A 70,878-nucleotide genomic window follows, 5' to 3' on the forward strand; every position below is an offset into this window, starting at 1 on the left:
CTAAATGTTAGTAGTGAAGTATGGTTGAGTAATATTCAATGTTATGATATTTAAGTTGTGGTGTTATTCTTCTAGTGGTGTCATGTGAATGTCGACTACATGATACTTCACCTTTATGGGCCTAGGGGAATACATCTTGTACTCGTTTGCTAATTGCGGGGTTGCCGGAGTGACAGAAACCTGAACCCCCGTTGGTATATCGATGCAGGAGGGATAGCAGGATCTCAGAGTTTAAGGCTGTGGTTAGATTTATCTTAATTAGTTTCTTGTAGTTGCGGATGCTTGCAAGGTGTATAATCACAAGTATGTATTAGTCCTAGGAAGGGTGGTGCATTAGCATAGGTTCACCCACACAACACTTATCAAAACAATGAAGATTAATTAGCCATATGTAGCGAAAGCACTAGACTAAAATCCCGTGTGTCCTCAAGAACGTTTAGTCATTATAAGTAAACAAACCGGCTTGTCCTTTGTGCTAAAACAGATTGGGCCACTCGCTGCAATTGTTACTCTCGCACTTTACTTACTCGTACTTTATTCAACTGCTACATCAAAACCCCCTGAATACTTGTCTGTGAGCATTTACAGTGAATCCTTCATCGAAACTGCTTGTCAACACCTTCTGCTCCTCGTTGGGATCGACATTCTTACTTATCGTAAATACTACGATACACCCCCTATACTTGTGGGTCATCAAGACTATTTTCTGGCGCCGTTGCCGGGGAAGGAAGCACTATGGGCTTATAGAACTGCTTATAAAAATCCCATGGGTATGTCACCGTATAAAATGGTTTATGGAAAAGCTTGTCATTTACCTTTAGAACTAGAGCACAGAGCTTATTGGGCTGTAAGAGAACTAAATAAAGATCCTAAACTAGCCGGTAAGAAGAGGTTGCTACAATTGAGTTCTCTAGATGAATGGAGAAGTGAAGCTTATGAAAATGCTAAACTCTTTAAAGAGAAAGTTAAGAAATGGCATGATAGAAGGATTATCAAAAGAGAATTTAATATTGGGGATAAAGTCCTATTGTATCGGTCTCGTCTCAGATTCTTTGCAGGGAAATTACTCTCGAAATGGGAAGGACCATATGTCGTTGAGGAGGTGTATCATTCAGGAGCAATTAAAATTAGCTCTCTCCAAGGCGATGCCACACAAGTGGTGAATGGACAAAGACTCAAGCATTATATCTCAGGTGATTCTTATAATGAAGATGTTGATGTTATTCGAGTGGAAACACCGGAGGCTTTTATCAAAGGTCAAATTGACAGTCCACCAGAGTTCGACTTTGAATAGGTAACAGTACTGGTAATAAAAAGTTCGCGATTTACTTTCCGAACAATATTTTTGCTGTTTTTGGGAAATATGAAAAATTACGAGATCGAAACGGAGTGGAGGAGACGCACGAGGGCGTGCCCCCATAGGCCGGCGCGGGCCCCAGCCTGGCCGCGCCGCCCTATGAGGTGGCCACCTCATCGCCTCTCTCCGACTCTGGTTCGACCTGGTACTTTCCTTTTGTCATGAAAATTCCTGCTATATAATCCCCCGGACCCCTGGAGGTCCGTATATCGTTTTCTCGACGTGTTTTGTTTTGAGCTGTTTCTGCCAGGATCTATTTTCAATCTAGGAGCACCATGGCCTCCAACAACAAGGGCAAGGGGCTTTCGGAGGAAGAAGTGAAGAGGGTGTCGTCAAAACAAGAGCAACAAGCCGTTGGGAGTAAGCAAATCTTGGTGGGATCTGTTGACACTCGACGTTCTTTCTCTCATAACTTGCAGGGACCCTTACCACCTGCTCTTCACCTCGACTCTTTTCCTGTGTTGGAAGAAGCTCTACGGGCTACCGATGAGTTTTGTGATCAATACCGTGCTCTAAGAAGAGAAGTGGAGATACTTTAGGAGGAGAATTACCGACTCCATAGAATGCTGGAATATTACTCGATTCCCATCACAAGGCCGCCACCGCCAACTTCAGATAACAATGAATCTCTTCGAGTCTTAGTGCAGGTCTACCAAACTGAGAAGCTGAAGCTGAAGGAGATCTGTAAGAATCGCGGGAAGAATTCATCACCACCACCGCCGAAGGAGTAATTCATCATCGGTATTGGCATCCCCTTGGTTTGTTCCAAGCTTGGGGGAGTGCCGCGGTATCACATCATCACTACCTTTTACTTTTTACTATCAAGTAGTGTCATATCATGAGTAGGGAAGTTATCATATAAGATGGGTTGCAGTGTGGAAGTATCTCTCCTTTAGTTGGTTGTCTATGTATCCCTTGGTGTGAGTTATCGTTATGGAATATTAATGAGAAGTCTTATCATTTACATATTGCACATCTTATTTTAGTTTGCAATCTCTATTATATGATTGATCTTGTTATTAGTATTGGTGTCACTTTGGGAGCATTGAATAACTATTTGGTTTTGGCAAACTTAGCATTGGTCAATAGCAATAACACTTTGAGGTTTAAGTAGAAAAGAGAAATACATATAGTTGTTTCATTGTCTTATTTTCTTGTTAGCTCATAGCTTATTATTCTGAAGTTAAAATTGTTTGTGCTTACAAGAAAGATGCATGATTGTTTCTATCACATGTATATTTGTTTGTTTCCATCAACTCTTGTGCTTGCTAATTAACCTTGCTAGCCAAAAACCTGTACTGAGAGGGAATGCTTCTCGTGCATCCAAACCTTAACCCAAAACATATGCCATTTTTGTCCACCATACCTACCTACTACATGGTATTTCCTGCCATTCCAAGTAAATACTTCGTGTGCTACCTTTAAGCAATTCAAAATTTATCATCTCTTATTTGTGTCAATGTTTTATAGCTCATGAGGAAGTATGTGGTGTTTTATCTTTCAATCTTGTTGGGCAACTTTCACCAATGGACTAGTGGCTTCATCCGCTTATCCAATAATTTTGCAAAAAGAGCTGGCAATGGGGTTCCCAGCCCCGATTAACTAACCTTCATAATTTTATAAATAGACACTCCTCCATGGTATGTAATTGTTGGAAGGCACCCGAGGATTCGGTTAGCCATGGCTTGAGAAAGCAAAGGAGGGGAGGAGTGTCATCTAAATAAAACTAAAATAAAAGGGCACTCCTCCATGGTATGAGATTGTTGGCAGGCACCCGAGGATTCGGTTAGCCGTGGTTTGTGAAAGCAAAGGTTGGGAGGAGTGCCAACCTAAAATAAAACTTTATGGGAGCCGCTCTTCGAGAGTTTGTCTGGCAAGGGGGTTAGAGTACCCGCTACCATTCGTTGACAACAACAAACACCTCTCAAAATGTTACTTTTATTCTCTTTATATGATTTCAAAACTGAAAAAAGCTCTAGCACGTGATTTAATCCCTGCTTCCCTTTGCGAAGGGCCTGTCTTTTACTTTATGTTGAGTCAGTAAACCTATTTCTCTCCATCTTAAGCAAGCATTTGAGTTTTTGTGATCAAACCATCTATATTGTGATTTACTTCATCATGTCTTTTACTCTTCCTTGTTTAGTACAAGTTTTATCCGAATGAATATAGATTTGAAAGTTATCAATGATTATGAGGAGATTATTATGATTGAGTATGCAAGTTGTGCCATATAAACTTTAACATGAGAGCGCTGCTCGATAGATAAGTATAACCTGTTAATTGTTCTCTGACCAAGAACGAAGTTTGCCATCACCAACTATGATTTCTTATGCACCTTTATTTGTGATTACCTTATACTTGTTTCAAGTTGAATTATATGAGGAAGTTGTTTACTAGAATGTCTTGTGTGAATGAATATGATGCTTCTTGTCCGTATTTTATTTATCGACTCTTCACTCCATAAACATGTGGTCCTGTTTACCTAGTTCAGTTTCGCTTGGGGACAAGCGAAGTCTAAGCTTGGGGGAGTTGATACGTCCAATTTGCATCACTATTTTATATCATAATTTGCTGTTATTCATTGATATATTTCATATTTGGAGATGATACTTATGTTATTTCATCTATTTTGCATGTTTCATGATTATTGGAGGATCGCGCACCGGAGTCAGGATTCTGCTGGAAAAAGCGCCGTCAGAATGCAGTATTTCGGAAGATCAACAATTGACGGAATTTATATGAAAATCCTATTTTTCCAGAAGACGAAGGGAGCCAGAAGGAGGAGCCGAGGAGGGCCGCCGTGGGCCCACCTCACAGGCCGGCGCGGGCCAAGGCCTAGCCGCGCCGCCTTGTGGGGAGGGGGCCCACAGCCCCCTCTGGCCTCCTCTCCTTCGCGTATTTCTTCGTCCCGAAAACCTAAGCTTCAGGGGGATAGTCGCGAAGAGTCACAGCCGCCTCTGCGGGGCGGAGAACACCAGAGAGAAAAGAGCTCTCCGGCAGGCTGAGATCCGCCGGGGAAATTCCCTCCCGGAGGGGGAAATCGACGCCATCGTCACCGTCATCGAGCTGGACATCATCTCCATCACCATCATCATCATCTACATCATCATCACCGCCGTCTCCACCGCTGCACATCATCACCGCCGTAACAATTCGGGTTGGATCTTGATTGTTTGATAGGGGAAACTCTCACGGTGTTGATTTCTACTTGTTATTGATGCTATTGAGTGAAACCATTGAACCAAGGTTTATGTTCAGATTTTTATTCATCATCATATCACCTCTGATCATGTTCCATATGATGTCTCGTGAGTAGTTCGTTTAGTTCTTGAGGACATGGGTGAAGTCTAAATGTTAGTAGTGAAGTATGGTTGAGTAATATTCAATGTTATGATATTTAAGTTGTGGTGTTATTCTTCTAGTGGTGTCATGTGAACGTCGACTACATGATACTTCACCTTTATGGGCCTAGGGGAATACATCTTGTACTCGTTTGCTAATTTCGGGGTTGCCGGAGTGACAGAAACATGAACCCCCGTTGGTATATCGATGCAGGAGGGATAGCAGGATCTCAGAGTTTAAGGCTGTGGTTAGATTTATCTTAATTACTTTCTTGTAGTTGCGGATGCTTGCAAGGGGTATAATCACAAGTATGTATTAGTCCTAGGAAGGGTGGTGCATTAGCATAGGTTCACCCACACAACACTTATCAAAACAATGAAGATTAATTAGCCATATGTAGCGAAAGCACTAGACTAAAATCCCGTGTGTCTTCAAGAACGTTTGGTCATTATAAGTAAACAAACCGGCTTGTCCTTTGTGCTAAAAAGGATTGGGCCACTTGCTGCAATTGTTACTCTCGCACTTTACTTACTCGTACCTTATTCAACTGCTACATCAAAACCCCCTGAATACTTGTCTGTGAGCATTTACAGTGAATCCTTCATCGAAACTGCTTGTCAACACCTTCTGCTCCTTGTTGGGATCGACATTCTTACTTATCGGAAATACTACGATACACCCCCTATACTAGTGGGTCATCAAGGACCGCAGCCGAAATAATCAAAATAGACGATGTTTTTCTCGACAGTTTTCTGATTATGATGCTCCTGGCCAAATATCGGCTGGTTTCCGAACAACTAGTGGCAATAACAATAGAGATGATTATCAGAGGAGTAATGAGCAACGAGGTGATCAGCGGGATGGTCCCTGTCCCAATAGGAAAAATAATGGACCAAGGTTTCAGAGGCCGTATGTATCACCTGAGGAACTCTTAAACGGACCATGCCAAATGCACTTTTTCGTCGACAATAATGGAAAGAGGCAATCACGGCACCTGCAGAAGGACTGCCGAACGTTCCTAGCACTACATCGATATGTAGGGCATACCAGCACACAGGCAGTACAAAGGAACCCTCAAGGGCCGAGGAGTGAGATCCACCTTCCACCTCCACCCGCAATTACAGATGCAAATCAACACCAGTTATAAATAGCGGCAGCTCCACAGCCAGGTCCTTATATCGACACCAATGGTGCGGTCTCGATGATTCAGAAAGGCAGACCATCCAATAGAGCTCAGAAAGTAATCTCGCGACAAGTTTTTATGGCAGAGAAGATGCCTCCACCAACAATCGAGTACCTGAACTGGTCAGGACAAGATATCGGCTTCAATATAGCTGATCACCCGCAACAAGTTCCGCGACCAGGACAGTCTGCTTTGATCTTACCAGCGGTGATTGCAGGATTCGATGTTTCACGAGTGTTCATTGATGGCGGGAGCAGCTTGAACCTCATGTACGCGGATACATTGAGGAAGATGAACATATCCTTGGCAAACTTACTACCAACTAACAGGCGCTTCCACGGTATCAAGCCATACAAGCCAAGTTATCCATTGGGAAAGATCAATCTCGACGTTCAGTTTGGAACCCGAGAAAACTACAGAAGAGAGAAGTTGGAGTTTGAGGTCGTAGATTTCCCACCGCAGTATCATGCTTTGTTAGGGCGACCTGCCTATGCCAGGTTCATGGCAGTACCACATTACACATATCTCTTGTGGAGGCTCCCTGGACCCAAAGGCCCAATCACAGTAAAAGGAAGCTTTGCGCTAGCTGATAAATGCGACAATGATTTTCATCGACTGTCAGAAACCTTCGGGATGCAAGCAGAGTACATGGCATCGAGGCTAACAACTGATTATGATGTATTGCCTGACGACGGAAGACCACTGAGGGAGCCGACTTTTGATACTGCCAAAAATTCAAAGGAAGTACAGATCCACCCGACAGATCCTAAGAAGACGACGTCCATTGCAACAGACATGGATCTCGCATAGGAAAGCACGCTCGTTGAGTTCCTCCGTGAGCACTGGAAAATCTTCGCATGGTGTCCAGCTGACATGCCAGGAGTACCCAGGGAACTCGCCGAGCACCACCTTAAGTTAGATCCGTTGGCTAGACCAATCAAACAACCTTTGTGGCGATTTTCGGAGCCAAACCGCAAAGCTATGCTATCAGAAATTAATCGACTTCGAGAAGCAGGATTCATCGGAGAGTTACATACAGAAGCCACATGGGTCGCAAATCTAGTGTTGGTCCCGAAGAAAAACATAGAGGTCCTTCGCATGAGCGTCGACTTCACGTGTCTCAATAAATATTGTCCAAAGGATCACTTCCCCCTCCCGAGGATCGATCAAATCATCGACTCCACGGCAGGCTGTGAACGTCTTTCCTTTCTGGATGCATATTCTGGTTATAACCAGATCCGATTATAAGAAGAGGATGAGGTCAAAACAGCTTTCATAACACCCTATGGCGTGTTCTGCTATAGAACGATGCCTTTCGGGCTAAAAAACGCAGGAGCAACATATCAACGGATGATGCAGAAATGTCTTGCCACACACATTGGCAAGAACGTCCAAGTGTATATCGATGATGTCGTCATAACAACAAAGAATGGGTCAACCTTGATAGAGGATCTGAAGGAAACTTTCGACAACCTCGACAAGTTCTGTCTCAAGCTGAACCCGACGAAGTGCTCCTTTGGCGTTCCTGCATGAGAACTTCTTGGCTTTCTGGTGTCAGCAAGAGGAATCGAGGCCAACCCGGAGAAAATTCAAGCCATCGTGACGATGCGGAAGCCAATAAAGTTAAAGGAAATACAACAATTAACTGGGCGAGTCGCAGCTTTAAGCAGATTCGTCACCAGGCTGGGAGAAAAGGCGTTGTCATTCTACGCCTTGATCAAGCAAGGAGAAAAGTTCGAGTGGAATGAAGAAGCAGATAGAGCTTTTGAGGACCTCAAGCGCACAATCTCGACCCCACCAATTTTGGTGGCGCCTCAAGTGGTTAGCACAGTACTTGTGGTCGAAAGAGAAGAAGAAGGAAAACTCCATGGAGTCCAGCGGCCGGTATACTTCATCAGTGAAGTTTTATCGCCTTCCAAACAGCGGTACCCACAGTACCAGAAGTTAGTGTAGGGAGTGCTCACAACCGCAAGAAAATTGCGACACTATTTTTCGGCGCATCCGATAATAATGGTCAATGAGGCGCCTTTATCCAATATATTAAACAACCCAGAGGCTACGGGTCGTGTCTCCCTTTGGGGAATAGAGCTTTCCCCTCGGGACATCACATGTGAGAAAAGAAAAGCAATAAAATCACAGATCTTGCCAGACTTCGTCGCAGAGTGGATGAAGCTGCAAAATACAGGACCCCCAGGTCTGTCGAGAACCTGGACCATGAACTTCGACGGGTCCAAGAGGCTAGAAGGAGCTGGAGCAGGCGTGATACTAGTGTCACCTCAAGGCGACAAGCTGAAATACGTGCTACGGATGACGTTTCCAAACGCATCTAATAATGAGGTGGAGTACGAAGCACTCATACATGGGATAAAGATGGTGAAAGCCTGCGGAGCAACTCGATTAAAAATCTTTGGTGATTCACATCTGGTGGCTCAACAGGTGATGAATCAATGTGACGCAGTCAAAGACAGTATGATAGCATACAAAGAAGTATATAATGAACTCGAGAAGCTTTTCGACGGTTGCGAAGTAAATCATATCAACATGCTTAGCAATGATGAAGTCGATGTCCTGGCAAACATCGGGTCGCAATGTTTAGCAATACCACCTGGTGTGTTTTGGGAAGAGATAACTGAAAGATCAACCAAGGCGAAGAAGCAACAGAAGAAGAAGGAGAAGGTTGAGAAAGGCTCGGGGGCTCTAGCAGCACCAGAGGTAAACACATCGGAAGATGAGGAGGAACCGCACGTGATAATGATGGTACAAATACCTTGGATGCAAGCTTATGTGGCATATATCCTAAGAAAAGAACTGCCCGAAGACCCAGTCGAATCAAGGCGAGTTATCAGACGATCCAAAGCCTTTACTGTGGACAAAGGGGAGCTCTACAAGCGAAGTATTTCGGAAGTACTACAGAGATGTGTCACACCCTAAGAAGGAAGGCTTATTTTGAAGGATGTACATGAGGGGGTGTGCGGTCATCACGCAAGTAGTCGAGCTATAGCAGCCAAAGTTTTCAGAGCAGGATTTTACTGGTTGACAGCAATAGAAGATGCAAAGGACGTAGTACGCACCTGCAACGAGTGTCAATGATTTGCGGCAAGAACCTCATTCTCCGGCAGCAGAACTGATGCTAATACCCTTGTCGTGGCCTTTCGCTCAATGGGGCCTTGATATGGTGGGGAAACTACATAAAGTGTGGCCAGGAGGTTACGAGTTTATGCTGGTGGCTGTCGACAAGTTCACCAAGTGTATTGAAGCAAAACCAATAAATTCGCCAGACGCAGCATCGGTGGTCAACTTCGTCAAGGGTATCGTTTTTCGGTTCGGTGTTCCCAATAGTATTGTCACGGACAATGGCAGCAATTTCACCTCCAAGGAGTTCAAAGCATACCGCGCAGAGGTAGGCATCAAACTACACTTCGCGTCAGTAGCGCATCCGCAAACCAATGGTCAAGTCGAGAAAGCAAATGGTATCATCTGCAATGGTATCAAGAAGCGATTGATAACACCTCTGGAGAAAGCTCGACACACCTGGCCAGAAGAGTTGCCAAGTGTCTTATGGAGCATACGAACAACACCCAATACAGCAACACAGGAAACCCCATTCTTCATGGTCCATGGAGCCGAGGCAGTGCTCCCGATAGAAATAGAACACAATTCACCGAGAGTGGCAGAATATGATGAAGAAACTTCGCGAAAAGCACTCGAAGACGATGTCGATGCACTTGATGAAGCTAGAGATGAGGTGTTGTCAAGAGTCACCAAGTACCAGCAAGACTTGAAAAATTACCACAGTCGACGTTTACGACCAAGGTCTTTTCAAGTAGGAGATTTAGTTCTTCGGCTTTCCTAGAACAGCCATGAAAAGTTCGATTCGCCATGGATTGGACCATACATCGTCACAGAAGTAATTGTAGGAGGAGCATCCAGGATAAAGGACAAGAAGACATGGGTCCCAGAGAAGAATCCATAGAATGTGGCGCAGCTTCGATGTTTCTACGCGTAGGAGTCAATATAGAAACATGCATATAAACATACATTGTACTGAAAAGCTCGCGAGTTTTCAGACGCACTCTTTTCCTTTCAGGGTACCGAGTGGGACTGAAAGGTTTTTAATGAGGCGGGCTCGCGATGGTGCAATATAGGAAAAATATTGATATACATCCTTTTCTTTGAAAGATTCGGAAGCTTCCAACCCGCGAATTCAATATATATACAGACAATATACAATACACAGGATATTTGCCTTGGTCTAAAAACACCTCGCAAATAAACAAAAAATAAAAATACGCTAGCCACCGAAACACTCGGGGGCTAGAAGAAAATAAAAAATACACGTTGTTCCGCAATATACATGGTCCCTTTGACAAAGAAAATTTCGACAAAGGAGGTGGACTCTCAGTCATGGTCTATTAGGTCATCTATGTTTACTCTTTCATCTCCAGCAGTGGCACCCATGAAGTCAGCATAATTACCTTTCACGAATAACTCAGCATCCATCCGAAGTAAGTCATCCATTATTTCCTCGGCCATGGGGGTCACAGCTTCGTCGATTTTTTCGATATTCCTCCGTCGCCTCTTTATCTTGTCAAGGAAAATTTCCACAATGTTGGTCATATCCAACTTGGGGTAGCAAACCTGTATCATGATCATGATAAATCAAGCTCCAGCAGTCAACTGGGACTTCACAAAATTATGAATTCGAGGAGCATCCCTGAATTTGGTCATCAAACCAGGAAGAGTCTTTGGCTGAGAGTTCCGAGGAAACATGGTGTTGTAAACCAATGCTAGCGTCCTTGCGCAGAAATCAAGATAGTCACGAACTTGGCCCGCGCGGTCTTGAAATTGGACGATTCGTCGGGTACGATCAGGTGTAGCCCAGAAATCGGAGCCATGGTCCAAAGCAAGTTTGACAAGCGCGGCTGATCTCGCGTCAACCCGTTGATCTTCAGCAGCAGCATCAAAAAAATAGCCTACATAATAGAGGTGTAACAGTAAGACGAAAGCAAGCAAATAAAGGGGAAGAATATCAAGTTTGAGAAGCATACCCGCCATATCTTGACTAGCATAGGTCATCAAGTCCAGCATGTAACTCTCTCTAGCGGCAGCCTGAGCAGCAGCAGCGACCGCAACGTCTTTTAAAGTTAAAGCTTCTTGAGCCTGCTGAAGAGCAATCTTCTCCCGGTCGGATGATTTTCAAAGTTGTTCCATCACTACAAGTGTCTGTTTCTTCATCGACTGAAGCTCTCGTCGAAGCTCATCCAAGTCCCGTAAAGATGTAGGATTCGAAGAATCTTCAACGAAATCATCAACGGAAATTTTTCTCGAGTATGAGGAAGCAGGCAAAGCATCCGAGGCGCGAGGTGTTGCGGTATAATTGTCAAAAACCAACTGGAAAGAAAATCTCGACATCAATAATTTGCAACAAAAGCATTCCATTAATCATTTGGGTTCTTACACGATCACTACAAGAATTGGTCCCTAGTGAACCAATGGAAGGCTGCCGCAAGATATTACTAAGGCGACAACATCAAAAGAAGAAGAAAACAGAAAACAGAAAACAGAGACAGGATGGTCTACTTGACCTCCGGCTTGGTAGAACTGGAAGGAGTAGCTGGCTTGTATCCGAGGAAGGAGAGGATCTTCTTAGAATGCGGTTTGGCAGCCTTGATCAAAGACTGCCACCTCTCCTTGCCAATCTTCTTTGTCTCGCCAGCCTTTGCTCAGTCGACGCTTTGTTGGCTCTCGGCAACCAGAGCTATGGTGCCTTCGACGCCAATTTTCAGGTTTTCCTGTCGGAAAGCTAGCCCAAGATCTTCTTCGGGAGTATAGCACTTCGCAAGTTCAGAGAAGGGCTCCGGCGCGCTTTTCTTCGGGAAGAAATATGGAAAAAGGTGCGTGAATGCACTTCACGCATCAGCAATACTGCGGCGTGCTAGGTCTCCATGAATCTCAAGAAGAGAAAGGGCGTCGAGAAGACGGTCCCCTTCAGGCCTTTCAAGTTCAAAGTCCTGAACCATTTTTCCTGCTGAAACAAAATTTTGGGTGATCAAAAAATACAGGAAGAGCTGATCTTAAAAGGGATACGAAGAAAGGGATTAGTTAAACTTACTAACAAAGCATCGATTTTGCGACTCCAGGCGGCCAATGACACCTTCCTCGCGAGTAGTCTGTTGAGATATATTCTCGCTTAAGGCAATTTCAGCTTGATGGAGTCTCTTCCGAAGATCTCCAACAGAGGCAGCATCTTGTTCGGCCTTCTCGCGAGCTTTTTCAAGCTGATTGGCGAAGTCATCGGCTTGTTTGTTAGCTTGGGCGAGAGCCTCTGGCGAAGGGAATGTGGTAGATGCGTTATGATATACATCAAGATAGATCATTGCGCGAAAAACAAAGACAATATAAAAGTGTACCTTTCAAGCCTTTGACAGTGTCTCGGTACCCAATAAATTGAGTACCAAGGCTGATGAGCTGCTTCATAAGAGGTTGTCGGAGAACAAAAAAGAGAAAAGTTCAACAACAAAAAACTCGACAGATAACAAAAAAAAAGTGGCAAGGATACTTATGTCATCCAGGGAAGGAGTTGTCGAGCTCCCAGCCAAGAGGCTCATTTCTGTGCCCAGTTCAACCCTCGCCCTCTTCGGCGAGGGGGCTCGGGGGCTGGTGGCAGGAGTCGACGCCTCCAGATCTTGTCGAGGACGTGAAGCTTCTTCTGCTGAGCGATGAGTTTCCGAAAGAACAAGAGTTTGTGACGTGCTCGTGGGAGCAGTAACATTGGGAGCAGGTTCTTCTTCTTCGTCACTGTCCACAAAAATAGTATGAGAAAATGCACAAGTAATATGCAAAAAAGAAACAAGGCAGGGTAGCTTACGAGCTAACAAGGGCCTCCTCGTAAGGATTGAAGGCCTCCTCCTCAGAAGCAGTTTCTTCGGCAGGAGATTGGCCGGCTTTGGAGGTGCCGGTGTATTCGATATCACCCCTCTTCCTCTTGCTTCGTGGAGAGACAGCAGAAGGGAGAGAATGCGCTGACTCGGAAGCCTCCGATTCAGTCTCTCCTTCAGAGGAACCCGCGGATTTGTGGGATCCCATGACTTCACTCTCAGGGCGAGAAGTACCCTGCGCATCATCAGTTACGACGGTACGTTCATCAACCTTCCCACCTTCAGGAAGAGGGGGTAGGGAGGACAAGACTTGGTGTTTCTGAAGAAGAAAATCATCGATAGAACATTCAGCAAGGATAGTAGTCGACAAAAGTAAAAACTTGGGAAGATAATTTGCGAAAAATAGCAGCCGAAAAAACATAATTGCGAGAGTTCAAGTCATTTACCTTGGGAAGAGGATTGGTGCTACTGTACGGCTCCACTCGGCAAGAGGATGGAACCGAGTCTTTCTTGCTTAACGACGAAACATGCCGAACAAGCTTCTCCAAATCCTTCACAGAGAGATCTTTGGATAGGCGGTCGACATCTTTCTCGCCAGTGTACATCCACATAGGGTTTTTGCGAACCTGTAGAGGTTGCACCCTAATCCTAAGGAAATAGGCAGTGATTTGGATACCCAACAATTCCTTGCCTCGGGTATTATGAAGTTCATGGATTCGCTTCATCAGCGCCTCTGTCGCCGTTTTTTCTTCTTCGGTGGTCTCTTCATCCCAGGATCGGCGGCGAAGGGGGCGATGTTGTATTCCAGCGAGTCGGGGCACTCCTCGCGGATGTATAGCCGTCTTCTGCGCCACCCTTGGACGGAGTCGGGAAATTTGACGTCAAAATACTCGATGTCAGGGCGGACACAGATCACAACACCACCTATGTTGTAGGCAATATTGTGGGAGCCGTTGCGGCGAAGGCAGAAAATGTGTTTCCACAGGGCCCAATTCGGTTGGGTCCCGGGAAAGCATTCACAAAGGGTGATCAAGATAGAAATATGGAGGATGGAGTTGGGAGTCAGTTGGTGCAGCTGCAGCCCGTACACAAAAAGTAATCCACGAAGGAATTCATGGATGGGAGCGGAGAGACCGCGGATGAGGTGGTCAACGAAGGTTACCCGGTATTGGATGGGCGGCGTAGGGAAGCTTCTTCGTTGGGGAAGATCAGCGCCCCCTCCTTCGCCGTCAAGCCGAGCTTCTTCATCAGGTTCGCGTCTTGGTTGGAGATCTTGGATCTCTCCCACTCGGAAACTTCTAGATCTTGAGCCGCCATGCTTGCTTCGGGAGCGGTGTGCTTGGTGAGCCTCGCCCGCAGTGGCATCAATGTCGGCGTTGGATAGATTGAGGAAGTGGATGAGCGCAGGAGCTCTTGTTGTTGCAGTGGAGCTTTTTTGACAGAGGGGATATGAGCGCGGCACAGCGAAGGGGAACGCAGGAGGAAGACGATGATTATTTATAGCAAGCTAAGCGAAACGTCGCGTCGTTGGATGATGAGAGAATGGATCTGATGAATTACATGTGTGCCTGGGGGTAAAAATGTATTTTCACTTTTAGCTAACTAAACAGGCGCCACTGTGCGCGTGCCAGAAAAAGCGGAGGACGTGTGTCCCCCACTTGCGTAACGTGTCAAAAACCGCAGACTTTCAGCCCCACAGGTCAGTGACATGACAGGGCTCGCGTTTTCTCGATGCAGCGATCGTGGCCATCGTCAGCACTGATGTCACTTTAAAAAAAACTTCGATTGTGGTGTTTTAAAGATTGGCGGCAGAGGAGGATCATAAATAATTTCGAGAGCTTTTGATCAAATACAAGTTTTTGCTCAAATGCTCGGGGGCTACTCCCATCGGGAGCGCTGGTCGCGCACCCGATAAAGATGACATTCCTGAAAAATATTACCAATATAGCGACAGAGTTACTAAAGAGGTGAGCCTACAGCCAAGTACAAGCACTTGACTGTAGCCTCGGGGCTACTCCCATCGGGAACGTTGGTCGTGTACCCAATGAAATTGATAAATGCATGAGGAGCATATTTCGAGTTACAATATAACTCTTCATATACTCCCATCGGGAGGACAAGATAAACAATATAAGTCATCAGTTGACTCAGATAAATGTGCTATTCCAGCAGCCAGAAAAGGCACTCGACAATATATTCTCAGAGCGCCACAATCGCGATTTAATCTCTGAATGCCGCAGAACTTTGCGAAGGTAAGACCCCGGGATCCGTCCTGTGCGGCGTAGCATCGCCTCTGAATGTGTTTTGCTACTTTTTCCGTATCAACAGATGCGAAGAAAAATCCTAACGGACGCGTTAGGTATCTGATAAAACATAACTGGAATTCGATATCTGGTAAGACCTTAAGCGGCACATGACGAATTACGCCAGTATCCCGAGATCATGTCCAGGGACGTGATATTGAAGTAGGTTTTTGCGGGATTGCCACGAGAGCAGTTAAATGGTACCTGATCCGTCAGATGAACCAGCCCCAATTACTGTTATCCCTGTATAATATACGATTGTTTATGAAAGTTATGTAATGACTCGAAGAAATCATATGATAATTGTAAAGATGGAGATTTTCCATGATTCTTCAATTTAAGCAAAATCTCTGGGGCTACTGATATAGGCATCCCCAATGGGCCTGCCGAAGATGGTACCCGGGATTTACTGAAGGCCCACGACCCGATGTTAGGGAAGCTCAGAAGCCCAATTAAGAGATAGTTTGGAAAGATAGAGTTGTAATAGGAACAGTGACTTGTAACGATTACGGGACGAACTCAAAGAATCTCCCGGACTTTGTAACTTGTAAATCACGAAACCCTCGGCTCCGCTTTCTATATAAGGGGGAGTCGAGGGAGAAAGAGAGGATCGATTTCATTGTCAACACAACCCTAGTTTTCTAGTAGTCGAGTACTTTTCCGGCTAAACCTTTGAGATCTACTTGCCCTCTACTTCCAACTAAACCCTAGTCTACAATCCGTAGACATTGACAAGTTGATACCTTGTCACATAGCTAGGTCCGCTTCGGAGATATGGTTGGACTTCAATACAAATTTAACTTAGTTAGGTGGCTTTCTAGACATTGTTGTGGTGAAGGAGCGTGGGTATCGTGATATCCTTCCCATGCTCGGTTCGATTAATCGTGTGTGTGATCATATTTAGGCACCGCTGCAGGATTAAATATTTTTAAAAAGTCGTATCCGCGGTTATGGACGACTTGGAGCTGTATGACTCGATGATAGATAACTTACACATTTTTTTCATTAATAATAACTTGCGTAATAAGTTAGCACAACCTTAATAATAAATAGTTAAAACTTGTCAACTGTGTGAGGGTCCTTGCAAGTACTTTCTATGTTTAATTTTGACTTTGAATTTTTTACATTAAAATTCGTAGTTAAAAAAGACACGTTTTATTATGATTTCTTTGAATGCGAACCCAAATATATCGATTTTGTGCGGTCTACAAACCATAGTTTAAAATAGCCGGCTATCTCATTTAGCCACGAATATTTTGGAGGCTATAAAAGGCTATAGCCGGATTATAGCGGGCTATTTTATTTAGCGTTTTTTTTAAATTTGGAATTACCCAAAGAAGAGGAGACTCAAACACGATTAGTGATACAACTTATTCAACTTCTCAAGGCAAACACAGATTAAATTGTTCAACTCACAAGTTTATCTAATTATATTGAAAAAATAGAAGAAAAATTCTAAATACATGAGGTTTAGCGGCTAAATCGGGGCTAAATAGGGCTATAGCCGGCTATTAGCGGTTTTTTCTCATTTAGCCTACAAATGGCATAACCGCAGCAACATGTCTCTCAGAACTTAGAAGGCTATAACTGGGCTATGGCCAGGCTATTGCTGGCTATTTAAAACTTTGCTACAAACTATTCACTGGTCAACGTTAGAGACTTGAAATGTCGACGCAAACGCAAATCAACCATGGGAGTACTCTGGGTGAGGTAAACATGCAGCTTGCGCGCGCGCACACACATACGGAGGAATCCAAAACTGAGAAAAAAAATTATTTACATGAGAGCATCTTGATTCTTGAGAGCTACCACTAGTCAATTAGTACAACCTATGCAGAAGATAGGAAACACGAAACAATCAATTAAGCGGGCGCGCAGGCGATGCAGGCGAGGTAGAAGAAGACGGCGGAGGAGCCATCACCGGCGGCGCCACCGCCGGCCAGGTAGCTCCGCTTGAACCTTCCCCGCTCTCCGGCCTCACTGACGCTGCACCGCAGCATCTTCCTCTTGATCGCCGCGATGGCCACTCCGCCACCTTGCCGCCGCCTCCTGCTCCTCCTCCTCCCCTCCGTCGTGGCGGCAGCTTCATTGCCGTCATCGTGCCGGAGCCTGTGCACCATTGCTGTACTGTACGTGGAGTCGATTTGTTCGTCACCTCACCGCGTTGCTAGCCTAGATGCTAGCTGTTCGTTGTGAAGGAGACCACCACGCGGTGCAGCTTTTATAAGCTGCCGGCGAAGCCTGCGTCGTGCGTGCCGTGCACCCGGTTTTGGCCGGTTAACTTAAAGATTCCTCCGGGAGGCATGTGACAGGGTGACATTTGTCCCCTGCTGCTCCGTGCTTGCGTGCATCTGGTTTTACGTGTGAATTATTTTTACTGATTCTGCGGATTTGGCTTCTCTGAATAATTCTGGTACATCTGCAGGCACTAGTTCCTCCTGGATCCACTGGACTGGATCGGCTCTTCTTGAAATGATGTGCTTCCAGGATTAACCTATTTGAATATGCTGTGGCAGGCTTCACTTATCGAGGCAAAGTCGTCCCAAATCCGTTGCATGTATGGATCTTGGCGTGGCAGAGAAACCGACAATTAAACTACTCCCTCCGGTCGGATTTAATCGACGCGGAGGGAGCCTGCACATGCATGTTGTTACTCCTGCACATGCGACTTTGCCAACCCACAAAGTCACTGACTTTGTGTCACTTACAAGTAGGATCAGGTGGAACCCTTCATTATGTGAGCCCCACGTGGCCCCACTTGTAAGTGACACAAAGTCAGTGACTTTGTGGGCTGGCAAAGTCACTGAAGCTCAATCCGTAAGCAAGCACCGTGTTGACCTTCAGATCTTAACCTCGGTTTTGCTAGCCGATTTGGGTCGCTTCATCGATCACGACCAGGAAGCTTAACTAACCTCTCTTTCCGTGCATGGAGCCCTTTGTCAGAGAATTGAACTCCTCACAGGCACGACCATGCACACTCGCCGCCATTAAACCCAGGTAATAACGGGGCACGATGCCGACGGGCCGGTGCACCTTCATTGCATTGCATGCGATGGATGATGGATCTGAGATCGGAGTGCACGCGCCGACCGTGGCTGCCGTAACAGTCATTAAACATGAATCAGATGCGGCAGCTCCTGCGTGTGGCAGTGGCATCCGAGAGAGGTCACCATGGCAATGGCAGTGGCAGAGGTATCCGAGGGGAAAACAGGAAGAGAGAGATCGGGAAGATGACGACGTACGGCAGATGTGTGGCCGGTGGAGATCTAGGGCCTAGAATCTCGAATTCTAAGAAAGCCCAAATCAAGTAGGGATAGAACTGCCATTGATGTGGGCACATTTTCGTTCGTGCTTGACATTTCAGTTCAGAATTAAGCCATGAACAAAGGAAGAGTCATATATTTTCTTCAGTCAGTATAATATAACACAAAGAGGGGGACATTTCAGACATCCATCCCAGGAACATGGCCACCAAAAAAGAGAATCATCCTAACGCAAATATTAATGTTGCAGAGCAAAACAATCAGTCCATCTGTTCTCCATCATAGTAGTTGCCGCTGCTGGCCTCTAGCAGGGCTATCTGGACGTGAAGATCCAAGAAGAACCTGACCAGCCGAAAGCCCCGACGATCTCGACATGGCCCAAGCCGGTGCTCAGGCCCTGGGCATCACGACTGGCTGTGGCCCCGTGAAGCCGCTCGTCGTTGATGATCGCGTCACGGTGGACGTCGACATCCCTGCAGAAGACGACGACGACTGCCCGTCCCACGGGGCCATTGGCGGCGCATAGGTCGGCACGGGCATCTTGGACGGCAGCAGGGGCAGCTGCTTGGCATCCTTCGAGTGCAGCGTGGCCATGGCCGTTCTGATGGATGGCCGTGCGGTCGGGTCCGGGTGCGCGCACCATAGCCCGACGACCATCACGCGCTCCGCCTCCGCTTTGTCGTAGTGGCCGTCCAGCCGTTGGTCGACTGCTTCGAGAACGCCTCCCTGGCCGTAAAGGTCCCAGACCCACTCCGCCAGCCGGAAGACGCCTCTCTTCTTGTCCAGCGTGCTCATCGGCTTCGTCCCGCACGCCACCTCCAGCAGGACCACGCCGAAGCTGTATATGTCCGACTCGGAGCTGGCACGGCCGGTGATCAGGCACTGCGGGTCCACGTAGCCCGGCGTCCCCGATACCACGGTCATCGTCTTCAGCCCGACGGCGTGGTCGATGAACCTCGCGAGCCCGAAGTCGCCTAGCTTGGCGCCGAAGGACTCGTCCAGCATCACGTTGCTCGGCTTGATGTCGCGGTGCACCACACACTGGTCCCATTCCTCGTGGAGGTAGAGCAGCGAAGAGCCAACATCGAGGACAATCTTCATCCTGATGCAAATTAGCATCCATTCATGAGCTCGAACGTATAATAAATTGCCTAGCTAGTACACTTTTGGTACAGGTGCAAGTAAGACGTACGTTACCTCATTGCCCATGTCAAGAAGGTGCCCTTGCCGTGGAGATGGATGTCGAGGCTGCGGTTGGGCATGAGCTCGTAGACCAGCAGGAGCTCGTCATGGTTGTCGCACCAGCCGAGGAGCTGCACCAGATTCCGGTGGCGCAGACGGCTGATGACGTTGATCTCCGACGCGTACTCCTTTCTCCCTTGCATAGACGAGTCCTTGGAGAACCGCTTTATGGCCACCGAGAGGCCAAGCTCCCTCAGGTGGCCTCTGTACACTGCGCCGAAGCCACCTTGCCCGAGCTTCTCCTCCGCTGCGAAGTTCCTCGTCGCATTGACGAGTTGTCGATACGGGAACCTCTTTGGCCCCGTCCCCAACTCCATCTCCATGACCACCTCGCCTTCCGAGTCCATATCCTTCCCCTCTGCTTCCTGCTTCTTCTTGTTCCGATGACGACGGACCAGCAAGGCTGAAACAGCGAAGAGCGCCACAAGGAAAAGTGATGCCCCAGCGGCAGCTCCCGCTATACCTCCGGAACTGGAGGTTCCCGAGGAGGCTGCTGATTGTACAGGCGGTGCTACCACCGGTGCCGTCTTAAGTTCCAGCGACGAGTTGAAGTGCCAAGAAAGAAGCTGATGCAGCTCAATGGATGCTGCCGTCGACGCCGAGAAACCAATAGAGACTTCCGCAGGCAATGCATTCTTGAGATCAACCTTGGAGCTAACGCTGTAGTTCGAATTTCGACCATCACCAAGCAATAGTGTCACAGCCATGATACTTGAGATGTTGTCATACTGGATTGTGGCGTTCATGGTCCCGTCGAGGCTGAAGCTCGGTAAGTCCGAGGTATTCGCCGATATTAACGAGTTCACGTCAATGCCGATGTGATCCAAAGTTCTGTTGGGGTCTGATACCTGGGCCTCACTGAGGGTATCGAACTCCACCGCCACGAACCGGCTGTCACCTGTCGCTATGGCGCCGTCCCTTAGGTTGGTGAGGCCGAGGTTGTAATAAGCCGACGACACAGTCGGTAGGCTTGACGGGTAGCTTGCGAGGAAGAATGCCATGCCGCACCCCTTTTTGCTGATGTTCTGTGCCTTGATGACAAAGGAGAAGCGTGTGCTGAAGCTTGCCACTTCGCCCGTTTGCTCATCCCAGAGCACCATGGGCTGTGCGCTGTACGACACACGACCTTTGCTCCCATGGATCCTACCTGCTTGGTTCGCACTAATATCGACGCGGCCGACGCTGAAGGAGGCATCACCTTCAATTCTGATAGCCCTCTGGTCATCTGAGCCGAAACTTGGGTAGTCAAAGGACAAGGGAACAACCGTAGGAGGGAGGCAACAAGCGAAGAAGATGATGAGAAGAGCATAGGTGGTTGTCGATGTGATCTTGGCCATCGCCGCTGGTGCCGGAGCACACTATTGGCAGTTTGGCAAATGGTGGAATTGGAAGGTAGCAAGTAGCGAATGTATCACCTCGCTTCTTAAGTAGCATACCACGTCCTTGCTTCCCTAATTGGAGAAATTTGGACGCGTCATGGACTGGATGTGATGACAGTAGGCCGGCAGAGTAACATATATACCAGACAAAGATAAGCCGGCCAAATAGAAAATACCGCATAGGACCTGGTCCAGTCTGCCAACTTAACTAAGCAAAATCACTGACATAATGATTGCAAGCCGGCAGTAAAATAATCTGTCCTATCAGCATGAGATTTCATTTTTAGGAAAAAACAACAGATCGGGTGAAGCATGATCAGATGAGGAATCAAACTCAGCTTTTGTCTTCATGAAGAATAACGAAACACATTTTCAGATTTGGCACGAGAGGCACGGTTAATATAGTAAAAAGGACATTTCAGCCTCCTCCAGGAATTGCTACAAATTAAGAAAAGAGTGCACCCGAACACAAACCACCAAACAAAGTTCAGTATCTCTCTAGCTGCGGACTCGCCAAGCCGAGCATCTATAACAGGAAAACAAGATCCCTCTGGAGTGTTGTTCCGAGTAGAATGCCCACGTCCCTTCAGTCTTTGTCACCGAGGTAGAGCAAAGTCTAATGTGTTGTTTCAAAACAAAAGAACAAAGCTAAGTGAGAAGAGAAGAAAAATGAAGAATGCTCCTTACTGAATATCAGAAAACAGCAAAAGAAGAACAATAGCCAAAAGAAATTGTAAATATGTCCACCACGGCACGATTTTGACCTGGGTTTTTGTGATCTGTCGATACTTCTGTTTTGTAGGAATGGCAGACTTAGGATCATCCAAAAGCACACAAACAACCCAATATACCAATACTTGTAAGGTTGGGAAATGATTAACAGCGTAATATCAGTTGGTGTTATGAAACAAGGTGTCCACAAAACAAACACTGTGTTAAGAAACTGAGATTAACTCTGTTACTGCATAGAGAGAAATTAAATAATAGTTCTGAATAGGCTGCGAACAGATTCGTTCTGCAAGTTTTTCAACAAAATTTGATTAATACAAAAATTGGCACACACTACAATTTAGAGCGGAAAGAAAATATCTTGAAACATGACACGGGAGCACGTGAGCCACGCCTTTTAACATTATACTCCTAGCCATGATCAGATGCGCTTGATCAAACCTAGCAGGATGATTACCAAAACAGAAATGAGAATGTTGAAAATGCAAGTTAAAAACAAGTAATTGGTCCAATATATTCAAAGCTACTCCCTCTAGTTTTCCTATCATGTAATAGAATTTAAGTTTTCATAGTTCCAAGACGTGCTTTTGATCATTACACAACATATACTTTTAAACTCATGTAAATAAGTAAAAAAATATAAGATTAGGAGAAACATATTTTATGGTAAATGTAAAACTGGCGGTATGGTTTGCATACAGCCAAACTGAATAGGTAGAGGCTTGAGGGTCAATAGACCCCTCAAATCGAAAACACCATTTTAAAATAAAAAAATAACAACAATTTTGCAATCTTGTCATCTCCAACATACAATGAAAAGCTGTACACGTTTGGTTAAGGCTCTTATGCAAGAAACAAACACAAGTAGACAACAAAGGGCTACACATATCCAGCTAAAGACACTACACCGATCACCTTTGGTTGAATCCTCTACTTGCTAACAAGCAATAGTGCTTGGGTATCTGTATCTGCTCAGTTTGCTAAATACAAAAAAAAAAAATAACATAGCGCACACACACACAGAGACACAAATGTTCTACAGTATATTAAACATGCAATTTACCAGCAACAAGCATGACAATGCTCTCCAGAGCCAATAGAATTCATTAGAATACATAAACTGATAACCCCAAACAACTTGCCTCCTGTTTGGAACAATGTGATGGTGTATCTTATGAATTCACGTCATAACTGTTACTTTTTCAACGCTGAAGCATCTTATCCTAGACCTTGCAATTTTAACTGACTCGTTTCTCAACAAAAAAAATATAATTACAATTCAAGCATTAGACACTAGAAAATCAATCATTAACACAACTACACAAGTACAGAAAATAAACCTAAGCATGGTTTCACAATTAACTGTAGAAGAGCAAACAAGTGGCTGCAGAGGCTTCACCTTGGGAGAGGCAGCTCCAGCAGGACGAGTCGGCGGCGATGCAGGACCGCAGCCGCGCGCCCGCCACCGCGCTGTGGAGAGGCATCAGCGACTCCGCGCCCGCGAGCACCTTCACCGCGGACCTGAGAGATGGAGCAGCAAGACCAAAAACCTCTCAGAACAGCTTCGCGAATCGCGGCAGACCTAGTTTAGTGGCGAGGCAGCACGAGGATTTGAGTACTCTGGAGCGACCTGCGGAGGCGCGGAGCGGCGACGGGCGACCTTGTCGCCGGGAACGGATTCGTGATGCGGGATCTCGACCGGAAAGCCGCCGACCTGGCCGCGGCGGCGGCGGAGCGGCAGAAAGACGCCATCGTACCGTGGTCGTTCACTTCGATGGAGGACGGCGAGAAAAATGAGAATGCTAGAAATGGGCTAGTTAGAGTGTGAGCTGAGCTGTGTGGGCTGCTAGGTAGGCTGGGCCGAGCACGAAAGTCTGGGCTGAATTTGAGAGGCTGAGCAAATAAAGTGTCTACTAGGCCGAAAAAAAAAACCACTAAAAGAACTAGGTCAAAAATAAATCATGCAACTGTGCAAGTAATGGCCCTTTTCATAATAGATTGGACCTAAAATTCGCAAATATTATTTGGCACTCATTGTGTCAGTTACCGATGCAAAGCTCACACTAGTGGTGTGATGGACATGACCAGTTAGTGATGAGCGACCAAACAAGAGGAAGATGACATGTTTGCAACCATTGAGACGACCAGGGCGAGGTACGGGGGACTAGCTGAGCATCCGACAGTGATACGCAGCGACATCGACATCACATGTGAGGACGGAACATCACAGTAGCCATCGATGATGGGACTCTTGGGTACGAAGGTGGAGGTAAGGAAGAAACTTAGGGGGTGGGTGTGAGTGCGGTGGGGTTTCTAGTGGCAGTGAAGAGGGAGTGTTTGAGGTGAATTGGTTTCCCCTCTTTCTCGAAAAATGGAAACAAGTTTTTTTTAGGGAAACGAAAGTAGGTATTTTTTGCAAAAAGGTGAACCTGTATATTAATAATCATCAACAACATACAAACACATCCAAAAGTAGTAAAATTACAAATAGGTTGTTGAACCATATAGCGATGACTACAAGCACTGAAACAAATCGAAGTCGTGTCGCCGCCCTCAACCCTCCAGAGCCATGCAAAGCTTGTAATAATAGAAGTACGTAAATTCGTCGTGCTAATAACCTAAAGGACATGCGCATCGGAGCAACAATCATCGCCGATGATGCAGAAGAGCCATACCTGAAAACCATAACAACGATCACGAAAAAAAAAAGATCCCAGACAACTTCACATGCCCTCCTTTGGAGCTAAACATACCATTGGAGCGAGGATAGGGCAAGGATGACTAATTAGACTTTAGGATATCGTCGTCGCCTTACCATCCCAAAGAAAACTTCGAAACTATATAGAAAAAAAAAAGACAAAAACCTCCTACTGTGAGAGGTTGTGGCCCACCACACCTCAAGCACCTCCAAGGGTCACCAGAGGCGGGACGGACCAACTGGGCAGGAGTCTCCAAAGACCTAGATCATCTTGTGCGCCTCCTCTGTGTCCCCATATAGGACAGTACATGTAGCGTCCAAGCATTGAACGGTCAGCCAACGACCGATCTACACTACTGGAGTGCATATCTAGTCATACCATACCTTATTTCATACCATGATAACACTCTTTAAAATTTAAATAATTTGTGTGTGTTCGCAAGATGTGTGTTTAGAATTTGCAAAACCAAATTTCTAATACACACACATAAGTAAAAATGACATGAATAGTGTCACAAAAAAAGATAAAAATACAAAATAACACTATTCACATAGCAATTTATCTTTTTTTCTCTTTGTATATTCCAAATTTGATTATATGGAAATTCTAGAAAATGTAAACTTGCATCTTTTAAACACCCACAAATTTGCTTTGATTTTTTTGACACTTGCAAAACGAAATTTTGAAAAATGATATCATGTGAGGTATCACTAGAAATTTTCCCGCACCTATTGGTACCCGCTATCGAAAAAACGGTAGAAGTGTCCACGACATTCTGATGTAGCTTTCGTACTCACAAAAAATGGACAGGGCAGTTGGACACCATGATACTACATCGCACAGATACTGTTTAGCAAAGTCTCGGTTACCAATTGGGCAATGAAACAGTGGAGTGGATAAAAGCAAACACGGCAATGAATAGTCGCGACAAGGAGAGACCATCGTGGTACATAAATAGACGGACATCTTCTCGAAACAGAGAAGAATGATACAGTACGTGTACTGTACAGAAACGGCCGGATCGGATAAATACGCCACCGCTACGTACGTGAAACACGTTGTCTTTCTGTAGCTGGCTGTATCCATCTGGATCCTCTCGCTGCTTAATTTGACTCGTCCCGGCTGCCACGACGACGACGCCAGCTTTGACACGGCTGTGATGAGACCGAAACTTTCCCTTCATCGTGCCGAGAAAAGAACGTGCATGCAGTGCAGTCGACACCGATGTGGTACCCGTAAGGCCGTAACACATAACCAAGTGTAGAATAATGTTCGAGCTAGGTTCCACACATGCATGCAAATTCCATTGTGGATCGTGCAATGGATGCTGTGTTCTATCATCCGTTTCCTTCATTCGTACCGTCCGCCGATCGGGTTCCACTAGATTTATGCGGACCGCCTAATCGCTGCCAACGTACGATTCATAGCGACCGATAGCTACTGGCGCCGTGCGTATCAGTGCGTATCAGGCAATCAGGTTCGTGAGTCCTCACGCGTGCACACCCACCCGATCGACCGTCCATTCCACATTAGCTCGTGGCGCGTTTGGTAGCCTGTGAGCCTTTTGGCTCGCATCGGTCGAGCAAAAACCGGTTGCCTGTAAGAGGCTCGCGTTGTGGTCCAACCGGTTCTCAAAGCACCCCTGCGACAGACCTGGAGGAACGCTCGAATCGGCAGTTTCTCCGGGCCAGGCGTTGTCGTTGCACGCGTGGAGAAGCGCGGGAGACAGCGCGTTGTCTTGGTCCTCGCTCCCCACTTCCCCTCACCGCTTCGCTTCTCTCTCCCCATTCACTCCTGGCACAGACAACATCGCCCTGTCCCATCAACCGCCGCCATGGCCTCCTCGCCTCCTCCGCCTCCGCCTCCGCCATCGTTTCCAGCGCCGACGGATCCGGCCGTACGGCCGTCGGCCACCAGGTCGCCTCGTCCGCGAGTACGAGGCCGGAGGCGGCGATTCGGCGGCGCAGATCGATGCCGGTCGCGTTCCGGTGATGAATCGACCATCGCCGTTCGCGAGCACGAGGCCCGTCGGCGTCGCAACCCGGAGCGCCACCATCCTCGCTCTTCGAGCCGCCGGGATTCGACCGGCGGATCCGTCGGAGATGGGGGTTTTTGCCCCGTCCCCACTAGGGTTTCCGACAGCGAGGGCGGCCGCAATGGCGGGCGGTGCACCGGGCTCCAGCAGGGAGATGGAGCCCCCGCCGGGGTTCGCGTCCACCCCGATGCAACCGGCGATGCCATGGGGAATGCCGCGTCCGCCTGCCCCCTATGGCGTGCCTCCCGTCCCGCCGCCGCCGAGGTTCACCCGACCTCGTGCCCGGCGCCAGACGATAGCACCATCGGCGCTCGGCTTCCCAACCGCTGCACCAAGGTCGGAGCTGAGGACGTACCGCCTACGCCGCGTCCTACTCCACCTGGATTTGCTCCTCTTCCTCCTCAGAGCGAGGCGCTATCGATCCGTCCTATCGTAAGTACCTTGACTCAATTTTCTTGTCGCTTGTTTACGTCGATTAGATGCTACTATTCATGTGAATGTACATAGGATTGATTGCAATGTGCTTATGCTTGTCATGCCAAGCTCAAGCACCATCATCCATGACACTGCTTGAGCTTGGCATTGCCATTGTCCATGACATTGCTTCAGCTTGGCATTGCCTACTTGTGCTTGTGCTTGGCACCATGATTGTGATTGTGCATGCCATTGCCTGCTTATGATTGTGCATGCCATTGCCTGCTTGAGCTTGTCCATGCCATTGTCTGATTGTGCTTCTCCATGCCATTGCCTGATTGAGCTTGTGCATGCCATTGCCTGATTGTGCTTGTGCATGCCATTGCCTGATTGTGCTTGTGCATGCCATTGCCTGATTGTGCTTCTGCATGCCACTGCCTGATTGTGCTTGATATTGCTTCCTTGTGCTTGTGCAGAACTGACCCTTCCTAGAATTCTTCTCAGACGGGCCCATACTGGACGCTATCGACTATGCCGTCCGTGTGCAGCTGCGTGTTTCCAACGTAGCGTTTATGGAAGCCCACCAGCAGATCAGAGCACCGAGGCGCCACGCCGGCCGTCCTGCTGACCTGGGGCACGCTGCCAATCCGCGTCTGCCGGCGTTCTTCGTCCAGGTGGAGAGCCAGGACCTCTGTGCCCTCGCTGTCCCGCCGTACATGGAGCAGCCCCTCATCAGGAAGTACAAGCTCAAGAACAATGGCCCCCCCTGTGAAGGTTTGTTTGTACTTGGGCGACCGTTGCGAGTGGAAGGTGCAGCTGCAGTGGACAGGGCAGCGCGTCGGGTTCATCAAGTCCTGGAGCGAATTCTGCGCCAGGATTTTGCTGCACGTCGATGACACGCTCGTCTTCACCCCTCAGGACGACGGCTTCAAGGTCGCCGTCTTCAGGAAGGAGACGTTCGTGTCCAGCGTCTTCGGCTGCAAGAGGCACCGCGAAGGCCCTTTTGCTGACCCTCGCCAGTAAGGTGCTGCTGCTCCATCGCTTCCTCTGTTTATGTCTGATCTTGTTAGTTGTGTTGGCCTCTAGGAGGCCGATAAACACTACTTTTGTGCATATCTCACTGTTCTACTAGCCTATAGGAGGCGTTTGCACACTGCTTTTGGACCAAGGAGTCTGCCCCCAGGTTTAGGCAAGCGTCTTACCACTCTGACGCTAGATTAGGACATGTGAAGTACTCTGTTCGTTGTGTACAAGTGTTTGCTGTGAAGTATGATCGTGTTTGAGCTGTTTGTGTGCCGTTATATGATGGTAAGGTCACCTTATTTGAATGTGGTGAGGAGAAGCTCTTGTTAGGGTGCCCAAAATGACAATCAAACACATGTGCTTTGGCTAAACAAAGAAAGAACGCTGTCTTCAGGCATCCAAACAATTTGCAGCTCCGTTCGGGCCGATGCAGCACAGGCTACCAAACGATGACCAAAAGTGGCCGGCGGCCCGTTCGCAACGCGCAGGGGCGCCCATCTCGTTGCGTCAGTGGTGCACGATTTCGGTCTAGGCAACCAAACGCGCCCTAGACGGCGGACCGAAGCCGAGCGCACACATATATACGGTCGACCAAGATATGTACAAGCTTTGCCTCATTGACCCATTTTTTTATATACTCCCTCCGTTCCACGAAATAAGTTGAAGGTTAGTTAAATTTTAGATATATTTAGACATTAAATAGTAGTAGATACATCTAAATTTTGATATACTTTCGCCGTGTTTCATGGGACGGAGGGTGGGACGGAGGGAGTATATAAGAAAGCTAGTAACGAGAAGTACAAAGCACCCAAACAAACAAAAAAGACACCAAGATCCTTAGACCACCACTTCGGACGCATCGCTATCGCCGCTTTCCTATCGAAGCCGGCCTTAGGTGATCGTGCACGTGCCCTAAGAATCAGCGCCCCAGAGCCAAAATCCTCATTATTGAACACTTAAATTGGTCCGAATCCTCTGGCTCCAAACATGTAACACATATAGACTGAACGAGGTCCACCACTTTGTGGGAGTAGCGACGAGACGATTCTTCTCGCCCTCCTCCACCCCATCGGATATAGATTGAACGAGGAGACGAACGTACCTTATTCTTATCCAATGCATCGTCATCATAGCCATGATAAAGTCGTTGCCAGTTAACCAAACTCTAAGACCTTACTACGACGCCGAGCTTAGGTTGGAGATCCCACGAAGGAGGTGGGGCATACTGCGGCACACGGCTAGGGTTGGAACTATGTATCATCATTTTTTTCTTGCATAATCGTTGACTAGCTTATATATTGTAGGATTATGCAGTGGCACTTAGGTTCAATGAAACCCGAATATTGTAGCGCCCCAAAATCCGTATTTTTGAATCTCGAAAAATTCAAATTTTGCATGTAGAGGATGCGCGTATGTATGTGTGTGCCAATTTTATACCCAAATTTAAAAATATGTAGCCTAGGCAAAAAAAAATCATAAGTTTCGGATGAATATTCTAAAGGAAACACCTCCTCCTAGTTACTCCCTCCGGTCTCTTTTAATTGACTCGGATTCAGTACAAATTTATACTAAATTTGATGTACTAAATTTGAGTCAATTAAAAAGGACCGGAGGGAGTATTTTGTAACTTAATGGTCCGAAAACTATATAGCTTAGTGCTAAACTAAATTTAATTGGGTTCCGCAGAACCTACGTTCCAAAAAATTCCTTTATATATATTGAGCGTAGCTGGTTAGATACATTGAATTATGCATTTGCGCAATTAAACTTCTTTGCTTGCACAACTTTGATAGTTTCCCTGGAATATTCTCTCTTTCTTATCCCTAGCTAGGAAGACAGACGAAAATTTGCTTCAGGGTACAGTGAAGGACACGGATTAGGTTTGCAAAAGCAGTTGGGCACGCAGGTACGGTAGCTAGATAGTCAGGCAAGGCGCCGAACGCAGGCCTTTGCTTTATCGCATCGCCGTGAAGGTGACCTGGATATCTTCCCCTGTCTTTTCGTTTCCTCCGGCCATCTGTTCGTAAGAGTGACACCAGAGGCAGGTTATCCATACTATCTAACCACTTCTTCTGCTAAACTTTCCCCTCACTCACCGTCTCCATCGCCATTTGTCTAGTACAAATCCACTATGTTGCTCTTTGTTTATTTTACGAGTGCTAGGAACAAATCCAGATGTTTGATCAGCTGGAACAACATCGAAACCTTCAGAGCCTTTTGATTTGAGGGATGTTTTAAGAGAGGGACAGAGAGAATTGACCATCCATAATGGTGCCCCATCATTTGTTTTGGATGAAGTGACACACCATAGAAGTATTCATTTGGCCACCTCCGGTCTTTCAGTCGTTCAGGCTAGTTGTAGGCGTGCAGTGCTGGGCCAGTGCCGCATCATTAGTGCGATCTAATCGTAGATTATCCGCATGTGTTATCCATTTTAAGGAGTTTTTTTTTGTCACTTGTTCTTTTGGGTACCCGCAAAGAGTACACCAAAATGACCACGCATGTTTTTACTCATCATCTTGGCGCCCATACTTGTAATCTTTTTGTCAATGGTGCGTCTTCATATATTAAGGTTGTCAAAATGGCCAAACATACAAATCGATTTTTCATATTTTTGATGTCTTTTCATAATAAAAATAATAATCTGCCCGGTGGATGCTACAAATTCACCACAACTAACATGACTCTTTTCGCCGAGTAATATCCCGATACTTGCAAATACACCAATGGTGGGCCTAGAAACCTTTTTGAGAATGTGCACAACAAAAGTCAAAATTCTTATAACATGTTAATTATTTATGTGAATCATTGAAAAAATATGACACAAAGTATGTTGTCGCACGAACCTGGCAAATCTGAACAACTGGCCGGGTAGGAGGGACACTAGATCCACCATGGATATATAGAAGGCCATCTCTCTATGGATCGAGTTACTTAAAGTACACCAAATTCCTTCGGAATCATCACCTCTAGCATCTTCTTTTGTAGTATTTTCTTAAAGACTGCGGTGAAGAAAATACAAAACACCACACATGTATAAACTAAACTAATTTTGTTTGTCTTGGAAAGCTGCACGAGCTTCCCACCCTAAACATATTGTGACTAGGGCATCATCCCCTTGCAAGGCAGACTACCAAACTACTTCTTGAATGCCTTATTGTCGGGACGATCGGGAGCACACAAAAATGAAGAAACCCAAACTTAACAACATAGCCTAGGCCTGCCCAAATCATTGAATAACAACCTGCTAGATCTAGAGCCAACTTCGGTTTCCGCTAGGCTAGCCATGTACATGACATGAATAAATCATCAGTATTTTTTATTCCTTACAGTATGTGATGTCTCCACCGTCGAGGCATCACCGCTACCAGCTAAACCCAAAATCAAAAAACTTAGACAACACCATAATCCTTAATTCATGCCCATCCTCGGCCTCCCAAAGCTGCCACTGATGCTAGGGCACTTAGGGAGAGTAACATGAAAAACATGGACGGAGCTACTTGGGGACTTGGGTGTCCAGAAGCACACCCAATATCTTTGACAAAATGACTTGATTAGCTAAATTTAGAGCAACATATCTCAAATAAACGAGGAAACCCATGTAAAAAATGATATATGCAAAATTATGTACACCAATTATCGAACCGCTGGCTCCGCCAATGATGAAAAACCAAACGAATGTCTCATCTCACTGGTGTTTAGAGTTTTCCCGTTCTCGATATCTTGGTGATCAACCAGTTCAGAGAAAATGAACACATTTGGATCAACTCAACTACAGTACTACTAATGAAGAATATTTTAAGCAGCCTACAAATTAGCAATCCCCCACAATGAATAGTGGTGTCGACTTTATTTTGTGCAGAAGAATTTTGTGTTGAGTTGGGTCTTGGGTGCAACCTATAAAATGTGCACCAGAATATTTACCAGCCACCGACCGAAGCTACCCATCTTGGATTTGGTCCAATAATATTTCTTTTCTCTTTAATAATTTTCTCTCCCCATTCTGGCTCCGCTTCGCCCACCGAGTGCCTTCCTCCTCCCACTGTTCCCCCAAGAAGCGACCCGAACGAACCCGACCGGCGACGCCTCCACCACCACCACCTCCTCCTCCTCCACCACGAATTCCCCACAGGTTTCTGCAGGAATCCATCCAGTCTGTGCCCTCTCCTTTCCGCCTGGGGCCAATTCGCGTGGAATTTTGGGGGTAAAAGGCGCGATTTTTTCGCCTTTTGCTTTACCCTCTGAGCCCCATCTCCCCTTTTGACCCCCGCGCGGCTCTTCTTTTTATCGGTTATCGCCGATCGGAAAGGCGCGGTTTCGGCTCCGGAGGCTTCGATTTGATCTGGTGAGGTTCGGTTTTACCCTATCCTTCCCGTGCGATGCGTGGATTTCCTTTTTTTTTTTCGATGCTTCTCACGGCGCGTGCTTTGATCAGGTGGAGAGATGATGGATTTGGACGGAGTTTTGTAGCGCGGTCTGATCGGGGGACGACTTGTTTCGTCAATCCGTTATGATTAAGCAAATCCTGGGCAGGCTCCCCAAGAAGCCGGCCAAGTCCGGCGAGAAGGATTTCGCTGGAGCCAGCTCCTCGCTGTCTAGTCCGACGTCTGATGCAAGAACCACGACAGATTTGACCATGTCTAGTAGGATTGGAAATCCGAACAATTATGCTGCCGCGGCCGCGAATCCCGGCCAGAGTTACAGCAACAAGAACGCTGGGGTTGGTGCGGGTGCCAGCAATGGTTTTATGGCCCCGCCTGTTTATGAGGCGCTTCCGAGCTTCAGGGATGTGCCACCTTCGGAGAAACCTGGCCTGTTCCTCAGGAAGCTCTCCATGTGCTGCGTGGTGTTCGACTTCACGGATCCGACAAAGGATGTGAAAGAAAAGGAGATCAAGAGGCAAACATTGCTTGAGCTCGTGGATTATGTCACCTCTGCCACCGGGAAATTCCCAGAGCCTGTCGTGCAAGAGGTCGTCAACATGGTATCCACAAACTTGTTCCGGGCCCCGAATCCTGCGCCAAGGGAGAACAAGGCACTTGAGTCATTTGATTTGGAGGAGGAAGAGCCTGTCATGGACCCAGCATGGCCTCACCTGCAGATTATCTTTGAACTGTTCTTAAGATTTGTCCAGTCTCCTGAGACAGATGCAAAAATGGCCAAGAGATATGTCGATCAGAGTTTCATTCTCAAGCTGCTTGATCTCTTCGACTCAGAGGATCCGAGAGAGAGGGAGTATCTGAAGACAATACTTCACAGGATATATGGGAAGTTTATGGTGCACCGTCCATACATCAGGAAGGCGATTAATAATATATTCTACAGATTTATATTTGAGACAGAAAAGCATTATGGGATTGCAGAGCTGTTGGAGATTTTGGGTAGTATAATCAATGGTTTTGCTTTGCCACTCAAGGAAGAGCATAAATCATTTCTAGTCCGAGCACTGATACCTCTCCACAAACCAAAATGTGTTAGCATGTATCATCAGCAGCTCTCATACTGTGTCACTCAGTTCGTTGAGAAAGATTGCAAGCTTGCTGATACTGTTATAAGGGGTTTACTCAAGTATTGGCCCATCACAAATAGTTCAAAGGAGGTGATGTTTTTGGGCGAGTTAGAGGAGGTATTGGAAGCTACCCAGACAGCTGAATTCCAGAGATGCATGGTGCCGCTTTTCCGACAGATTGCCCGGTGTTTAAGTAGTTCGCATTTCCAGGTAAAATATACTCCCTCTGTTCTCTTTTAGTCTACATTCTACAAATTTTTAAGACCAATTAGAAAGTCATTTGATACTACTACTCCCTCCGTCCTAGAGTGTAAGTCATATTCCCAAAAACTATTTGTCCCATAACCCCCACCTCTAAGGCATAATTTTATTTAATGAGGGAGAGAAATGGGTTGCATGCACCAATGAGGGAGAGAAAGAGAATGCATGCACCAATAAGAGAGAGAAAGGGGTTGCATGCACCAATGAGAGAGAGAAAATGAGACCCAGTCAGCTAGTACCTTGGGCCAAGATATTCAAAAATTGTGACTTACAAACTAGGACGGAGGGAGTACTTTGATATGTGAACAACCAGTCCAAGCTAAATGAAAATTAATGACATCCAATAGAGAGAGTAGGACTGCTTTGTTTTCTGTGTTGTTGATTACAAAGCTAAAATTTAGACTGGAACAAAATTTTAGTCTAAGATGTAGACTAAAACAGAACGGAGGGAGTAAGTGCAGAGTGCCAACCAAACCATACACATACGATATTTACTGGTTAATAGCTCATGGAAGTTCTCATCTCAAAACTATTGTTAGTATTGTGACAGTGTTTGCTTGTGCCATCACTTTATATAACTATAATCATGGCAAGTGAACTGACCTGTAGCAAACGATAGGTATAAAGTGTGCACTAGTTCTGTTCATGTTGGAACGGGAATATTTATATTAGCCATTTCCTGATCAATGTAATTACTTCATGATTAACTCCTTGCCAGGAGCTTGTTGATTTTAACTCGGCCCTGAATAAGTAATGTTTTTTTGCTACTTCAAACTTATCTAAGTCTCAAAGTTCTCAACTATCTATATCTGGAGAGGTTGAGGTGGGATAATGGTCCATGAGAAAATATTGCAGGAGTTGGGTTTACTGAATCAATTCATGCCACGTTTCCCTTATGAACACTTACATCAAGAACTGTGATATCAGTATTAGGAAGCATACATCAACTTTATCACATTACTCTGCTATGTAACTGTAGCTGACAAATATTGAATCTAGTGCTTTGTATCGACAATTAAGTCTGCCAGTATTGAATTATCATATTCGTGTGTTCATCGTTCTAATAGCACTACCGCCGTTACGTCATTTTCAAATAAGAACCTAGATGTGATTAGTTTCACAGCTTCATAGTGCACCCATTTACCCTTTATATCGTAAAAATATAATCACTTCTACTGATAGCCAGTCACCACTTCCCCGGAGTAAGATGGTCAAAACTTTATGGTCTCTTATGGATCTTGTTATTTCGTGACATATTAATGTATAATTTTTGTTGATGGGGTAGCTGAAGAAACTGTCATGATATGTCCAAACTGGTTTCTATGTATTTCATATTGTCATATCATGATTCATAAGGCACTCTTTCTGTTGGGTTGTTGGATCCATGGTATATTATGTTAATGAACAAGCTGATTTCATTATGTTCCCAATACAATAGATCCTCAAATTATCATACCTACTATTAACTTTCTAGGAAGTCCTGGAAGGTAGACTTCTGTATTGGTATTTGGCTGTTTACGATGTGTCATTGAATGCATTTTGTAGGTAGCATTGAAAATAATCATCTGTACTTAGTCTTTTACCCCATGATCTAAAATTTGGTGATGTTCAGGCAGTAGGACTGTAGGATAAATCATGCTATGTTCCCTTATGATTCAGTGCTACTTGTTCAGTATATAAGGTAATGATGCATCCATTCTTCTTTATTTTGCAGGTGGCAGAGAGGGCTTTGTTTCTATGGAACAATGACCATATTGAGGGTTTGATCAAACAAAACAGTAGGATGCTACTGCCCATAATCCTTCCTGCGTTAGAACGAAATACAAAAGGTCATTGGAACCAGGCAGTTCAAAGCTTGAGTCTTAATGTTCGCAAAATATTCTTGGACCATGACCCTGCACTGTTTGAGGAGTGCCTAAAGAAGTTTCAGGATGATGAAGCTCAGGGAGCTGCGGTGAGATCAAAACGTGAGGCTACATGGAAGCGCCTGGAGGAAATTGGATTGTCAAATCTGCAAGCAACGAGGCCAGAGGCAATTGTCCACCAGTAGAGTTCTTCTACCTAACTTGCCTTCTGACTTGCATGTGAGCCGCTCTTTCGCAGGATGGAGTTGAATCGCTGACATGAATGCGCATGGATGAGTGCTTGCCTCTGTTACCTGTTCCTGAACATCTTACAGGCTGACATGTAAATACAACCTAGATGGTGAACTGTGAAGCTTTGGCGCTGCTCTTATGTTCCATCTGTTGTTGCGAGATTGTCAATTCGGGTCCACCGCTGTGGAACAAAGGAAAGGAGGCAAATTACCTGTCCTGGCTTACATGAGCTGTATGTTCTACAGCAGGTCAATGTGGTGCTTGCACTTGCTTGTTGAAGGTTATTTTGCTGAAATGTAATGCGTTATGTATGAGCAACTTCTAGTTTTGTCTTGGTAATATGAACTGGTGTACATGTTTCTGTTTCAGTAGATGTAACACAAAATTTGGAAGCGCTTTCTTTTTTACTTAACATAATTGTGCTTCTGATTAATGGCTTGCATCATGAGATCATCCTTGGATGACCATCATAAAAATAGTCTTGGTAATATGAACTGGTGTACATGTTTCTGTTTCAGTAGATGTAACACAAAATTTGGAAGTGTTTTTGTTTTTGTTATTTTGACTTAACTGAATTGTGCTTCTGATTAATGGCTTGCATCATGAGATCATCCTTGGATGACCATCATAAAAATACAGATTGTTGAGGGTTTAGGTTCTCAAATTGATCATAACATGTTAGTAAAATATGACACAGATGATCAAAGACCAAACAAATTCAGTTTTGCTGATTGCTTGACCACTGAGGATGTTGTGGGTGTGGACGTCAGGGACAGCTGAAGATGAGATATTGGAGGAAACCAAATCCTGCGCCACAACAGCTAGCTAAAGATTTGGTTCCGTCCAAATCTCACATTCAGCTTCCGAGGTTCTTGCAAGTTGCAACATTCGGTGTCTGACACATGAACATGAGATATTGGAGGAAACCAAATCTTGTCTCACTCTGCAGTCTGCAGCAAAGATTTGGTCCCATCCAACACTCAAATTCATCTGCCAAATTATCTGATGTGGCTAGCCTGTGTAGACAGCTATGAAGATGAGATGTTGGTGGGAACTGAACTCCTAAAGAAATGTCTCGGACATGGAAAAGTTCAGTTTCCTACAACTCTTACTTTCAGAGCGAACTCATATGTTTTGGCTTGGAAAACTCAGAGGTATGGCTGGCCTTTTATAGACCAGATCAACATCAGTTTACTGCTCTGCTCCATTCTAATATTCCTCAGCATGAGCTCTGCATGCTCAGGTAAACGGTCTCTGAAAAGTGGCTCTGCTTTCCAACAAACATCAGTTTACTGCTCTGCTCCATTCTAATATTCCTCTGCATGACCAGACCAGGATTATCCTTGCTATGCCCTTGCATTTCAGATACTTTTACTCCCTGCAAACTGAGACCAGCTAATTACATGTACAAGGCATTGTAACACAGATTTGTTTCTGAAGATTTAATTCAATGAGGAGAATAAGAATGGGACTGAATCACACAGATTGCTCGAGGCCATGTTAGCGTGGATCTGAGCTACTATATGGTGTAATTCGTATGAAGATTGAAGAGTATGTTACATGGTACGGCGATAGAATAAGGCGATACAGAAAACGGCATTTTCTCCATGTAATAATGGTAAGATATGCTTAGAGGTTCCAACGTATTTTGGGATTTTCCAACTTATTTTCAATAAGGGTATTGATGATGGTGGAAACAGCTGGAAATAGCCCCGAAGATGGCACTAAATCCATGGGTCTGGATTTGTCTGACCTGAGCCTTTACCATTAGTTTCAGTAGGCCAATAGCCAACAAGGGACTCATTGCCTTGCTACCCTCGTGTTTGTAGATCTAGAGGCTAGACTTAGCTTGTTGCAAGCAAATAAGCCATGGCCTCCAAGCAGATGGTGTTTATGAATCATGGAGAAGGGGAAACAAGCTATGCTCGCAACTCCAGCGCCCAGGTATGTCGATTCTCCCATCTTGATTAATTCATCAGTCTACGGCGATCCGCCCTTTGACGCTTGGCTTCTCATACTCGTTTCAACACGATTTTTTATATATAAGAAAGAAAGCATTTTATTACTGAGACATAAAAAAATAATTGCGGAAGAATAGAAGAGTTTTTCTGAAGAATTACAACTCGGTTCCAGGGTGGTCTGCAGAAGAGGATGAAGCCCCTGATAGAAGCAGCAATAACGGACTTATGCACCTTGTACCCCAAAAAGATGGTGATCGCGGACTTGGGATGCTCCTCTGGCCCAAACGCGATAGCACTGGTATCGTTCGCCGTCGAGGCCATTAACAACCACTGCGTTCAGCTCGAACAACCACCGCCGGAAGTGTGCGTGCTCCTCAATGACCTGCCTGGCAACGACTTCAACGCGGTGGTGAAGGGCCTAGTCACGCTCTCTGAAAGCAACAAGCCTGGATTAGTGACCGTGGGGATCATACCAGGGTCATTCTACAAGAGGCTCTTCACTAGTGGCTCGGTGCATCTTTTCTGCTCGTCCAACTGCCAGAATTGGCTCTCAGGGGTGTGAGCTTGATGCTGCTCGATGGACCGATTCATTTGAATTAACTCGTTGATTTGTAAGAAAGTCTTTATCATATATCCTTATGGGATCCCTTTATTTATATAGGCTCCTGAAGATCTAACGAGGAACTTGGTCCCCGCGTATGATGTTGATGAGCATGCTAGGAATGAAAGACTCCACATGGTCAGTGAGGCTTATGCCCGTCAGTTCAGGAAAGATTTCACACTTTACCTAGAGCTGAGAGCCAAGGAATTAGTCCAAGGAGGCCGGATGGTTGTTTCTCTGGTAGGGAAGAATTCTGATGATCGCACTTCCCAGTTCCTTCACTTGTGGGAAATGTTTGCTAAGATTCTATGTGCCATGGCCTCAGAGGTACCTTTCCAGTTTAGCATATCAATCTATTGTTGAACACACTTATTTGAAGTCATGATGTGTTAAGCCATGATTGACAGGGCGTGATCGACAGAGCAAAGTTTAATTCTTTCTACGTGCCTCTGTATGGACCTTCCGACAAAGAGATGAGGGAGATCATCCAAGAAGAGGGCTCCTTTTCGATCAGTGACATGCGGGTGCACGACCGTTCAAGCAGTCTGAACAATCCTAACACCACTGCAAGCTGGGTCGCCAACCAACTGAGAGCCGCGTTTGAGCCCATAGTTGTGCAGCACTTTGGAGAAGTGATGGATGAATTTGTGAGGACCGCCGAGAGACGCTGGAGCGTGGAGGGAAGCTTGGAGGAGGAGCTGGCGAGATACCCGCGGGCACAGCTGGTCGTTTTGCTGGCCAAGAAGGCATGATGATGTGCCAAGAAAGACATTGCTTTTAAGGGAACAATGTATGTCAAATATATGTGCCCTGGATGTTCAGATATATTGCACAAGCAATTTCGAATGAAACTATCACTAATAATGATTAGTATCTCAATGTTGCCCATGAACTTGTTCGGCAGTTGTGAGTTCTTACTTGGATATACTAAAACAGAAACAGATCATCAGTTGGTTTTGGCTGCATGTTTTCAGGGCCATAATGCGAGTCCTTAACCTTGCCCCAACAACGGTAAAACAAGAGTTTAGTACGGTGATTCTTTTGAGGACCACATTTGACTGTTAGCCTTTGAAGTAGGGCCTAGCTTTAGTCCCTTGATCAAACAAAGTGGAGTACAAATTCAAGAGTATCCGAAACCAGGAAAAACAAGTTATGTATACATGAACCATGTTGACAGCATGAATGGTAGGGTTACACTTCAGCCTTGTGTTGTCAGTAAATGTGTCGAGGCGACTGTACAGCTCGATTATATTCAAGTGCCAGCAGACGGCTTTCAGGTGCAGATATATGGTGTATAGGCTTCATGGAGAAGTGCCGACACTCCCTCTCTTTTGAAGGATGTGGTGTCTGTTCAAGTCTACTGGTCAACCATGGCCCATAGAAACCGTCGAGCTGGTTTGAAAAATAGTGCTACAGAACTACAGAAGTATGTCGATAGGTAGCACAGGACAGGGTTTAGTTTATCAAATTGAACAGAACATGTTAGTAAAATATGTCCAAAGACCAAACAAATGCAGGTTCACTTATTTGTTGACTGGGGAGGATGGTGTAGTGTAGGTGCGAACATCAGGGACAGCTGAAGATGAGATATTGGAGGAAACCAAATCTTGCGCCATTGCTAGCTAAAGATTTGGTTCCATCCAAATCTCACATTCAGCTTCCAAAGGCTCTTCTCAGGTGTTACCCAACTCTCACTACTTGCAACATTCGGTGGTGTCTTGCCTGACACATGAATATCAGATATTGAACTAAAAGAATTCTTGTCTCGCTCTACAGTAAGATTTCGTCCCATCCAACACCCTAATTCATCTGGCAAATTTCTCTGTGACGCTAGGCTAGCTAACACATAGCTGTGAAGATAAGAGGTTGGTGGAATTTAAACTCCTGAATAAATGTCCCAGACATAGAAGAGTTTAACTTCTTACAAACTCTTACTTCCAGAGCTAACGCAGATGTTTTGGATTGAATTTGTTTTAGAGCTATGGGCTATGGCTGCCCTTTTATAGACCAGATCAACACCAAGTTCCGGCTCTGCTGAATTCTGATATTCTCCAGCATGAGCTCTGCATGCTGAGGAAAAGGGCTCCGAAAAGTGGTTCTGCTTTCCAACAAACTCTGACCAGGATTATCCTTGCTACGCTCTTGCATTTCAGATGCTTTTTACTCCCTGCAGAACAGGAATGCCATGAATGTTCATGAATCTAGTATGCTGAAAAAAATGAATTCTTACCACTTGATCTCCTATTAAAATGCACTGGTTATTTTTATTTTAATTTTCTCTTAAGATGTTAATGCCAATAAATTAGCACAGGACATGGTAAGTGATTCTCTAAATATTTTTCATTAATATGCTGCTGCAGAGTGTTAGGGAAATATGCTTGTTATATTACCAGGGGGCCAAAGGCCACAATATATAGTACATGTACAGGTGCAGATACGCAGGAAGCCCCCTAACATATGGGGAAACTACAATATACAGATATATACTCTAACACCCCCCCCCCCCCTCTCAAACTCATGGTGGATCCACAACAGTGAGTTTGGAGCGTAAGAAGTCATGCTGCGCTCGAGTTTGTACCTTTGTAAAGAAATCCGCCAACTGCATATCTGAAGGCACATAATGAACCGCAACAACCTCATCATCAACACCAATATGCTTGGTCAGCTCATGCTTGACCGGATCACGTGCAATACTGATAGCACTTGTACTGTCAGACAAAAGTAGAGTCGGTGTCGTAACAGAGACCCCAAAATCTGCAAGCAACCACCGTAACCAGGTCACCTCAGCAATCAACAAAGACATAGCCCGTAGCTCAGCCTCAACACTCGAACGGGAAACCGCTACCTGTTTCTTCGTCTTCCAAGCAACAAGCGAACCACCAAGAAATACACAGTAAGCAGAAAGTGAACGACGATCCGTAGGATCATTCGCCCACGTAGCATCCGAGTAGCACTGGAGCTTGAGAGAGCTGGAACTAGGAAAGAAAAGGCGACGAGTGATCGTGCCACGAAGGTAACGAAGAACACGAAGGAGATGACTGTAGTGAACGGTGGTAGGAGCTGAGACAAACTGACTCAGAATATGAACATGATAAGAAATATCAGGACGAGTGACAGCAAGATAAACAAGACTCCCAACAAGATGGCGATAACGTGTGGGATCAGGAAGAGGATCACCATCAGTAGGACGAAGCTTACCATTAAGCTCCATAGGAGTATCAACCGTGCGCTCATCCCCAAGAGCAGCACGAGCAAGAAGATCCTGAATGTACTTTTCCTGAGAGATAGAAAAACCATCAGAAGTGGAGGAAACCTCAATCCCAAGAAAATAGCGAAGAAGACCAAGATCAGTCATAAGAAACTGATCACGAAAACGAGCCTGGACAAAGGCAATATACTCAGGATCATCACCAGTAATGATCATATCATCAACATAGAGAAGGAGAAGGGTGCGTCCACGAGGAGAAGTGTGAACGGAAAGCGTTGGATCATGAAAACTAGGAGAGAAACCAGCAGCAGTCACCACAGGGGCAAAACGCTCAAACCAAGCATGATGGGCCTGTTTCAGGCCATAAAGAGAGCGTCGAAGACGACAAACCATCCCATCAGGAACAGAATACCCAGGAGGAGGCTGCATGTAAACCTCCTCACTCAACTCGCCATTAAGAAAATCGTTCTGAACATCAAGCTGGGACACAGACCAGCGTCGAACAGAAGCAACAATAAGAAGAGTACGCACAGTGGTCATATGAGCCACATGGGCAAAAGTCTCATCATAGTCATGGTCGTGCTCCTGCTGAAAGCCACGAGCCACAAGACGCGCTTTATAGCGCTTAAGAGATCCATCAGAGTGGATCTTAATTTTATAAACCCACTTACACGTGATGGGACGAACACCAGAAGGGGGAGAAACAAGATCCCAGGTGCTAGTGCGCTCAAGCGCAGCGATCTCCTCAGCCATGACAAGCTACCATTCAGGATGACGCTCGGCATCCCAATACGAAGTCGGCTCGGAGGCGACAAAGAGACCATACTGACTAGGAGAGTAATGGTCTGGAGCACGACGCTGACGAACAGGCCGTGAAGAGGGAAGCTCATCGACGGAAGACGACTCATCAGAAGAAGAGGAAGAAGGAACAACAGAGGAAAGGTCCGAAGCCGGAGAATGTGGAGAATAAGGGGAACTAGACGGAGGAGAGGATGGCGCCGAAATCGAAGGGGGCACATCAGAACTAAGAGGTGGAGGAGAAGGGGCAACGGGAGGTCCATCAGGAAAAAAAAGAAAAGAGATATCATCCACCGGGTAAGTACCAGAGGTGGGGCGAGGATAGAAGGGACGCGTCTCATCAAATGTGACATCACGAGAGATGCGCATCCGACGACCAACGGGGTCCCAACAGCGATAGCCCTTATGCTCATCACTGTATCCGAAAAAAGCACACTCAACAGACTGAGCGGTCAGTTTGGTGCGTTCGCGAGGAGGGAGAAGGACATAGCAAACGCAACCAAATAAACGAAGAGTCGAGTAGTCTGGAGAGCTACCAGAGAGACGCTCGAGAGGAATGCCACCTTGAAGGGCAGCAGAAGACTGAATGTTAATGAGGTAAGTCGACGTAGTGACAGCCTCGGCCCAGAAATGCGGCGGAAGAGAGGAAGCAATCATCATAGCACAGGTAGTCTCAAGAATATGACGATGCTTACGCTCAGTGACACCATTTTGAGCATGGGCGCCGGGACATGACAACTGAGCGAGGGTGCCCTGCTCAGCAAGGACACCACGCAGGTGCTGGAAGATATACTCTCCTGCAGAATCAGCATGAAACACACGAATAGGCGTGGAATACTGAGTACGAACCATGGCCGCAAAGCGCTGATAAATAGAGAGCACCTCACTACGATAGCGCATAAAAAACAACCAGGTGTACCGTGAAAAATAATCAATAAACAAAATATAGTATCGATGGCCTGCCTTCGAAGGAAAGGGAGCCGGACCCCAAACATCTGAATGAACTAAATCAAAAGGTCGCTGAGATACAGACACACTAGTAGGATAGGGAAGCTGAATCTGTTACCTAACCTACAACCCTGACACAAATGTAAAGACACATCTCCTGAGACACACCCCAGAAGATCACGACGAAATAATGACGATAAACGGGAGCCACAAAGATGACCCATCCGATGATGCCACTGCTGAAAAGAGCCAGTGACAGAAGCAGCAACCGCAGGAGAACTGACAGATGAAGTGTCAGCAGAAGAAACGCGAAGCCAGTCTAACTCCCATAGCCCCGGGGACTTAAGGCTGCGAGGGCCAGCTCCAACCAGGGCATGTGTACGGCGGTCCTGAACAGCACAAGAATCAGCGTCAAGAATGACGCGGTAACCAGAATCAGTAAGCTGACTAGCAGAAAACAGGTTCATCTTAATACTAGGAACATGAGAAGCATCAGAGAAATAGGAAGTAGAAAGGGTGCCTCGACTAGAAACAGGAAGAGAGGTACCATCAGCTGTGATAACACGGATAGGAGAAATAAGAGAGCGAAGAGCAGAAAGAATAGAAGACGCGGAAGTCATATGAAAAGAAGTTCCAGAATCCAGATACCACGGGGATGACGTACCTGACTGTGTAGAAGGTGGTGGTCGCATGGTGCCAGAAGTGGTAGGCACAGAACCAGCAGTACCCGACGAGGAAGAGCCTGTAGCAGTGAGCAGACCACGAAGACCACGGATAATGTCCTAATCAGACAGTGCAACAGCAGAAGATCCTGAAGAACTAGCCTGCCTACGAGCAAAGTAGTGCTGACGTAAGCTGCGATCCCTCCTCAAGCAGCCAGAGACATCGTGGCCAGACTTGCCACAGTAGGAGCAGGGAGGACGAGGAGGTGCTATCATACCATGAGGCTGCTGAGGCTGACTCTGGCCCTGGGTCGGAGGAGTAGAGAGTATCGGCGGTACTGGAGACCACAACGAAGCCGACGACACAGGAGGACCATGAGCAGACGGTACAGGAGGACCACGAGCAGCAAGTACAAAGGGAACCTCAAGAAGACCAGAACCACGAAGACGAGTCTCCTCAGCAGGAAGCTCAACGAGTACCTCAGAGAGCGGAACACGACCACGGGCAAGCAGCTGGGCACGACGCGACTCAAACTCCTTGCGGAGCCACGACAAGAACTCAAATACGCGCTGAAACTCCAGATCCGCGCGCACAGTCAGACAGCATGGACAGATGGCACACACAGCTGTACAAAGAGAATCAAGTTGACGCCAAATAGCAGCACTCTGAGTATAGAACTCATCAATAGTGGAATCACTCTGCTGAAGAGCATGCTCCTGGCGTACCACAGACAGGTAAAGAGCATCCCCAGACGGCTGATAGCGCTGGCGAAGAAAAGCCCACTGAGCAGCAGCAGTGGGAAGACCCATGAACTCAGCAGCATACTGAGGCAGAACACTGAAAGTGAGAACAGTAGCAGCATGAGCATCCTCATCTATCCACTAGGTGTAGTTAGTCAGATCCAGCCGATACGTCGCAACAGCAGTAGAATGCTCCTGGACCTTCCGGTCATAATCAGCCAGAGCAGTATCATCAACACTCTTGGCTGCATCCTTGACCGACTGAGTAGCATCGGGGGCAAGGGAAACGGGCATCGGTGCAGTAGGCGCCGTAGGAGCAACGGGGCGCGGCGGATAGGAGACCTCGCCAGAAAGCACACCCCAAAGACGAAGACCGCGCATGTGGATGCGCATGAAGGCAGCGAAATCATGATAATTCGCGCCATCAAAGATCACCGGGCAGCGAGGAATCGCAACATAGGCCGACGAGGAAGACATATCTTTTCTCTCTTTTTTTTGGAATCAAATCAGATCGGGATCACGCCCGATCGAAAGTTTACTGCGGAGAAGACGAGCCGGCCGGGGCAGAGGCGGGGGCGGGCGGCTGGGGTGGAGCGAGCCGGGGCGGGAGAGGCCGGGGCGGAGAGGGCCGGAGCTGGAGAGGCCGGAGCGGAGAGGGCCAACGGCGGCCGGCGGCGATCCGGGAGGCGGCGGTGACGGGACGGGGCGGGAGAGGCTGGAGACGAGCCGGGGCGGGAGAGGTCGGGTCGGAGAGGGCCAGCGGCGGCCGGGGAGCAGCCGACCGGAGGGGCCGTGGCCGGAGGAGCGGTGGCCGGAAGACGGCGACCGGGACGAGCAACAACAACGGCCCTACGGAATTAGAGGACTAATTTTTGCTCTGATACCATGTTAGGGCAATATGTTTGTTGTATTACCAAGGGATCAAAGGCCACAATATATAGTACATGTACATGTGCAAATGTGCAGAAAACCCCCTAACATATGAAGAAACTATAATATACAGATATATATACTCTAACACAGAGTACGACGTGAAGGATCTCGAGTCCTGCAGCCAAGTGCCTTGCATTATAGTACTGTACAAGAAAAAGGTCAACAAGTTGCAGGAACATCTTACTGCAGCCAATGAAGTATTTGTTGCCACGACATTGTCTTTTTAATTTTTTTTATAGTAGCGTCCTTTTTGGATAATGCAAGTCCTTAACCTTGCCCCAACAAGGGTTAAACAAGAGTTAAATGCGGCGGCCCTTCAAAGGGGACTCAGCTTGACGTGCTAGTCATAAGTCAATGGGAGACTTAGCCCCAATCTCAGCCACCCATTGCAGATCCAACGACCTGAAGAGACCAAAGGCAAAATGACTACAGATAGCCATTTTCAATTACGAGTACTTGTCTGTCCAAAACTTCAGATTACGTTTATTCACAAACCATATTTCGAAACACAACAAAAATTTCTCAGAATACATAACTTGATAGATGTGATTCACTGGAATGTTTTCAACATTTTCTGGGAAATTAGAATTTTGAGTTCAAATTTTAGGATAGAACTTGAAATGATCTCGGTTCACAAACCGTATATGTCGAAATTCATTGAAATTTTCCCATAATACATAACTCAATAGATGTGATTTACTGGATTTAAAAAAATCTTGGAAGTCCGAATTTTGAGTTCAAATTTTAGGACAGAACTTGAAATGCTCTTGGTTCACAAACTGTATGTCAAAATTCATTGAAATTTTCCCAGAACACATAACTCAATAGGTTTGATTTACTGGATTTTTTTCAAAATTTTCTAGAAAGTTCAAATTCTGACCAACTAGTAACAATGGAAAATCCAACTAGTAAAACCAAGAAAGCATTGTAGAGTTCACATCACAAACACTTAATTTGGTTGTACCATATCATTTAAATTCGGTGGCAACAAGTACTACTGATGAAACGACAATTGTTAGCTCCCCAAAATACATTTAGGGCTCCCCGGTTGTGTTTGACCTCAAAAGACTGTAGTTAAGCCCCAAATTATGTACCCAAAAGACTATAGTTAGCTCCGGAAGTACCGTGTAACCAACATCTAGACACTTGTACATATTTTCACCATAAATACTATCATCAACACAAGTAGCAGGAGCTGTGAAGAGTTGGGTAAAACTCTCGATGACATTGTAGTTTTCACTCTTCACATTGGATTCCTTCTTCTGGCCATCATCCTTCAATTCTACTTCCGGTTGTACATCATCTTTTTTCTTTTGTTGGTGCCAATAAAATTTTAATTAGTTAGTTTATTAATAGATGACAACATTTTTTATTCATGTCAAGATTAGAACATACCTTTGCTCCTTTTATGGTTGAAACAGGATGGTTTAGTTGCCTTGCGCTTACCCTTACACACCTTATCAAACCAAGTTTTCTTTCTTTTCAATTTTTTGATTGAACTTCTTTTTTCTTCAGTCGTGCAGCTCATCATTCCTTCTTTAAGTCCATGTTTATCATATATAGAACTTTAAGTCCATGTTGACACAATAATTCCGTCCTTTCAAACTACCAATAGTAAGGGATCTAACATAGGCATCCCCAATGGGCCTGGGGAGCATGGTACCCGGGGTTTACTGGAGGCCCACGACTCGAAGAATAAGAAGAATCGGAAGCCCAATTTATTATTAAGGAAAGCTAGAGTTGTATTAGGAAATAATACTTGTAATCTGGCGGGATGGGTTGGAAACCCTCCCGGACTCTGTAACTTGTGTATTACGAACCCCTCGGGTCCGCCTCCTATATAAGGGGGAGTCGAGGGACAAAGAAAGCATCAATTCATTGTCTCATGAAACCCTAGTTTTCACATCGTCGAGCACTTTTCGGCTGAAACCTTCGAGATCTACTTGCCCTCTACTTCTGACTAAAACCCTAGTCTACAACTTGTAGGCATTGATAAGTTAATCCCTTATCCATTGGCGCCGTCTGTGGGAATTAGAGGCGTCAAGGATCTGATCTCGATGGCACGTTCAAGATCGTCGACTTCATCAACTGCAAGCAACGCGATGGACAGAGGTAAACAGATCGAAACTGGTATAGTCGATTTTGTTCCTCACCCGCCCTCCCGTTTGGATGCATATGCGTATCTGGAGGAGCCTATGGAGATGACGTTCGGAAGGTTCCACTTTCGCGTCGAGAAAGAAGGAGCGTATCGTCTCGAAATTCTGATCTCGTCGAGATTATCAGCGGTCGATCCCAATTTTCCAAGTTCAACATCGTCAATCGAGTCAGGCGACGAGGCGACTTCATCGCCACGCTTCATCAGCACCAAGGCAACCGAAAAACTCGCCAAGATCTTCAGCGTCATATCCTTCGAGTCATCTGCAGACTCTGATATAAGCAATGACTCGAGCAACGTCGATAGCTTCAACTTCATTGACAGATCCACTATTGTTGGAGAGGTCTTCACCAATCTCTATGATGGTGTCACCAAACCCAACATGGTTCAGTATCCAAAATCTCATCAGATCTATGCAATCGGAGATCCGAGTCGCCCACAAGAGGAGACATCAGAGAACTTCGACGAGGCGGGAAATCCATATATCGATCCTGCAGATCTCACGAGAGGTCTAGGAACAAAATATATTGGACTAGGAACACGAGAGATGGTGCGATTTCCGCAGGAAGTATGAGATCGAGTTGCAAGAGCTATTAATGTTACAGAGCCAATGACAGTAACGGCGACGCGACACCTGAGGAGTTACAAGCATATCAATATAGGCTTGCACGTACCAGGCGGGAGCTCGGGAAACAGAAAATCGAAATAGTAATGTGTTAGCATATAGTTGTTTAGTTTAGAGGATCACCTATCACTAAGGGCTCATCCTCAAAAGTTAAATCACCATGCAAACTACCAATAGTAACAATATATTTGTTTCCATCCAATACTTTAATGCACGCATCCATTGATCTTTCAAACTCACTTTGGAAAGCTCCAATACTTTAATGCGGCTGCCGGTGGCTGCGAGAAGCCAGCAGAGCTGTGGTTGGCGGGCAGCGGCTGGGGTTGGAGGCTGCGATGCCGAAGCCCTCTCCCTCCTTCCGCTACTCAGTCGTAGCTCGCCTCTCCTCCGTGCATTAGAAACCATGAAACACAATTTATTTATGCAGCTTATTAGTTAAATTTGTGATGAAAATCCTCGCCGGAATAAAGCATTAGGTGTGAGTTTAATTTTTGATCAATATTATTAGGAATATATATTAAGAATAATTCTTGAGAGTGTTTAAATCAAACACATGGTACATTAATTTCTCTTATAAAGGAAACATGTGGTATCACATGTGTAAAAAAAACCATTTTCCTAAGCCATAGCGCCGCCATCTCTTGCGAAAGCATACACCCATCTCCACTATGTCGCTCCCAATAGGCAAGCGAAGGGTCCCTTCATCCTCCGCCCGCCATGTCGGCAACAAGAGGGGTCAAGAGCTGGGATTTGAGTTGTGGCCCCGTATTTAGGTCTCTTGGGGTTATGTTTTGGTCAACCAATGGTGGCAGCATTGTGTGGGTTAAGAATAAAGTTTCCCCGACTCCCCGTCTACCTCATTGACAGCACTGTGGACGGTGGAGGTGAGGAGGGCGGTAGATTGTATACTGTTTTTCTTATGGATTGGTGGATCTTCTTGTATCTTTGTGTTTTGCACGTAGTATTTGTGTCTTCGTCCGATTGTTCCTTCTCTGACCGGCGAGGTTCGGCCAACTTTGGCTTCGTCGCAGACCTAGAGAGGTAAGCGCATCTCCAACCGAGCGATCCAAACGGATGCGCTGGGCCGTCCGTTTTAGGCTGTTTGGGTGGCCGAACGGACACGCGGACAACGGTCCGCGTCCAAGTGTCTGTTTGGGTCGCACGCTGCGCCCAACGCGGCGACTCAAAAAGACGCCACGTGGTTCGTCTTCCTTGCGCGGTGCTGCGCCATGGCAGGCCTCGACGGGACAGCAATGGTGGGCGGTGGAACACGCGGGAAAGTTCCCGCGCGCACCAAGGTTCCCGAGCGCGCGAAAAGGCCATTGGCGCGCGCTCGCGCCCAAGTTTCCCGCCAGGCCGCCGGCTATAAAAGACGGCGGTGGTCACAGACAGCATCACACCCTCTCCGCCGTCCTCTCCCCCTCCACCTTCTCCGGCGCCCTCTCCATCGCCATGCCGCGCACCCTGCAAGCCACGTGGGCCAAGCTCTCCCTTGCTGCCCGGGCCAGGTTCCCGCGGACGGAGGAGGAGGGCGCGCGGACTCACGGTGGGTCACCGACGACGAGGCGCTCCGCGTCGCTGCCGAGGTGGCGGCGAAGAAGGAAAGGGACGCGGAGATGGTGGAGGCGGCCGCGGACGGCTGGCACGAGACCGCGGACGGCTGGTACGAGGCCGCGGAGGAGCGGGCAGCCGCCGCGGAGGAGGAGCCCGTGAACGAGGAGGACCTCGCGCTGGCGAACATCAACGCCGCCATTGAGGAGCATCTCGCCGACGTCACACGCGTGACGAAGGAGCACGAGGCGACCTGCCGGGCCGGCCGCCGCCGATTAGGCGACCTCCTCGGCCAGAAGATAGCGAGCAGCTCGCCACCTCATCCATATGCCCTCTCCGAGCGACGCGCCCGGGAGGCTGCCGCGTCGGCGGAGCGCGGCCGACAAGAGCGCATGCGCCGGCGGAACGAGAACCACGAGGCCCAGGCCGCCGGCCGCGTCCGCCTGGAGGCGCGCATCGCTGTGGAACGCACCGCCCTACAGGAGCTGGAGCTATGCGGGAAGCGGATGGTGCCACCGTAGGAGGCGGAGCGCGAGCGCGCCCGAGGCGCGCGGATGGAAAGGAGAAGGATGAAGGCCTCCGTAACGCCACCCAGCTCGTAAGCTGGAGTGGAATCCTCACGCGTACAGGCCGGCCGCGTCGAGTGAAATCCACGGCCCCGACGGCGAGGAGTCGCCGGCGAGGCCGCCGGCCCCGTACGTATTAGGATAGAAGTAGTAGATTAAAAAAATGTAATGGGTACTTTTTAATAAAAAAATTTATTTACGTCTATGACACGCGGGCCAGGCGCGGACAAGGGGCGGACGCGCGCGGCCAGCCATCGGCATCCGCGGCCACGCAAACTCGTCCCAGATTTGGACGGGGTTTGGGTCGTCCCGGACGCCGCGGCCATCCGTTTTAGGGATGGGTCCGCGCGCTGGGCCGCAGTTTTGTCCGTTCGACCAATCCGGACGCGCGGGCGCGGGATGGGTCACTCGGTTGGAGATACCCTCAGATCTCGTAAATCAAAGTCTTGGGTGTCGTCCAACCCTCTTTGTTATGTTCCCCTTCGGGGGGATGGTTTGCTTCTCATATCATTCTCGTCAAATTCTCCCAACTACCTCATCAACAATCATGGATGCCTAGGAGAAAGATGATGTCGATTTTCCCTAGGGACCCATGTCACGGTGGGTTGACTTTTACTATATGACGCTTGACCTCTTCCCAAAAAATATATGGAGTCGTGAAAGCGTTCAATCAAATAAATACAGGATATCTATATCTATACCTAATAATAAAGGGAGGATTGTTTCCTTGGTCCAACACTTTTTTGGACCAATTTGCCCTCCCACCAAATAAAATAACCGATTATGCCACCGCTTAAGTTGAAAACGTTTCGCAGCCTTGCTTCCCGACCCGACGATGTGTTTTTATGTTGGACTTTGCTACCCGGCGGCGCCGCACGGAAGCAAGACATGTGCGGCGGTTCTTTGCACTGCATGCATGCAGTGACATATATGGTGACATCATTTAGAATCCCATTAACGATTAAACTAAAAAAAGCTTTATCTCTCAAACCGCTAATCTGATAGAAAATTTGTTTTCGCCGTTGGCTTAGTTGCGATAAGATCTTTAAAACTAGACCCATGTTGGTATGTTTTGAGAAACTTTTTTTTTCGTTAGTAATTGCCAGATTGTTATCACTCACCTACCAGATTATTCGCTACTTAGTTGTGTGATTGTAAATAACTAGATTGATAGGCTTATGTATGTTACTACACATCAGTGTAAATCTCCTACACATCAGTGTAAATCTCCATGATAAATTTGTCTGGAATGATATCATCATTCAGGTCTTACAAACACGTGAATATACGTTCATTATGTGCATATATCACTGCAATATCTACAAACGTGTAAAATTTATCCAACAATTATGTACAATTATCATAGTAATTATCGGTTGCTCATCTGGAAACCATATTACTATAACCTGGAAAATGGTGTGATGAAAAACAACAACATCACACCCTGCAATGTCTTAAAAACATGAGAAAACTTATCTAGTAACCATGTATAGTTATTGTGGTAGTTGTTCCATATTAATCTGGCAACTAGTACGGCGAAAAAAAAGTCATCGAAATATAGCAGCGAGGGATCTAGTTTTGAAGCTCTCGTCGATACGAACTTAGCGGTATAAACAGATCAATAATCGGAATAACGGTTTAGAAGATAAATCATTTTGAAAATTCAAATTTAGTAATTAATGCGATGATGTCACCTAGCTGATGCATGCATGCATGTGCTCTCTCCTATAGGCAGCGCATGCAAAAAAGCTACCGCCGCACAAGAAGATTAGTGGTGCGGCGCTTTCGCTTAGATTTTCCCTTTTATGTTTGTCCTCCCTTTGGTACCGCAGCGAGCCAGCGAACCTTCTCTTATGGGCCGCGAGCAACAAATTAACCGGGCCCCAAAATCAACGAAAACCATACGCAAATAGTTACACGGGGATCAAACTCACGATGTATTTTGTACTAAATAATCCCACCTCGATTCCTTACACCGAGTTCGACCGATTTATATACGTTTGCAAATTGTCTGGGATCACAAGTTGCCTTGGCAAGCAACATGCAGTTGGAATCAACGAGCAATGGAACCGGCTGCAGGAATACATCATTGTGGAACCGGCTGCAGGAATACATAATTGGGGAATTGAGCAAGGTAAGAGAGAGAGCTTGGGGTGCGGCGGCGCACCTCTGTAGAGGGATGAGGCATGAACCAGCGGCAGCCAGAGATACCGAGGCTGCCGGACGCCTGGGTCCCCGACCGGATGGAACCGAGGAGATTGAAGATAGCTCCGGGCGGTGAAAACAGGGGAGTGCCGCCGGAGACGTGGATGGACCGACCGCGGCGACGCCGGATCTGTGGGGCGCTCATCCTTTCGAGTGGCGAGCTCCTGCAGTCCGCCGGCTGGGCGCCTGGGTGGAGCCCTGCGAGGTTGAGGAGCAGGCCGGGACGCAATCGTCGTCTGGGTAGGATTCATGGCCACACTGGTTCTCGTTACAACGCATGGGCTATTTTGGGCTTCATCAAATGTGAGGCACGACGACATGGCCTCGACTCTAAAAACGGAGACACGCAGGATCGTGGTGGTGTGTCTTTGACCTCCTCACAAGGACGCAACCCCGACAGCGCAGAGGGCGTGGCCTCGACCTCCCGGCACACGGATTAATTTATAACCGTTGGGGTCTGCTCGTATATCTCTACCGTATACTATTTGTTACTATGGATATACTACTATATACTATTGATTGTTACAAAAATATTAGGAAAAGGGCTCCGACCTGAAGGTAGTTGTATCCTCATAAAAATGTTTTACCGCGCCACTAAAATACTGATTTACGATGGCTAAATTTTTCAAGGTCTACAAAACGTTCAATAAAACATAAGATCCAAAGGTTGTTAGGCCTGGTAAGGATATGTCGGCAAGAATCAAAATTAACGTGGTGGCTCACATCGGTACATGGAATTTCTTCATGCGTGAATGAGATTTATGAATATAATAGACCACTGAAAATTAGAAAAAAAACATATTCCAACTGTAGTCGCGTTCCACTGTGAATTAGTAAATATTAATCCGTCGTAACGCGCGGGCATATTTCCTAGTAGTAAATAAAGGGAAGAAAAAAAAGGATTTAATAGTTGGTGGAACGCCAAAAGAACTATTCTTTGCCTATTATAAAAAAAACTCAGCAAAAGCAAAAAAGAAAATTGGCAAAGACAACACGGTAAATATTCCGTCGGTAAGTTGATCAACTCAGGAGGCATTAACCCATCATAGAGTTCAATTATCACAACATTTTGATGGAAGGAAGAGCCACGGTCCTCCCTTCCCCAAAACAATTGCATTGGACATTACGTAAACAGGTTCGCTTTGAGAGGTTCGATTTTGATTTCCTTGGCAGGGCTCCAAGCTACCTTCATGTGTTGTTCAAAGGTTTGCGGGCTGGAAAAGTTTTTGGTATGAACCTTAGCCAAAGCCAGCCACTTAATCCCTCCATTTGGAACTTCAGGCTCATCCTAAAAATAGTTATATTGCCAGACTACCTCCCCCAACGTCCCCCAACCCTCCCGCCGCCGCCGCCGACAGCGCCGCCGGGGCAAAGACCTCGGGGCATGGCGGCGGCGGGGGCCTTCCCTCGTGACGCGATGGGGACGGCGGCCAGGGAGTTTCTCACGCGCGGCGGCGGAGACCCTCCCGCCTCCCGGGGCGGCGGCGGTCTGATGAGGATGGAGGGGCGACGACGGCCCTCCCGCCTCCCGCATGGATGGACGGGGACGATGGCCAGAGCCCGTGCTGCGGCCTCCCCGCCTCCCATCGGCGGCACGCCGGTGGTGGCTGGTGGTGGTGGACAGCGCCATTCCCTCCGCCTCTCGCCGGTGAGGGGCGATGATCTTGGGCTTCTCCCGCGGTACGAGGTCGCCCGGGGCAACAACCTTGGGTTCGACGGTGGAGGCGGCCTTCTTCTTCGCCGGAGGAGGTCGGCTGGTTGCTGGGTGGAGGATCACAAAATCCCTCTACCCCGGCGATGAAGATCTAGTCGACGACGAGCGAGCAGCGAAGGGGCCACTGGTGAACACCGAGCCTTGACTTCGTTCTTGGCGGATGATGGCGGCGGCTTTTGGCGTCGTTCCCCTGTGACGGCATCATCTTTGCTGGCCTCTCCGTTTGCTCTCGCAGAGTGAAAACCGTGTCAAGATTGGCGGGCGATGGCGGCGTTAAGCATGGCTTCCTTTTTGAAGGCATTGTCGTCGCAGTCCGGCGGAACGCACTCGTGCTACTCTGGGGGAAACCTTAGATCCAGCTAGGATCGAACGATGATGGCGCTTCCTGCATCGTGTTACCTCTTGGGGCATCGTTTTTGGAGCAGCGACTGGATGGAGGTCGTTTTTGGTGGAGTGGTGTTCATCTACCACGTTGTCATCGATGATTCTCAGCGGCGTGGAGCTGCGGGGTATCGAAGACGGGCGAGGATTGCTGGACGCGGGCAGGATGGTGGAGTTGTTTGGTGTTATGGTGACATCGACGGCAGGTCTGGCACGGTTAATACGTTGATCTCGCTTGGAGATGGGTTCGAGATAGATGGCGGTTGCGAACTCTGCGACGTGTGCAATGGCACACCATCAGAGTTTTGCTTTTTGGATGATGTGTGTTGGTGTACCGTCAGGGAGTATGACCTTATTCATGGCCCCCCTTTATCGTAGGTATAGCGAGTTATCGCTAGGAAGGAGGTTTCGAGATTGATCTTTGTATTCCCCTTGTAAGACATTGCGAATAATTTAATAAACAAGAAAGCTGTGTGCATCATTTGGATGCAGAAGCTGGGGCTATGCTCATTGATCGAAAAAACGACTCATCCTAAAAAAATAAGATCGTCAATCTCATCTTCGTCTGTCCAAGTCGTTGCTTGAGCATATCATCTAGCGCCCCAGATTTCTTTACCCCGGACCCTCCAGCCGGATTTGACGAGTTCTCGGACGTAGTCGCCATCAGAGGCACATGCATGATCCTTGCATGCCCATCTCAAGCGGTGCAATCACGGTTTATATCAGCTAGAGCAGATGCAGAACCGCGATCCGGGAGAGATACAGAGATCTTTTCTGGGAACAACGAGAACTCCACATCAGGGAAGGATCCTAGCTAGCGATGGAGGCGATAAAATTAAACCCTAGTAGCCCTGGCGGCTAGGTCTTGTGCAGAAGGATTTGAGAGTTGGTGGAACACCAAAACATATGTTCTTCGCTAGCATAACAAAATAGACAAAAGCCAAAACAAAGGAAAAAAAAAACGGTAGACTACACGGTAAATATACCGTCGGCAAAGGAACTGAGTGTATTTCTGGCAGACTCAAAAATTAAAAATGTTAGACTTGGACACTGATGGTCCTAATAAATAGGAATTGAGATTTGTTTTTGACAATAGGATTTGAGAGTTGATGTCTGAGGAGGGCAAACAAGTAATTTTGAGCATCATATCCAAGGAGCCTCAGCAGCGCCGGTGGCGGCAGCCCCAATTTAATCAACGGCCCCGCCGAATCGCATGGGGATGGTGCACGCAAACGCAAATCCGACGACGGCTACGAGTCCTACGACTTCGTTGGCAACGAGAAGGCCAATACCAAGATGATCCCAACACCGGGGCTTTGCATCGCTGACATCCAAACTTACTATCCAGCAGGGATATTCGGCAATCGGATACTCTTGTGTGGCTAAGCGACCACGACATGCACCTCTCAGAAAAGAAAGCTCTGGGGCCAATGCGACATCGTCACTGTGAACTCAAGGCGAGGTATCCTCATTACCCTAGTCCGATGCTACAGATCTTGGATGTTTTCGTCAAATTAGTAAACAGTAAAACTCACCTAGCTAGGAGCCTCCACAGTGATTTAGAGTTCTGAGCCATCTGATCCGTTCGTCCAACGATCCAGATCAGTCTTGTTTGTCCCGCATCATCTCTAAACAGGTTTACCCCGTCAAATCGTGATTAATGGGCCAGACAAACGTTTTCTGGGCTGCTACTCCACAGATCAAGTTGGACCTCCTGTGGTTTACCGGACCGAATAAGTGTGAAACCCTTCAAGAAAGCCCATAGTGGAACCGCGTTCCTCCTCCTTTCGTCTTCCGCTTCCTCCCTGTCAACCTACATCGTTTCTTGTCCGTCTTCCCTCCACCTTCCGCGATGCAGATCGGCCCCGAGGCAGCGCAACCCTACCTCGATCAGGATGAGCCGGCGCCCGGAGGGTTGCGTTGGGTACTCTAGATGATGCGAGGAGGAGGATGTGCAGGCTGACATCTCGGCGACCTCCCAGCCGCAGATCGTAATGTCTGGAAAGTAACCCGCGAGGGTGGAGGATTGGAAAGTAACAATAGAGATAGGGTGCAGTACCCCGCGAGTAGCTGCTCCAAGGAGCACTGACTATATCCACCATCAGTGGATCGCCTTCACCTTTGAGGGAGTAAGTCCAATCCGTCTCAGTCCTCTGCTCCCTCTTACTACTTTTGATCAATAAATCCAAGCATTTGGTAAAGAGAGTTGCTCATGGTATTAATTATAAAGATTGGACCATTGAATCTGACTTCATAACAGGGAATAACTACTATATTAAACCTTAACAACTTCCTTTTTTCACATAATTTTGGGCCTCTTTAAGAATTAACAAGGTTGTTTTTTTGGGTGCACTTTTGGTGCTTTGTAAAAATTTGCCTCTTCATCTTTCTTCATTCTACTTTTTTTTCTCTCTTCATACTACTTGGGGGCTGGTGCTGTGGGCTGCTTTTGCTGCTTTGGTGTTTGGCGTGGCTGTAGCGTTGCAATGGCAACCAAAGCGGTGCTCAAGTTCCCAAACTGAATAACCCAAACCTCCATGGCTCCACCGCACATCCAGAGTCCAGACCAAACAGCCAACCCCCCTCCCCCCTGGCCACGCCCATCGCCCTCCCCGCCGCACGGCTCCACGGTGCCGCAGTTCCGGTTCCTCCCCGCGACCACGATGCTCTGGCCTCCAGATGGTGTGGTGGTCTGCTGCTGCTGCTCCCTTCTAGGTTGGCCGTGGCCTCCCGCATCTCAGTGCGGTGGCAAGCTGGGCTTGCCCCTTCTCCTTCGTCTACCTCGAGTACGGCACATACCGCCGGCGTTGCCGTTTTAGGAGGTCGCCGCCACTCACACGATGTATTTGGATATCGTCGCCACGCCACCTCTTGATGAGGATACGTCTTCCTCTGCCCGCGCGCTGCGTGTGCCGCGGCCGGGTCCCCGCCCCACAGAATCTTGTTGTGCGCAGCGGTGGCAAGCGGGATTATGGCGCCAACGCGCGTCGTTGCAGCATCCGGCGGCGCTTGGCGGAGGACTCCTCTCTGTCCTTGAAGACGGCAGAGGAGTATTGCTACAGCAGCCAGCGCACGGCCTTGGAGTCGTACTTGTGCCTTAGGTCCACGCCCGGATTCCATCCCCGACGAGTTTTCTACGCCTCCTTCCCCTTTTAGATCTTTCTTCTGTATTTTGATTTGCACTGATTTTCTTTCGTTAATTTGCTTTCTCTTCTTCTTGGAGATGGAATGCGTTTGTGCTGCTCCGCGTGTGGCCGGCGTGGTAGGCAGCCGGGACGTCCCGGCAGAGGCCGGAGTCCGTGCTGGTGCGCCGGGTTCTCTCTCTCTTGTATGCAGGTGGGCGTCGCCACTATTTCTATGCGTTCCGCATCTCCGTTTTTTGGTAGGCCTTCTTTCTCATGTCTTCATTGGTAGTAGCTGCTGGACAAGGGCATGACACGGGTGAGCGTGCACGAGAATGAGTACAACATCTGGAAGATGGGCGTGATCACAGTTTACGTCTCATTTTTTGATAAATCGGTGCCATGAGGGTGATTCTGAGCTAATTTGCTGTTATAGTGGTCATATTCTCTCGCTTAGTTTGGAAGCACAAACTTAACCAAACAGTAAGTTTTAATTTTCATTATGTTTCTTCTCTCGCTTAGTACTGTAAACACCCGTAGCCTGATGCCATTGTATAGTTAGAGAGCATTGTGTTGTCCCACTATTTTCCGCTTTGGCACTGTCTGAATGTCAAAGACACTAGATATCCCACAAGGAGCACACTGATGGACAATTAGCATATTGTAATGTGGAATTGCATAATATTTAATACCTCAGATTAATTTAATTTAGATGTCTTAAACATACCACCATTGTAGGATAATGTTTAAGTGGACAAAAATGGCAATTGAACTGAAAGTCTAAGAACATGCCTGTTTTGATAGTTTCTCTGTAAACTGTCGATTGGTGTGAGTTTAGTGGCATTATTTCCGCATATGTGTTAAGGCAACTATCTATCACCTACAATGCACTGAAACAATCTTCTGATTTGTTTGTATGCAGCTGAAGAAAATGTGCAAGGTGCGTACATAGCGTGGTAATGAAGTAGAACTTTACCACGCTTTTTCTTATTTGTCTCGAACAAATGTATTACCATCAATGCTTCGCCCATTCTTCGTATGTTTGCTAAAAGATTCAATTTATTTTTACTAACCTCCAGGTGATCTTTTCTGTAGTGAATTGAACCTTATGAAAAGAAAAACCTATCTACATGACTCCCATTTCGTAGACTACTATCTTCCCAATTCAAATGAACCACTGGCATCTCATAAATGTTGATGCTATTTTTTTACTCCACAGACATTAGAGATCTTACCGATCAAAACAATATTGCTCTCATCAATATTATGCTTGCATGTTTTGAGTCAACCTTAAGAATAATCACTCACATGAGTTTTTGGTACTGCTTAGCTGGTGGTAATTACTATCTCCCCTTTCCGGTGCTCCTGTAGAAAAACGTCTTTACTGGAGGACTTTTAAGCGGTGCAAAGATTGCTAGGGTACGTATCTTTATTTTCATCACATGCTGGCCTGCTGCGCCGCTTGCCGTGCGGGACGGACCGCTGTTGCTCGCCATGTCGCCTTCTTCGATTATGGTTGGTGGGTGTGCTTCTGTTCATCGTCGTGCTCCTCCTCCTTTTTCTGGTGATCCATCGCTGCCGCACCTCTGGTCAGGTCTTGGAAGATTGGGTCGAGCTTTGCGGCCGGCGGCCTTCCTTAGTTGCCTGGTGAAGAATCATCTCCCCCTCATCAAGATTTAATTTATCTCTGTTCGTCGTCCATCCATGCAATCCTGAGCTTGATAACCATACTCTTTATGTTCAGGCAATGAGCTAGAATAGGTCGCGGTCTTCGGTAAGCAGCCTACATCGAGCATCAACGACTTGCAGTTTTGGCATTTTGTTGGTTCCTTAATTCCCAGATGAAGATTCCCACCCCTTCATCAAGATTCAGTTTATTTGTATTTGTTTCGTCCATTCGTACCAAGGTAGGCTACGTTTGGTGTTCCTGCTATTCAGTGAATTTCGTCTGTGGTCAGAGTGCGTGGTACGTTCCTCAACACAGGATTTTGTTGTTTTTTCCGTCATCGGAAAGTTTTTGATTGTTTGCTGCTGCCGGTTGTTCTTTCTGTTGGGTTCCTGAGTTTTTTGCCTGCTGTGTTGGGTTCTGTTCTTGTGTTCGTGTGTTTTGCCCAAGGTGGATGCTTGGAGGCAAGATATATGGCTGGAAAAGTGACCAGTTGTTCTGCCTACGTAGGTCTTACTGTGAGTGGAGATCCTCTTAGTTGCTCTGGGCTGGCTATTGGTTGCTACCGGAGGTCACCTCCTCCGCATCTGTCTTTGGCGATCTTCAAGATGTTATTGTTGTGCGGATTGGGCGGTCCAGTGGTGCGCGTGGAAGGTGTGGTAGGGAGGGGTTGTGCTCGGCATGCCGTTGCTCCTGTAGCATCTATGATCGGTAGCCGTTTGTGGTCGCGGGATTTTGCTGCTGGTAGTGTGATTGGTTCTGCGGACTACTCAGATGTTCCTTCTGTTGGTGGTAGATTGCATATGTTCGGTTTGTGAGCTGACTAAATATTTACGTTCAGATTTTTTTACAGTATGAACACATCTGTGTGTATGCTCTTATGCCAATTCCTATCTTCACTGAATTGTAGCTAAGAGTGGAGAAGCTACATCATCCAGTGCGTATCAGCCTACCAATGGCTTCCCCGAATTAATGGTTTCCTCTACACATAGCAACACTTTCAGTGGTACAATCCTATATTCCTATTACAGTTTGTAGTTTGAGGATATAAACTGAGCAAGTAATCCTTTAGTTCAGCCTTGCTTCAGTGAATAAGTTTCATATTACAGTTATGAATCCTTGCGTTCCAGCTGGTCAGAGCATATAAAGGTATGAAGGTGTAGATCGACATTACTATGTAAACTCAGTTCCTCCATTAGCAGAATTAATTACTTTCTTAAGAGATAATAGGCAATATTATTTACGATTTCTCAACCTGATGAGCTACTTTAAGGTGTTTCATACAAAATGATACATACCCTGTCAAATCTTCCGAGAAATTCTAACTTAGCTATAATTTAGTTCGACCTTCATATTTTATCTACGATATATTTATTTTCAAAAATGTGGTCTAATGATTAATTCCCCTAATTATCTCTATGATTTGCACTTTAAGAAGCCAGAGGAAAGTCAGGAACCGTTCAAGGCCTGTTGATATTCAGCAGTTCAGTGCATGGCCTGTTTGAATCAAAGGATTGAACAGAGAGTGGATGATTGAAATACTTAGAATATTCTGATGGGAGTTGTTTGATTTATCACTTATTTTCCCACAGGATTTATCACACATTTTATTAAATGAATTCCATTTACTCATAACCTATTTGAAATAATATATTTTGCTTTAGTAGTGATGTCATAGGTTTGTATGTACTATTTGAAGCAACAATTCTCATTGGCCTATACATAATAAGAACTAATGATTTTAAATCAAATACAGGAACAAGGCCATCCTCCCAACACAAATTTCAGGTTTGTGCAAATGGTAGCTGGAGAGGTTCAGTTCTGAAACTACCTATAGATGCTACTATGTTACACGTACTGCTGCACTTCAAGCCACGGCAGCTCAGATCACAGTACGCCTATGTTATGTGCACTTTTCACTAGAAAATACTTCCACGTTATACTATAACCACTGATTTCTTCTCTACTTCGTGTTGCACTGAATGAATATTATATTGAAGACAACTCTTCGTCTCTTCTGTCTTTATATCATCTCTACTGTTGTAATCAGTTTGTTCAGTAATAAGACAGTATTTATGCAGTTGATTCTTACTCTGCCTTTCTAATTTATGTTTATAGCATGCACAGAACAGAATTCAATTACAATTCAGTGTCAAACTCAGTGAACTTCTCAGCAGAGTTAAAATTCTCATTCACTACGCGAACTTGTAGTAAATACTGGGAAAAATGAGCTACATACAACATACCAGGCACCGAGACATCTACTTCACCAGCATGAATGGTTGCTCCCCCCCCCCCCCCCCCGATCCGCCCTCCATGGCTCTGTATCCACCACCGCCTACCACTGCTGACTAATTGCTCTGTATCCAGGATCTCATCGTAGGTCGATGATGCCCATGTGTGGGATCTCGGCCGGCCGTGAGACTCCATCCCTGCAGGAGTCAAGGAACGAGAACTCTTCCTTCTTTTCATGGCTTACCTTTTTTCATTCATTTTTCTGGGTCTGGTTGAAGGAGTCATCTCCTCTCACTAGCATTTTTTGTCTTCTCTGGTTGGTTTGGTCGCTGGTGGTGAAGCCAGTCACAGTTCCAAAAAATACTACTCAAACCACCATATATATATTTCAGTGCTATCATCTACCGTTAGTCTTTCGTAGAACAGACTACTGTTAGTACAGGAGCTATACAGAGCAATTCCTCTCAAAGAAAAAAAGCTATACATAACAGTCTTATCAATTATGCAGTCTACAAGAAACACACACCAGCACAACCTACCAATCCCTTTCGTATAAAAGAACCCGTCTTCTCCGCTTCTCAACATCGCCGTGCAATGCATATGTGTTTGCAAGTTAAGATATGTATCTGCTTTCACCGTATCTAAGTTGCATGTCAGAGTTTTATGGGTAGACGGACGTGGCATTACCAATTAGAAAATCTCAATAACTATTTTGGATGAGAGACATTACTAATTTTATTCTGCCTATTAGTAAAAAAAATACAGTTCAATCTCAATATACAATTCAATCTGAACACAAAAACATGCCTCTCGCCAGAATAAATGGAAGAAGCACACGATTAGCAAAGATGCCTACCGTAAACTAAAATGCAACACCAGTTATTGGCTCTGATGCCCACTTATTTACTTGATCTTCATGATCAACTTTTTATGCACCTAATTTCAGTGTATGTTGTATCCAATTTAGTTGCCAACCATCTTAAAACCTACTGTTTAAACAAGAAAACATTAATTGCTTCCATCAATTTAAGTATGGTTTTAAAAATATTGCAATCATCATATCAGTTCGGTGCGGCGTGCCGCCGCGCCCATCCATTGCTAGTAGTATAAGAAGCAAACCAACTGTATTTGTGCAGGATTTGTCAGTTCGGTGGCTGCTCACCCAGTGCAGCTCGTGATGGAGCCGGCGGGCTGCTATCAGGAATCCCTCCCTCTTGAGCTGGTGGTGGAGTCACCTCGGAGGTGGAGGCCCTCCTCTATTTATCCGTCGCGGCTGGAGACTGCCCTAGCTGGTTCTGTGTCTGCTGTTTCAGTGGGTGGCGTGGGTTTGGTAGAGCTGGATGTTTCGTTAATGGCCCTGGGAACAAAGCGTTGGTTCCAGTTTGTCTTCCTGTGGGAGGCGTTATTTTGGCTAGGAATCTGGATGCTAATCATCTTGTTGCGCAGGCATGAAGACCTTCAAGGTGCCATCAATTCAGCTCCAAGTCATGACATAAGGTAGTGCTCATGTGCTTGAACCTAATTTTTTTTCTTGAATTGAAATACTATGTTAGACTTCAAGCTCTTCCAAAATGTTGGCAAGCTTAATCTAAAAGATGTTTCTTGTTGAATAGCCTACAGTTTTGCTGCTTTTTTTGTCAAATAATAATACTACTACGTACTTTGAATGAATAGATGATCTTTGGGAATTTTCCACCATGATAGATGTCCTTCATACATGACGCAGGAGGTGAGGTGAAGCTTTGCCCTTATATTTGAAAGGTACGGCCGAAAATTCCCATCAATTTTGGAATTTAAATATAGTTATCCTCCTGCAAGATTAAAAAAATTCAACGGAGCATGTTTCCTCCGAAATCTATTTTTATGCAAAACCAATTGTTATGCTCCTAAGTCAAAATTCTATGATGAAAAGTAATTCTATCAAGATTCTCCTAAAAAAAGGTATTCGCGTTTTTTTACATACTACATGTATTTTATGTACTTTACCGGGTTGATTTTTCAACATCCCGTTGATCTGCATTTCAAGTTGCCAATAACTGGATCAGAGCCAATCAACCAACAACTGACAGAGGTGTATATCATGGTAAAATTAAGCATTATGAAATCTTTGATATTGTATATATAGCAGTAGGTGGATCAAATAATTATTGCGCTAGATAAGATTTGTGAAGATAGTTATCTATCTTTCATATATTAGGTGGATGGGGAAATAATCAACTAATTGTCGGTATTTCTAGAAGTGTGTCTCAAAGGTGTTTTCCATTTGATTATGTGTGTACTTTCCTGGACACCGTGCCTGGTGTTCTAAAAAAGGTGTTTACTTTAGTTCATAATGACACGCAACAGAGCGATGTCGACCATGGGTGATGATCATGAGGAGGAGGAGGCGGCTACAGGTCTACAGTTCGCCGATGGAAAGAGGACTAGGTAGCGTCTCATTGGTGCAACAGAATATGGAGGCGGGGCGGCTACTGGGCTACCTAACATCCTCGACGGGGTACGAGTGGCATGTCACATCATCAAGTTAACACAAACTCTAGCTTTTACCGTTCCGCTCTGGTTTTCGGTGTTATTTTGGCTGTTTGAAGGTGGATGTTGTCTCCACCAGTAAGATACTAGGTTAGCCTCATTCAAATCAGATCAAAGGAAACACTGACTGGTTTTGTTCTCTTAAAAGTTATGTGGTTGCGCCAGATGCTTCAATGGAGCTTATCTGCAACTTGAGTGAATGGTTTGTATGCCTCTTCTTTTGCCTGGGTATTAGTTATTAATTCCGAAAATCAACTACTCTCTCAGAAGCTAATAATATGAGGTACCGTTACTCAAGATCAGGTAACTATTTGTGCATGCACTGTTGGTTGTATAGTTTGTTTAGAACGAGCAATGTGGTCCCAGCTGTTGTATTTCGCCTCTCCGATTGATCTTGTTTGAGGAGTATGGCAACATAGTAAGACCACATTATAAAAGTTCACCTTTAGCTTCCAAATTGATTATTTGCTGCAATCACACGCATGGAACTAACAATATGTTTGTATGCGTGATTTATTTGACTTATATCTTCTTCAGTGGCCAAAATGATTAGTACTTTTCTTATCAAGATTTATTGAGGTGCATTGAAACAACTGTCACGACTAAGAGGATAATTCCCTGAATTTTCAGTTCCAATGGATTTCTCCTATTTGTGCATGCCATCTGTATGGGCCGTTTAAGTTGTCCTTGGATTTGTGTGCAAAATGCAATATGCATGTTTTATATAAACTGATTTCAACAGGTCTCTCTACCATACACCTCAAATTGATCCCTTGACTTCCTGTAAGGTGTGTCTTAGTATGCTGTTGTTTATTCCTTTACAAAAAATTGTGAATTTGTATAATATTTATCATGTTGAAGCTCTTCAATATTTATGTGCTTACTATGACACAAAATAATCTAGAAACAAGTTGAAGGAGAAATTTCTTGGAGCCAAGATAATTGTCTTGAATTTAACGTCATGTGGCTGATCATGCAACATTGAGCCTACCTCCTACTAGGTGTAGGACTCAAAACTCGGAACAGATTGTTGAACATAGGCACAAACATGAAGGTGCTCATTGGGTAGCTGTTTTGCCACGGAAAGGACATCCCATCTTTACCCTAGATGTGGTGAACGTCTTCTATTTTCTTTTTTACTCTCCAATTTTCTGGTGTTGCAAGCATTTGGACATTATAGCATGAGTAGTTTATTAGTAAAAGTTTAGGCTAGGAATTACTGAGGTAATGTGACTTTGCTGGGTCATATTCACCTGCGCACTCATGCATCCACACATGCACGCACATATACAAATATTATTGTGCCTCCAGATGTACTGCAGATCAAACACTTCGTGGAGAGAAGAATCTTTAGCAAAGGTATATGTGACATTTATTGTAGGTGTTTTCCTACTTACGTATGCAGTTATTGCTTCGATGTGTCGGGAGGGTTTAATAAGCCTTCTTTAATCTTATACAGCTGGTTCTGATGTGTCAAATTATAAAAGAAAAATCTATTTCTAGGGCTTATTTTAAATTCATATGTGTTGTCTAGGAACTAACAGAGAATAAAGGGTACTCTGCCACTGATGATGCAGTTATATGTATTGTGGAGCAGGTTTGATGCGTATCTCCTTCAGTTGCAGGTTAGCTTTCTGCATGCTTCTAATTGAAAGATCATTTCTATGATCTCTGCTTCTTGTGCTTGACCAAATAGTTGTGGGTCTACCGCAAATAGCATATGTGGATGAAATTTTGAAACCAAGGAAAATCCGCCTGTAATTAAATCTTATGGTTTCATTGCCAGATAGATATATGCTCATCTTTGTCATATGATGGCTACGTATCTTGCATATTTCTCAAATGATTATTTGTGCTTGGCGCTGGACTTCTCCTATTTAGGTAATGCACTTCATATTGGCATTCAGCTTTGGCCATTATAATAGTTTGCATTTGTGCTCAATAATGCTTCAAACATTTAGTTAGATCTATCAACCTAGCCATAACTGCCAATTCTACTCCTAGAAATATTACTACATTATACATTATTTCGCTTGCATGCAAGTATGAAACTATGCCAATACAATCCACATATGTTCACAGTCATATATTTTTTGTAATGCCTCACACACAAAACAATTGAGGATTTAAGGGACTATTGTTTCGCCTACTTAAGTAGTTTGGTACAGTTATATGATTCAACATGGTACGGATGGACTTTGATCAGTTCATCTTTGGTATCTTGTTCCACACGATGCTTGCTCATTTTCATATTTTATATCAATATTTAACTGCTCATTTGCCTCAATTATCGGAAGCTTTCCATTGATTCATTTTGGGTTGTGCAGAAAGGAAATTCCATTTTCTTGTCCATTTCATGTGGTTTGTTGACAGATTATGGATTGTTTAGCTCTCAATTTGATCAAATGCAGGCTTGCTGATCTATTTCATACTTCTACATTGTAATTTAACTTTTTAATATCCAAATTTTACTTAATAGTTTATGTATTTATTTCTTAACATGGGCGGGCGCGGCAAAGCGCGCCTTAATGGTCTAGTGTTACTGGAAACACGACCGTAGTACTGGCCCGTACTATGATGTTATGCCAGATAATACCTTTTGCCCTGATCTTAAGATGGATGTCGATGGCATGGTGGCAGTAAGGGACCCCCTTGACGACTACTCTCGGAACTATATTTTCAATCGGCCAAGGGAGAATGCTCAAACCATGAATGCGGATTGCGGCTATTTATCCCTGAGGAACGCAGCGAGAGGCATCTCTGCAGTCTGCAATCGACTGCTTGATCGAGATCGATATAAGGATCAAGTCGGAGGAGGTTGAGGACGATTGCACGATTGTTGATGGTTGCCTGAGAGCAGTCGGGCAGTTTGACCCATGGAGCATGAACCACATTGACACCATAAATAGTAGGGTTACACTTCGGTCGTGTGTTGTCACTGAAGGTGTTGAGGCAACTATACAGCTCGATTTTACTGAAGTGCCAGCAGGCGGTTTTCAGTTTCAGGTGTAGATATCTGGTAAGACTCTGCTCTCAAAATGTTTCTATCCCTTCATCAGCGAAAACCGTTGTGACTGTGAAGGTTTTGTTGCTTCGGTCGGGGAGCATGGGCGGAGCTTCGTGGCGGCTGTGAATGTTGGAGATACCCTGTGTATAGACTTCATGGAGGAGGGCCGAGACTGTCTCTGTTTTGTAGGATCCAAGCATGGCAACGAAAACGACAGCTGTATCGCTTCGGCATTGGAGCTGTGGTGTCTGTTCAAGTCTACTGGTCAACTATATATAGTAGAAACCATCGAGCTGGTTCAAAAGAGTGCTACACAATGATGTAGCAATATGCATCGATACATTTTGTATCTCGTTATATTTCCTTGAGTGCAATCTACTTCTCTGTGTATGCGAGTGCGACTACAGAAAAAAGGGAGGATTTTCGTGACCAACAAACCTAAATACGTTACATTTGCAGGTTGGAAGACGATGTTTGCGAGCAACTTCACACCATGAAACCCAAAAATTTAGGCTGATGCCCAAAACCACTGCAACAGCTGAAAATGAGATATTGGAGGAAACCAAACCTTGCGCCATTACAGCTAAAGATTTGGTTCCATCCAAATCTCACATTCAGCTTCCAGTAGGGTTCTTCAGACAAGTTCAGCTGCTCATTCAACTATCACTACCTGCAAGTTTTGGTGTCTGACACATGAACATGAGATATTGGAGGAAACCAAATCTTGTCTGGCTTTGCAGTAAGATTTGATCCCATCCAACACTCAAATTCATCTGCCAAACTCTCTAATTGTGATGGCGTGCAGTTCGATCGAGGCTGCTGCAGGTTTAGACAGCGCTTTGAAGATCAGGCGTTGAAGAAAACTGAACCCCTGAAGAAATGTCCGGGACATGGAAGAGTTCAGCTTCCTACAACTCTTACTTTCAGAGCTGCATCGTATGCTCTGGCTTGAAGCATTACAGACTTATGGCTGGCCGTTTTATAGACTAGATCAACATCAGAGTTCCTGCTCTACACCGGTCTAATATTCTTGAGCATGAGTAGTGCATGCTCAGTAAACGGTTTCTCAAAAGTGGTTCTGCTTTCCAACAAACTCTGACCAGGACTATCCTTGCATTTCAGATATTTTACTCCCTGTAGAACTGGGAGGCCATGAATGTTCATGAATTAAGTATGCTGAAATATGGATTCTTACTTGGATATAACAAAACACAAGCAGATCGCGAGTAACTACCAGTTGATATCCTGTTAAAACAAACTGGTTGTTTTTTTCTTTTCTTTTATTTTTCCCTAAGATCTTAATCCCAATAAAGTAGAACAGGATAGTGTAAGTCTCTAAAACTTTGTCATTTAATATGTTGCTTCAGAGTTCAGACAAGGTGAAGAATCTGGAGTTCTGCAGCCACGTGCCTTACATTGTACTGTACTACTGTACAAAGGAAAAGGTAAACAAGTTGCAGGAACATCTTATTGCAGTCAATAAAGCTTTGTCGCCAGGACAATGTCTCCTTTTTCGTAATGGCTTTTTTCTTATCATGCCTTACATTGTTGGGTTTGTTTGCAGGTTTTCAGGGTTGCCAAATATCATGCAAGTTATAATGCAAGTCTTTAACCTTTTAATGACCACGTTTTGGACTAGAGTTGTAATGCAAGTCCTTAACCTTGTTATGCAAGTCCAACAAAGGGTTAGACCAGAGTTGAATACAGTGACCCTTTTTAAGGACCACATTTGACTACCTTTAGCCTTTGAGGTAGGGCCTTCCAAGCTTTAGACCCCTTGATCAAACAAGGTGGGGTATAAATTCAAGAGTGTGAGAGACCACGGCCAATAATTTATTTATGCAAGAATATAAGCTCAGTTTTGATCAAATTGGTGGTGAAACTCCTCGACGGAATAAGTCATGCCATGTGAGTTGATTTTATGATCAATATCACTAGGAAAATATATAATAAGAATAGATTAAACTGGATACATTTGGCAGTAATTTGGTTTTGTTTTGTAAATGTAAAAAAGGAACAAGTGGTACCGCATGTGTAGTATGAAAGTTTCAAAACAGCTCAATGAAATAGGACCCTATCCTTTACCACAAAAAAAAGGGAAGACATTAGTTGATCATTGCAAAAAAAAAAAAGGTAGAATCTTATTTGTCCAAACACTCCCTTCGTTTAACCAATCAAAAATGAATTTTTATTTGTTTTTGAAGATGCAAGTAACATAAATGACCTATTGATATCCTTGTAGGGGAACGGGCAGGCTACGCTAGCATAAATAAAAAAAAATCTACCACGTTCATCCAAAGAACCCTTGCAGGTAATCGATCATGGAGCCATGAATTACCTATCGGCGCGCAATGCAGCGGAAGACCATTGATGCCGCACGTAGATGTCGGTGTAGTCGTACTACTTCTCCTCCGCAATGCCATGAACGTCACATCGAAGGATCCACTAACTATTCATCCAAGCACCGCAGGTGCAGCACCTCCAAGGTATCCACACATACATGGCGTAGAACATCGCGATCGGGGTGCTAGCATCGGTGGCACTACTCATGTAGAGGAGTGTGGTGGCTAGGGATTGTGTCGCACACACTGAAGCGTTAACCTGAATGCTACCCGCCACCACTCCTCTATATATAGTCCTTCCAATGGGTTTCTACCTTAGAGGTCCATTAGCACTATAAACCCAATTAAGACATGGATCATGTCCAAATTTGTTCCATACCCTTTAAGTGTGTGACCCTATAGGTTCAAACGTACTTGGACATGGCACGAGTACAATACTCAACAAATAATTGGTAGTGGCCTATAGCTAGACGTGTCGACTCCCAAATACATGTAAAGATCATATAGGACAAATCATTCACAAAGTTATATCCTTTCCTTTGCCTCAGATATTGATTAAGATCAAGGTTAGATTATGTCATCCTTGTTACTAGCTCAATGCTATTTCTCGATTTCCATGACTTGGAATCCATGAAACATGGTTAACACTTAACAAAGAGTACGGCCATACATTTTTCTAGATCCAATCATTCGAGTGGCCAAGATATATGTCTCTATTGTATGGAGGGAAAAATCTCATCTTGATCAACCATGTCGTAGCATGTTTCTTGACAAATCCAAAATATACCTTTATAATACCCATTTATCCTGGGGTGTTTATAGCCCAAAGTAAGCCCTTACTCATCCCACACATATAAGACGATCTCAGGTCTAAAGAATCAACATACACATTGAATGAGATCAATTGGTGACATGAAACAATACATTGTCCTCATAGTGTCTCATAGTGAATTAGTCCAACCCCATGTTCTCCAACATGTGTCCACATTTTTTATTGACATCTCAATGGCAATGATCCATGAAATATGATCATCTACCAATACATGTGGTAGCCATTAACTCATATGCATCCCACATATGATTGTTGACTAGGGACTACTTTAGAATAACATCATAGAGATAGAGGGTTTCACAAATAAATCACTTATTCATTAATCAATATAATGATAGTTTATTTAAGGGATGGAATAACAATTATTCTTTTGGTAAATTCAC

General features: G+C 45.8%; 4 protein-coding genes and 1 long non-coding RNA gene across 8 annotated transcripts; 3 read left to right on the forward strand and 2 right to left on the reverse strand.

Moving 5' to 3' along the window:
- Positions 1 to 18,434: 18,434 nt before the first annotated feature.
- LOC127314371 (L-type lectin-domain containing receptor kinase IX.1) lies at positions 18,435 to 21,143 on the reverse strand. Its single transcript, XM_051344829.2, has 2 exons — positions 19,524 to 21,143; positions 18,435 to 19,428 (listed from the first exon to the last, which is right to left on the reverse strand). The coding sequence occupies exons 1-2, from the start codon at positions 20,903 to 20,905 to the stop codon at positions 18,717 to 18,719; spliced, it is 2,094 nt and encodes a 697-aa protein (XP_051200789.1). The 5' UTR covers positions 20,906 to 21,143; the 3' UTR covers positions 18,435 to 18,716.
- Positions 21,144 to 21,266: 123 nt separating this feature from the next.
- LOC127314372 (uncharacterized) lies at positions 21,267 to 23,482 on the reverse strand. Of its 2 annotated transcripts, none has more exons than XM_051344832.2 (3): positions 23,307 to 23,482; positions 23,076 to 23,197; positions 21,267 to 21,563 (listed from the first exon to the last, which is right to left on the reverse strand). In XM_051344832.2, the coding sequence occupies exons 1-3, from the start codon at positions 23,426 to 23,428 to the stop codon at positions 21,544 to 21,546; spliced, it is 264 nt and encodes an 87-aa protein (XP_051200792.1). In that variant the 5' UTR covers positions 23,429 to 23,482; the 3' UTR covers positions 21,267 to 21,543. The 2 variants fall into 2 exon arrangements, with proteins under 2 accessions (XP_051200792.1, XP_051200791.1); XM_051344831.2 differs by lacking the exon at positions 21,267 to 21,563 and adding an exon at positions 21,863 to 22,117 and having other exon boundaries at positions 23,307 to 23,480.
- Positions 23,483 to 31,838: 8,356 nt separating this feature from the next.
- LOC127314368 (serine/threonine protein phosphatase 2A 57 kDa regulatory subunit B' theta isoform) lies at positions 31,839 to 36,118 on the forward strand. Of its 2 annotated transcripts, none has more exons than XM_051344826.2 (3): positions 31,839 to 32,197; positions 32,283 to 33,566; positions 35,332 to 36,118. In XM_051344826.2, the coding sequence occupies exons 2-3, from the start codon at positions 32,358 to 32,360 to the stop codon at positions 35,665 to 35,667; spliced, it is 1,545 nt and encodes a 514-aa protein (XP_051200786.1). In that variant the 5' UTR covers positions 31,839 to 32,197; positions 32,283 to 32,357; the 3' UTR covers positions 35,668 to 36,118. The 2 variants fall into 2 exon arrangements, with proteins under 2 accessions (XP_051200786.1, XP_051200785.1); XM_051344825.2 differs by having other exon boundaries at positions 31,839 to 32,192.
- Positions 36,119 to 36,247: 129 nt separating this feature from the next.
- LOC127314370 (inactive anthranilate O-methyltransferase 1) lies at positions 36,248 to 39,237 on the forward strand. The gene is made up of 6 exons (XM_051344827.2): positions 36,248 to 36,956; positions 37,044 to 37,331; positions 37,543 to 37,657; positions 37,847 to 38,230; positions 38,336 to 38,602; positions 38,683 to 39,237. Exons 3-6 carry the CDS (start codon positions 37,583 to 37,585, stop codon positions 39,025 to 39,027), a joined length of 1,071 nt encoding a protein of 356 aa, XP_051200787.1. The 5' UTR covers positions 36,248 to 36,956; positions 37,044 to 37,331; positions 37,543 to 37,582; the 3' UTR covers positions 39,028 to 39,237.
- An 18,849-nt stretch (positions 39,238 to 58,086) lies between these two features.
- On the forward strand, positions 58,087 to 60,478 carry LOC127314367 (uncharacterized). 2 transcript variants are annotated; one of them, XR_011749259.1, is made up of 3 exons: positions 58,087 to 58,367; positions 58,807 to 58,824; positions 59,256 to 60,478. It is a non-coding gene; the product is annotated as an uncharacterized lncRNA (long non-coding RNA). The 2 variants fall into 2 exon arrangements; XR_011749258.1 differs by having other exon boundaries at positions 58,807 to 60,478.
- The last annotated feature ends 10,400 nt before the right edge of the window (positions 60,479 to 70,878 follow it).

This window comes from Lolium perenne, chromosome 7, assembly GCF_019359855.2.
Source record: "Lolium perenne isolate Kyuss_39 chromosome 7, Kyuss_2.0, whole genome shotgun sequence".
NCBI classification, from domain to species: Eukaryota; Viridiplantae; Streptophyta; class Magnoliopsida; order Poales; family Poaceae; genus Lolium; species Lolium perenne.

What these genes read in the sequence shown, in the direction of transcription:
- LOC127314368 (XM_051344826.2), top strand. Translation starts at nt 32,358, where the DNA reads ATGATTAAGCAAATCCTGGGCAGGCTCCCCAAGAAGCCGGCCAAGTCC. An exon ending in TAAGTAGTTCGCATTTCCAG is followed by an intron (nt 33,567 to 35,331) that starts GTAAAATATACT and finishes TTTATTTTGCAG; the next exon opens with GTGGCAGAGAGGGCTTTGTT.
- LOC127314370 (XM_051344827.2), top strand. Translation starts at nt 37,583, where the DNA reads ATGGCCTCCAAGCAGATGGTGTTTATGAATCATGGAGAAGGGGAAACA. An exon ending in GCCAGAATTGGCTCTCAGGG is followed by an intron (nt 38,231 to 38,335) that starts GTGTGAGCTTGA and finishes TTATTTATATAG; the next exon opens with GCTCCTGAAGATCTAACGAG. An exon ending in TATGTGCCATGGCCTCAGAG is followed by an intron (nt 38,603 to 38,682) that starts GTACCTTTCCAG and finishes CATGATTGACAG; the next exon opens with GGCGTGATCGACAGAGCAAA.
- LOC127314372 (XM_051344832.2), bottom strand. Translation starts at nt 23,428, where the DNA reads ATGGCGTCTTTCTGCCGCTCCGCCGCCGCCGCGGCCAGGTCGGCGGCT. An exon ending in GCCGCTCCGCGCCTCCGCAG is followed by an intron (nt 23,198 to 23,306) that starts GTCGCTCCAGAG and finishes TCCATCTCTCAG; the next exon opens with GTCCGCGGTGAAGGTGCTCG. An exon ending in CTGGAGCTGCCTCTCCCAAG is followed by an intron (nt 21,564 to 23,075) that starts GTGAAGCCTCTG and finishes ACAACACATTAG; the next exon opens with ACTTTGCTCTACCTCGGTGA.
- LOC127314371 (XM_051344829.2), bottom strand. Translation starts at nt 20,905, where the DNA reads ATGGCCAAGATCACATCGACAACCACCTATGCTCTTCTCATCATCTTC. An exon ending in TTCTTGACATGGGCAATGAG is followed by an intron (nt 19,429 to 19,523) that starts GTAACGTACGTC and finishes AATTTGCATCAG; the next exon opens with GATGAAGATTGTCCTCGATG.